This window comes from Muntiacus reevesi, chromosome 3 (assembly GCF_963930625.1).
Source record: "Muntiacus reevesi chromosome 3, mMunRee1.1, whole genome shotgun sequence".
NCBI lineage: Eukaryota > Metazoa > Chordata > Mammalia > Artiodactyla > Cervidae > Muntiacus > Muntiacus reevesi.
The window spans coordinates 82,296,913-82,369,001 of record NC_089251.1 but is presented as its reverse complement, the minus strand read 5'-3'; the positions used below and the strand labels follow the sequence as shown (position 1 = coordinate 82,369,001).

Sequence of the window (72,089 nt, the reverse complement as noted above, 5' to 3'; positions counted from 1 at the left end):
GCTCTCTGTTTCTCTATCACATAGGACTATCTCTTATAGAATCTAACTAGCTTCCACTTATAGAAGGAGCATGGGACCCATCACATATTGCCTTCAGTTTCTGAATTTTTTTAATGAAAACTATTCTTTCCTCCTTAAGGAGAAGGACCGTGCTTTATAAATCTTCTGTATCTTCCATGAGTTTTAGAAAACAACACATAGTTCTCAGTAATTGGTTTCTTTTCTTGATTATCTGTATTTCAACTTTTAAAAGAGCATAGAATGTCAATTTATTAAAAGAAAAATTTTTTCAGTTCAATTGAAATCCCTCTTTTGTACCAAAATATATTTAATGTCCTATATGTCTCTAAACTCTGTATAATTTAAAGCACGGTTCTTATTCTGGAATACATACTTATATATATATATATATATATATATATATATATATATATATATATAGGTTTAAAGGATATGTGAACTTTATATACACATACATATATGTGTATATAAAGTATTATATAATACTTTATATGTATATATATACACATATATATATTTATATATTGATACATATACATCAATATATTGTGCGTGTGCATTTTTGCAGAGAGGTTGCCTCTGGTTTTCACTAATTTAACCAAAGGACTTATGACTCTCCTCTTGCTACTTTCCCGCCCCAAAGTTAAAAATTACTGACTTAAAGGGACCCAAAAATAAATATCCAAAATATGAATTTACACAGCTCTGCCCTCAATATTCCTCCCTAGTCAGTGAACATTATCATTCCTCCTGCCTCTCCTAGGACATGTTCTTCTGATCAAGCAAGTAGATGAACAGCCATTGTAGATCCAGGTCAAAGCAATGCTGGTTTTAAGTTCTGAAGGAGACCCGCAGTTAGATTATGACCAGGGAGGGGTCAGGGCGGGTGGACAAACCCTGCTTCTGAGTGGGCTGAGGCGAAGGAGGGAGCTGGCGTCACCCCTTCTCTCCCTGGTTTCCCCAAGCACAGGGATGACTGCTGACTGTGTCAGGCTGTCATAGATGTCAGTGGGCCAGAGGTGGCTGAGGGCACCATAAACCCTGAGGAGCCTCAGCAGCAGCCTGTTGTGTGTCCATGTGAGGAGGCCCAGATGGTGTTCCTGAAGTGCTCAGTTGAATCTCCTGTCTGATTCAGCAGCACCGTGGGGTGGGAGTGGCAGATATGCGGGCCTTACCCTTTTTCAGCCTGCAGTCACCTCCCTTTCCTGCTTCTGTTGCCTTACCATTGGCTGCCCAGTCTTTTCCTTTGCAACTCATGGGCCTTCACCCTATCCTTTTCGGTCACATCATCTGGGCCATCTCATAGTCTTAGCTTCTTGGTGACATCAGCCTTTCTGTACTTTTTGTTGTTGTTGTTCAGCTACATCTGTCCCTGTCACTTGCTACATTGAGAGTGTTTTGGACAACTTCGTATAATGAATTAAGCAGAAGCTCCCTAGGCAATCCAAGGAAGTTCAGTGGAAGTCAGGAAGTTTATCTGAGCTGATCTGCAGGCATAAGAAAGTATCTGCTGGGACCAAAGAGCAAGGGCTGGAGTACGGATGCCACAGGCAGATAGGAGGAGGGAGGAGCTGCTCCAGAGAAGCAGAGTTGACCAAGAACTCACAGGGCCCTGAGCCCACCTGCTTAGGGGTAGTCACACGATCAGAGGGAATTACACAGTTGGAGGACTAGGCCATCGTTACATTCTAAACAATTTAAGGGTTCTAAGCAAGAAAATAAGCACAATGGATGTCAATTCAAGAATTCCTTCCATTTTGACTAAAATATAGAAAAAAGATTGGATTTGAAAAAAATCCTTCCAGTCCTAGGATTCTGGGAAAATCCATTTCACAAATATCCTCTAAAAAATTTCCAAATCACTCAGAAAATAGTATGTTTTTTGCCTGAAAAACATTCAATCTTTCCTTATCAGCAAGCTTGTGCTGGCAGGAAAGGTAATTCTATGCTTTCCTCTAAAGATGTACGGGGTTATGGGCCTTGGAACAGATGTTTGAGGTTTATACTACCCCTACTCAAGCCTGATTTCTTTTAAAATAACATCTTTTAGGCACCTTCTAATATGCACTGACTGCATTTTTTCCTAGCAGGCCCTCTGCTTAACACAGAAGCTCAACACATTTGCTAGGTGGTTCCAGGTTCACAGACACCACCAGGCAGATAGGAGGAGGGAGGAGCTGCCCCAGGGAAACACAGGGCTGGCCAAGAGCAATCCAGGGATGCTTGGATTTTTGTAAAATTGTGGTCTTTGGTTAAGGCTGAACCTGGGCTGACTGCCCAAATGATGCGTGGGGAGTTAAATCTCCCCAAACCTGGTCTTGGTATGTTTGCTCTGATAAACTCTTCTCATTTCTGGTAAAAAGACGGTGCATGTTCTTTCTCTCGCAGGCTGGATTCCTGGAGCTAAATCAGGTTTGCTGAGGTTAGCAATGTCTCTTTTTCCCATGTAAAATAAAAACAAGGACAAGTGGTTGCAAGAAAGGGCACTTTGAGTAAATTTAAAGCACCTGTGAGAACTCAAAGTTAGTATTTTCTTTAAAGTGAAGGAAAAGAGAGTGTACACAATTGTGACTCAGCTGCCATAGCAGAGATGACTTAGATATCATCCATGACAGGCTTCTTTAGCAGCTGAGTGTGTCCTTGGGGTCACAAAGTTGGGCAGTGCCCTCTGCCAACTTATTATTCACAAGATATCCCAGTATTTCAAGGGTTTCCCTTGTGACTCAGACAATAAAGAATCTGCCTGCAATGCAGGAGACCTGGGTTTGATCCCTGGGTTGAAAAGATCCCCTGGAGAAGGGAATGGCAACCCACTCCAGTATTCTTGCCTGGAGAATTCCATGGACAGAGGAGCCTGATGGGCTTCAGTCCATAGGGTCGCAAAGAGTTGGACAATTTCACTTCCCAGTATTAAAAAAAACAAAACTGCTGTCCTTTTGTCTCAAGGAAAACAATGATAATATCGCTTACGCTTTTTAAAGGATAGCTGTGTACTTGGCACTGAACTAAATGTTTTATATGGATCATCTTTTTAATCCTCACAATAATCCTGTGAAGTAGCTATCAATACTATTATATTAAAACTTAGATGATCAAAATGAGTCTTAGAGAGGAGAATTAATTTGCCCACATAAGGTTAGTGATTGACTCAGCCTATGGGTGTTCTGACAGTCTTTAACAGTTGAGTGGAACTTATCTTCTAAATTTATTTTCTTTTTCCTTCCTAGGTATTTCCGTGATTTGTCAACCATAATTTATTATTTCTCCACCATGGGCAGCTCTTCTGCTCTCAGTGATGTTGGCCCCATTTGATGGGAACTCAGCTGGGGCACTTCAGTTCTCCTCCACATGGTTTCTCTCTGCATGGCTTCTCTCATCCTCCATGGCTTCTTCAGGTGGCCTCTTTCCAGCAAGATAGTCTAGACTTTCTCACAACATGGAAGCTGGGATTCAAGAAGGAGTGTTTGAACATAACAAACCTAATTGTTAAGATGGTTATGAAGCTTCTGCTTGTGTCACACTTGCTAAAGCCTCATTGGCCAAGTCAAATCATATGATCAAGATCAACTTCTGTGTGTAAAAGGGGACTTTACAAGGGAGTGAATACCAGGAGGTATCACTGGATAAGGAGGCCACAATGTAACAACCTACCATACCAGTAATAATAATAACAGTAGTGATATCTGTCATTTATTGAGCATGTACCATGTCAATGTGATTTCTATTTCTTCATCATAGTAACTGTCATCTTGATATCTTTATCATTTCACAGGAAAGGTAATGGAGGCTCAGTGACTCTAACCTGCTAAGATGACAAGAGTGAATTCAAACACTGGTCTTTCTGTTTTCAAGATCCCAGTATAATAGATGGGGCTTCCCAGGTGGCACAGTGGTAAAGAATCCATTTGCCAATGCAGGAGACACAGGTTCAATCCCTGGGCCAGGAAGATCCCCTGGAAAAGGAAATGGCAACCCACTCCAGTATATTTGCCTGGAAAATTCCATAGACAGAGGAGCCTGGTGGGCTACAGTCCATGGGGTCTCAAAGAGTTGGACAATACTGAGTTACTGAGCATACACACACAGTATAATAGATAGAAGTATGGTATGCAGAGAAATAATTTTTTTCTAAAAGAGGAAAATGTATTTTTAATGTAACAATGAATTTTGGAATTTGGAAGGGAAAAAGAAAGATTCTAGTCAGTGGTTTTCTGTGCAGGGTGTTCTAGTGTCCCAAGTGTCTTCTTTGTCCCAAGACTGACGTTCTTCATTTGCAGTCATTCTTTCTAATTCTGGCATTTCAAATGGAGAACATAGTCAGTAAACAAGATTGGGTATAATTAGACTAATCAAAATGCAAAAAGAGTATAATGCAACTTTTCTTTTAATCAGCTCTTGTTTTAATCCTTGGCAAGAAGAGCCAGTCTCTACCCTGGCTATGTTTTCAAAAGTTCTTCCCCAAACCATTTAGGAACCAGAGAGCTGGAGAAAGAAGAGGAGGGGAGGCAACTAGACCCTATAATAATGCAGATTTCAAAACATAGCTCCGATTTTTGGAAAATCCCTTCTTAGGCATAAAAAGTGCAACAACCTATGTTCAGATGCTTTTGCCAGCTGAAAACCACCATGACACTCGAATGCGGTTTGCAAATGTTCCCTTCTTCCCCACCAGGACCCACGGCTGTGTTCCAGGCAATGAACACGGTGTTTGGCCTGTCTCAGGGCTGAGAGTGTATGAAGCATGGGCATTGTTGGGTGAGCCTGGTTGGGAGGGCAGTTCTTAAAATCAAGGGAATCATGTGGAAAGATGAATGGAAACTTATATTAAAATATGATACCTCCAAAAATAATTTCTTGCAAGCAGTAAGAATTAAAGCATTGTGAAACAAACAGAGCTTTCACTATTAACCTTAGGAAAGAAAAAAGGGTGGCTGGCTCAGTGGAAAATGTCAGCTGTGATTTTTTTTTTTTTTTTTGGCCCTTTTCATGCTAGATGGCACTAAATGATGGAAGGGCTTGGTTGTTTGAAAAGACTCCCAGAGAGGGAGGGATAAAATCAGCTCATGTGATTTTTGGTATATCAGGGTTGGTGGGTTCCTATTTTGTTTTCAACCCTCTGTTTTCTCATTACTTCACTATTATTTTGGTTTTAGAGGTAATTTTAATCTTAAGTAGAGTGCTTGGTTTTTCTGAATGTAGGCACTTGGAGGGAAATCTGACTAACAGGTCTACCAAATCCCTGGAGTGAATGTTGACTGACATTTGCATGGCACTTCCCTGTGTCCTTTCCCCCCACCCTGCACCCTAGTAGCAGTAGTTTAATGGCATGAAGTTCCTGGAAAATAGTATTCTTAACCAATTTCTTTCAAAGTGAAGTCCATAGAGAAAAGGATCATTTTATCTGAGCAAATAACAAATTCTTACAGAAGCTTGTAATCACTGTCAGCTCCCCCTCCCACCCCTCAAAAATAGACCTTGTGGTGTGAAGTGAGGACAGCAAGTGATTCATGTGTGAGTTTATAATTCATTTTAGAAATAAAGCTGAGCTCGTAAAGTACAGTCCAGGAAAAATAAGGAAGAATGAATAACGTTAAGGGCACATCAGAACACTTGGGCCAAAATAAAAATATTTGGTATAACTTAAAATAAGTCTATATTTATTTTTTGAAAGGTAAAGTGCAATTAAAGTTTCCTCTGTTGAATAGTCACTTAAAAATGCTTTTGTAACATTCATAAAATGATTTTTAGTTTTAGGAAGAGATTGTATACTTTGATCTCAACAGCAGTTCTGTGAAGAAGGCTTCTCATGCAAAGATGTCAGATGGCAAAATGGAGGCTGAAAGATTTTGTCATGTCTAAAGGTTGCAGAGGAACCAGAGACCAAATTGCCAACATCTGTTGGATCATAGAAAAAGCAAGAGAATTCCAGAAAAACATCTGCTTCATTGACTATATGCTAAAGACTTTGACTGTGTGGATCACAACAAACTGTGGAAAATTCTTCAAGAGATGGGAATACCAGACCACCTTACCTGCCTCCTGAAACCCATATGTAGGTCAAGAAGCAACAGTTAGAACCAGACATGGTACAATGTCTAGTTCAAAATTGGAAAGGAGTACATCAAGGCTGTATATTGTCACCATGCTTATTTAACTTACGTGCAGAGTACATCATGAGAAATGCTGGGCTGGATGAAGCACAAGCTGGAATCGAGATTGACAGAAGAAATATCAATTACCTCAGATATGCAGATGACACCACCCTTATGGTAGAAAGCGAAGAGGAACTAAGGAGCCTCTTGATGGAGCTGAAAAAGGATAGCGAAAAAGCTGGCTTAAAGCTCAACATTCAGAAAACTAAGATCAAGGCATCTGGTCCCATCACTTCATGACAAATAGAGGGGAAACAGTGGAAACAGTGGCAGACTTTATTTTTGGGGGCTCCAAAATCACTGCAGATGGTGACTGCAGCCATCTAATTAAAAGATGCTTGCTCCTTGGAAGAAAAGCTATGACCAATCTAGATAGCATATTAAAAAGCAGAGACATTTCTTTGCCAACAAAGGTCCATACAATCAAAGCTATGGTTTTTCTAGTAGTCATGTATGGATGCAAGCTTTGGAACATAAAGAAAGCTGAGCACTGAAGAATTGATGCTTTTGAATTGTGGTATTGGAGAAGACTTGAGAGTCCCTTGGACTGCAAGGAGATCCAATCAGTCAATCCTAAAGGAAATCAATACTGAATATTTATTGGAAGGACTGATGCTGAAGCTGAAGCCCTAATGCTTTGGCTACCTGATGTGAAGAACTGATTCATTGGAAAAGACCTTGATGCTGGGAAAGATTGAGAAGGGGACAACAGAGGATGAGATGGTTGGATGGCATCATTCAATGGACATCAGTTTGAACAAGCTCCAGGAGATGAAGGACAGGGAAGCCCGGCGTGCTGCAGTCAATAGGGTCGCAACGAGTTGGACACAACTGAGCAATTGAACAATAGCAATAAAAGGTCGCATGTGTTTTAAGTGATAGAACCAGGACACAAACTTGGATGTTATGGCTCTATAGCTCAATCTCTTTCCATTGGACTGTACCACACATTCCTCCACAGGGCTTTATAATAATGATGGCCATGGGTCTGCCCATCTCTGATCTGGGTGGTGAAAACAGTTTTAGATTTAGAATTAGGAGGAGTAACTAGATTAAAGTCCCACCTTATATTTACATAGCCAAGTGACTTGTTGCACATTAGTAAAACTCTCCAAGACTCAATTTTATCATCTGTAAATTGGGGGGACAATATTTATCTACAGGGTTGTGAAAACAAGATCATGCAAGAATATAAAAGTTCTTTAAAAATGATGATGTGTTCTACAAAGATATACTATTATTATTTATTAAGCATAGACCATATACCTAGGGCTTCCCTGATAGCTCAGTTGGTAAAGAATCTACCTGCAATGCAGGAGACCCTGGTTTGATTCCTGGGTTGGGAAGATCCCCTGGAGAAGGGATAGGCTACCCACTCCACTATTCTGCAAAGGATCGGATATACCCAGCAAGAAGGCAGGAGCTGTGAGAAATTCAGAAAGCTTGTTTATAGTCTATCCTAACAACCTCTGTTTCTTTCCCATCCATTCTAGAAGCTTCATGCCCTAATCCCATTGAACTTTAAAGTTTTTCTACATAACTTGCTTTTTCCTATCTCTGTTCCTTTACATATTCTAGTCTTCCTGTCTGTAACACCCTTCCTCTAGGAGTTCTTATGTATCCTGCAGAGGCCTTTTCCAACTCTCTTGGGTAGAGTTAATTTTTCCTCTTCTGGGGTCCTATACACTGTTCACATTCCTGTTATATCACTTCCTACAGTGTACTGTAATTCATCTGTTTATATATCTGCTTTTGCCCCTTCCTAAACCCTGAGCTTCTCAACGGCAGGTGCTACCATCTGTATTAACTGTACCTGGCACAGGGAGATACCCAAAGTCTTGCTTATTGAATGATTAGAGGTGTAAGAATTATTGCCCTGACTTGCAGATACATTGCAACCTGACTGAGGGGCAAGACAGAGAGACATGAAATGCTAGCAAAGTATACAGAGCAATAGATTATATGATAAGATACGTACACCCCTTAGCGGTACATAAAGTCATATGAGCATGAGATCGTTTAAAGCTTAAGTAATCAGGGAAAGACCAGTAAGTTGTGTGGTATTAGTTAATGATAGGAAATGAGTCGGGGTAGAGAGCAACGAATTCACCAGAATCCCTTTAAGGAGGAAATGCTATGGTTTGGAAGCCCCATTGTGGTGGACACAAAGTAATGCTAAGTACTCAAGGGATCTGCTTGAGGCCAGAACTGTTATCCAAGAGGAAGAGAATTTAGAATTTATCTGAAGTCCCAAAGCAATGATGAGTAAGAGGAGAATGGAGATAAATTGAGAAAGATGACTGAAGACTATAATCAGTGAAAGTTGCTAAATCTTGAAGAGCTTAAACTGAGTAGACTTTTTTTTTTTTAAGGAAGCAATGGATGGACTTGAACCAGAGTCATTTTACATGAATCCTAGAGCAGGGAGGCAGAGAGGAAAACAAGGCTCACATACTCCTAGAAAGCCCGAGGAGGACTCCTGAAGGTCCAAAGGCATTGGTTTGGGGTTTGAGCTGGGTTTAACCAAATCTCTAAGAAATGGAGCTGGGGCTCTGATCAATGGGGGGAGGAAGTGAGGCGGTGGGGGACGTGACTGACGTCTGGATGACAATATTGAAATGGAGTTTCCTCCAAAGTAAAGAGTTGGCTGTGATTCTTCAGGAATCATTATTGTTAAAGCAAAAGGCTTCTTCAGTACTCTTTACAGACATTGCTGCAGCCACGGATCTTTAGACCCACAGTCCATTAATACCAGCGTGCTGATCATGCTGAGGTTACAGGAAAAATGTTCACCTGCATCTGGCTAAGTGAGGAAAGGCAGCAATAATATGAGTTGTTTATAATACTTAAATCAGTTAATTTAAAGGACTGTCTTTATTTCAAAATTATATTTTTTGTATATCTTTTTGTTAAAAATGCCCCTTTTCAATTGGTGGTTTCTTTTTGATGTCCTTACATGACAAAGTTAAATTGTCCATCTCTTAAACTTCTTGGAAATTTCATTGATCTCTAAACCCCAAAATTCTAGAAACTACCTCTCTTAATGTGTAATTAAGTATGATTTCAATTAACTAGTTTGTTCTGAATGAAATGGAAGAAAGAAGGTTCATTTTCAGCTCCTAAATCCACTATTGCTGGTCATGATTGGTGTTGTTTAAGGCAATGCCTTATGGATCACATTCACAGCCTCTTCAAATTAAAATCTGGAAGTGAAGGAATTGCCACAGCATTGCCCTCCCTCCCCCCATACCGCCTGCCCGACTGTCTGTATATGCAGGGTTTGTTTCTATAGTCAGTATGCCATTTGACAAAGTGAAAATGTGAGTGTGAAAGTGAAGTCGCTCAGTGGTGTCCGACTCTTTGTGACCCTATGGACTGTAGCCTGCCAGGCTTCTCCGTCCATGGGATTTCCCAGGCAAGAATACTGGAGTGGGTTGCCATTTCCTTCTCCAAAACACAATATCTTGCTTTGTGTTATTACAAAGCAGTGTTTATGTAATGATTACATATTTTCACTTACATAATTACGAAATGCTCAACTGTTATTATGCTGCACAGTAATTGACCACAAACGGCACATATTTCACATGAATGGCTGCAATTCCTGTGACTTTTCTTATCAGGGCCAGCTTCATGGGCGTGCAAGCCGTGTAGTCCCACGTGGCCCGGTGCTCTGGAGAAACTATGCTTGGTTTAAAGTTCTGCTGTTACTGTCTTGAAATTGTTAATAATTTCTGAGCAAGGGGCCCCACATTTTCCCTTTACACTGTATGCAAATTATATAGTAAGTCCTTTTTTATATCCATCCACTTTTGCAAGGAATCAGGTCAGGCTAAAGGGTAGACACAGAGAGACTGGGCAGAGGGTTGAGAGACCACGCCTCTCTGGAAATTCCAATTCAGGAGTCCTTGCCTCCAATCCAGCCTGGGGAGCTTCTCCTGTTACTTATAAGATCCTGGCGCTTTTCTTCCCCTGGATGAAGGAGGAAGTTAGCTTTTCAGAAAATAAGTGATTTAAATTAGCTGATTGTAAAGGGGGGAGGTTGAGAATGTGTGTGAAGAGGAGGGTCTGCTGATGGAGAGAGTGGAGAAACAGGAAAGATGCATTTGGAGGTTTGAAAACATGAGGTGATGCTGGAAGTCAGTGGCAGCCCCTGAGCCCTTCGGTACCAGGGGAACTGGGGAAGGAAGTGCTCCAAAGGAATTCTTTCTCAACCCTCATCTCCCTCTGGTCTTGGCCTCTGCCTTAATCTAGAAGCCAGACTCGGCTAGCTTTAAGTCTTTTTCTTTCTAGTATTTATTTATTTGGCTGTGTCAGTTTTTAGTTCTGGTACTTGGGTTTTCTAGTTGCAGGTGCAGGCTTAGCTGCTCTGCAGCATGCAGGATCTTAGTTCCCCAAACAGGGATGGAACCCATGTCCCCTGCATTACAAAGCAGGTTCTTAACCACTGGACTACCAAAGAAGTTCCTGGCTTTAAGTCTTATTGAAACTACCTGGTGGAAGGATGAGCAGAAGATTCTGGTCTGTGCAATTTTTTTTTTTTTTTGAGAAAGAATTGGCCCCAAATATCTCCCCGTGGCCTAAAATCCCATCTGACAGAGACCATTTAGGTTAATGTGGTGCAATCACCCTGTAAGGATACAGGGTAGGATTGGGGGACTCCTCTTCAGTCCCTTCTTTGTCGTAACCCTTGTGCTGGTGGTGTCTGCAGCAGGAGGTGGGCTCTGCTGGGAGAGGAACAGAGAGAACAATTCACAGTGGTCAAGTGGCCAAGGAAGGGCCTTCAGTAAAATGGAAGTACTTAAGGGGGTTAATTGTTGCAGTGAATATGCAGTGCAACCTACCTTGCTCTCTCTGATTCTTCTATAATGAAGATGAAATTGCACCTTATGGTTTTGTGTTAGTGAATTTCTTTGGGAACTCAAAAAAAAAAAAAAAGGCAAATTCTGAATCCAAGTTGATTCACCTGAAAATAAAGTTTTTCACATGGGCTCAGGAACCAGAGAGCAAAGGGAGAGTGGACCATTGGCCTCTGGGTGGGGTGACCTCCGTGAGAATTTCACTTCTGCTGTGATCCTCCTGATAAAGTCGGGTCATGAGAATGAGGGTCTGTGGCCCAGACTATGGTGGGGATGGTTGATGCTCCCGTGAGCAGAGTCAAGCCTGTATAAGCTGCGAGCCTGTCAGCTTTGGGATTTGTCATCCTTACTCGGGTGGTTTATAAAACATTTGCATTGGTTAGGTCCATGTTTTGTTTAACTCATGTAGTAGACTTCGGACATCATGGGAAACAGAACTGATACTTTGTCACTAATTATGATGCTTTTAAAATTCTTTTTCAAGTTTATCTTTTATTGCTTTTTCTCTTTCTCTCTTTCCTCCTTTCTGTTTATGCCTCCATACACACACACGTCCAGAGACTTCCGTGGTGGTCCCATGGCTAGTAATCTGCCTGCCGATACAGAGGACACAGGTTTGATTGCTTGTCTGAGAAGATCCCACATGCCTTGGGACAGCTAAGCCCCTGCAGCACAACTACTGAACCCTCACTCTAGAGCCCAGGTGCTGCAGCTACTGAACCCATGTGTCCATGCTCTACAACAAGAGAAGCCATCACAATGAGAGGCACACACACGGGAACAGTAGCCCCCACTTGCCACAACTAGAGAAACCCCATGCACAGCAACAAAGAATCAGCACAGCCAAAAATAAATAAATAAATAAAAATTAAGGAAAAAAGTACATATAAAGCTGTACCAATGAGAGGTGGTTAGCTTTACCAATGCTAGGAGGTTAACGTAAGTTTCCAGTCACAGGCCAGAACACTGGGAAGCAGAACATTTTGGCAGCAGTATAGCTTAGGAAGCCAATATTTTCACCATAAGTTACAGTAAATATTTACAAATTCAGTCTCATGTGGGCGTTCAGATTTTGAGTGAAAAGCAATCTCATGCACTGATATTTACTTTGAATATGTTCCCCTCTTTTCAGTAACCATGACTAATTCCCCTTTACACAGAGAGTAGAGAGCAAGTTGGCTTTCAGTCTACACATACACACACACACCCCCCAAGTAACTATGCGCATTCTGTCAGTAGACATACAGGTAGAATGCAGAAATAAGATAACAAATGCAGTTCCTAAAAGCGTAGTTGTTGTTGTTTAGTCACTAAGTCATGTCTGACTCTTTGCAACCCCATGAACTGTGGCCCACCAGGCTCCTCTGTCTATGGGATTTCCCAGGCAAGAATACTGGAGTGGGTTGCCATTTCCTTCTCCAGAGAATCTTTCTGACCCAGGAATCAAACCCATGTCTCCAGCTTGGCAGGCAGTTTCTTCACCACTGAACCACTGGAAAGCCCTAAAATCATAGTACCAATTAATAAATGAACTAAGGATTGTTGCTAAAAATACTCAATCACAAGTCTACTGATTCTTACTCTGATTTTCCCCAGAAAGGCAAAGAATCTGCAATTTCTGAGTGTGATGCAGCAAATGAACTGAATCTAGTAGAGACATTTTTTGAGTATTGTTGATGTGGTGAGGGATGTGAAGATAAGTAAATTGCCTTCAAGGAATTTACATTTTTAAAAAGATACATTAACAATGCAAAGTTAAGCCACTATAAAAGATGTGAGCAACACTAGAAGATAACAACAGAAGAGAGACAGAGGTGAAGAGTATTTAAATGGAGAGTGTGTTAGTTGTCTCAGAGAGGTAAGAGGTTACTTGGGGCTGTCAGGAAAGGACAATCTCTCAAGAGGAGGTAAATTTGCATTGTGTATTGTAAGGGGACATTTCAGGCAGCAGAAGCCATGAGCAGAATCACAGTGCTGGTGAATGGTTTCTGTGCACAAGAGTGAAATGAGTAAGCCAATCTGCCTGTGAAAAAGTTTTAGGATGATAAATAATTGGAGATAGCTGGTATGTTGGCTCGAGTATCAGGCTCGAGAACAGGATAATCACCATGCACCATCAAAGACTTGCTCTGACATGGTAGCCATCTCCGAATCCACTTTCCCCTTCAAGCCATCTTGGCCTTCTTTCCCCTTCGGCTTTAACCTTGAAGCCCAGAGTCTGTTCTTGTTGGATAGGCCTGCCCTTCCTGGCTCCAGTGGTCCAAGTGTGACACAAGTTTAGGCATGGCGGGTGAGTGTCAAGGCCATGTAGTGAAGTCGCTCAGTCGTGTCCGACTCTTTGCGACCCCATGGACTGTAGCCTACCAGGTTCCTCCGTCCATGGGATTCTCCAGGCAAGAATACTGGAGTGGATTGCCATTTCCTTCTCCAGGGGATCTTCCTGACGCAGGGACATGTAGGAACTCCTTAAACCTCATTACTATTCCAACTTGGACAGGGCCAGTTTAGGAAACGGAGTGGTGAAGTCTTCTTGCCTCTGAATGTAGGGAAATTCCCTCTATGTGCGCGGTGAAAACAGAAAGGCTTCTCCTATTTACTATCCCCAGGACCCACTCACTTGGCTGTCAACCCAAGAACTCAAGAAATGGGTATAAAATTGAGAATTTGTTCGAGTGATAAGAATTACATCAAGATTCTTTTTCTTTTTTTTGGCAGTGCCATGAGGACTGCAGGTTCTTAGTTCCCCAACCAGGGATTGAACCCAGGAGACTGCAGTGTTAAGTGCGGAGTCCTAACACTTGACCACCAGGGAATTCCTTCAAGATTCCTTTCAATCCCTGAACAAGGCTTTAGGAATGCAGACCTGATAAGGCATTATTATAAGACATGAAAAGCACAGACTTTGTGGTGGTACCTTCAGAGTGAAGTAATTCTGGAGAGTAATTATGAAGCAGGAGAATGATTATACAAACTGCAGACTAAACACTTAAGCCATGTGTGTGGGGCCAGCTGACAAGCAAAGGTAATTAATAGGCAGTTCCAATGTGGAAGATCCCGGAAAATAGAGTTTTGTCAACTGAAGTACAGTTTCTGACAGAAAAATATTAGTAGGATGAATGTTGTTGGATCAAATAATCTTGAGAGGAAGGGTATTCTCAAATCATTTTTGAAAAGAATCCTGGCGGTGTTTGGTTTCTTCTGTCCCTGTATGTGTATGAAAGAGTGTTCTCCTTGTGTATTACGGTTGGCAAGCGTGTGAGGAAAAGAAATGTCCCAAGCAGCCGCTACAGCTGTACAAGCAAGCTGCCGGGAGGATCAGACTCTTGTTAGTTTTTATGAAGTTAGGTGTCTGGTCTCTGTTTCTTTGCCTTCCAAAAGCACTTCCTGGCAGAGAGTTACAAACAGTGTCTCACAGAAAACCCAGGTCGGCAGCATCTGCTCCAGTGCTTCGCAGACTACAGCTGGCCCTGAGCGTGGCTTGAGAATTTTCTGGGTCAGGTGTGGTTATGGTGGTGATGGCCCTCAGCCAAAGAGACCCAGTAATCACTGCTCCCTTCTCCTGCCCCAGATGTGATATTATTAACAGGGATTATTCCTGCCTTCTTTTGGGTCACAGAGGGAAAAGAAGGGGAGCATAGTGGTTTTTCTGGAAGGGCCAGAAACCCAGTTCCCAGAGCTAAGTTTTAGAAAATCATGAGACTGACCTTTGTTGACCATCATCTTCTGTGTTCTTTTGGGGTACCCTATCCTCCACACCACTCTCATCCTCACTGCTGACAGATCCCTTTGTCCTACTCTCTAAATGTCCAATTTAATCTTCCTTTGGCATACCACCAAAGTCTTCTCTTCTTTTACTCCAATACCCCACCTTCCAAAATGATTCCTATAACCCATCTCTTCAGAATGGCTCAAAATCCTCCAAGCTAAGCTTCAACAGTACATGAACCGAGAACTTCCAGATGTTCAAGCTAGATTAGAAAAGGCAGAGGAACCAGAGATCAAATTGCCAGCATCCATTGGATCACAGAAAAAGCAAGAGTTCCAGAAAAACATGTACTTCTGCTTCATTGGCTATCCTAAAGCTTTTGACTGTGTGAGTCACAACAAACTGTGGACAATTCTTAAAGAGATGGGAATATCAGACCACCTCACCTGCCTCTTGACATATCTATATGCTGGTCAAGAAGCAACAGTTAGAACCAGACATGGAACAACGGACTGATTCAAAATTGAACTGAGCAACTCAACAATAAATTTCCTGAGGGCCAGCCTCAGAAGAAGCAAAGTGACTAATTTACACAAATATGTGATTGCTTGGTGCCCTTGGAGGGTTGTAAGATTAAAGTGGTTATTCATTATAGAAGACCTTTAAAAGTCAAGTGGTTGAGAATATTTTATATCCTGTTCTGTTGTGATGCAAATCTCAGTTTTACAGTGTTTATGTGTGCTCAGTCATATCACACTCTTTGAAATCCCATGGACTGTAGCCCACCAGGCTCCTCTATCAATGGAATTTTCCACGTAAGTATACTGGCATGGCTTGCCATTTCCTCACTCCAGGGGATCTTCCTGACCCAGGGACCAAACTCACATCTCTCATGTCTCCTGCATTGGCAGGAGGATTCTTTACCACTGCACCACCTGGGAAGCCCTAGTTTTACAGACTGCAGCTCAATAAACATAAGCAACCTACTAAAATAGTCAAGGTAGGTCTTAAACCCAGATCACTGACTCCAAGAGGCCGTGTCCATTCCCTCACATTCTGCTGCCTGAAAAACAGGGGAAAATATTTTTAGATAGTTGATTCTTCTCAAATTTCATTAATAGGGTGATGGATAGTTTAATCTCCATCAATTAGCAATCTGCTAAGGGGGTACAATGAACTGAGTCATATATGTGTGTGCATGCTAAGTTGCTTCAGTCATGTCTAATTCTTTGTGACCCTATGGACTATAGCCCGCCAGGCTCCTCTGTCCATGGGATTCTCCAGGCAAGAATACTGGAGTGGGTTGCCATGCCCTCCTCCAGGGGCTCTTCCCAACCCAGGGATAAAACCCGAGTCTCTTATGTCTCCTGCATTGGCCAGTGTATTCTTTACCACTCACATTACCTGGGAAGCCCAATCTCTAAAAAGTAGCAATCTGCTAAGGGAGTATGATGAACTGAGTTGTATCTCCACCAAATAAATTCATATGTTGAAGCTCTAACCCCAGTGGGAAGGTATTTGGAGAGGAGAGCTTTTGGAGAAGATTGTAGTTGTGTCTGACTCTGCAACCCCATGGACTGTAGCACACCAGGACTCCCTGTCCTTCACCATCTCCCGGCGTTTGCCCAAGTTCATGTCCATTGAACTGATGATGCCATTGAACCATCTCATCCTCTGTTGCGCTCTTCTCTGCCTTCAGTCTTTCCCAGCATCAGAGTCTTTTCCAATGAGTTAACTGTTTGCAACAGGTGGCCAAAGTATTGGAGCTTCTTCAGCTTCAGCATCAGTCCTTCCAGTGAATATTCAGAGTTGATTTCCTTTATAATTAGGCATAAATGAAATCACAAGGGTGGGGTCCTTATGATGGGATTAGTGCCTTTAGAGGAAGAGACACCAGATAGCTTGCTTGCTATCTCTCTCAGCCATGTGAGAGACGGAACAGGGCAAGTCGGAAAGTGTTCCTACCAAAACCTGCCTGTGCTGGCACCCTGACCTCAGACTTCTAACTTCCAGAACTGTGAGAAAATAAATTTCCACTGTTGAAGCCACCCAATCTGTGGTACTTTGTTGTGGCAGCCCAATCTAATACAGGAGAATGCAAAGAGTACTAGGACCATTGTGCCAATGTGTTTTTAGCCATATCTTTTTTACTTATCAAATGCTCACCTGATGTATCCCAAGAAACTGGGAAAGAATTTGGGGAAAAAACAGGAAATTATGTTGGTGTCTTCTTACTAGGTTTTCTTAAAATTATATTTTGCTTTGAAACTCTGAGTACAAGCCACTTGCTACAAAATAATCCATAATTTCTCTTAACCTGATGATATTAGCTTGGAGTTTTCCTTTTACCCCTTTCCTAATTGAGTACAGTGTTCCCAATTGTATTAGTGATTTAAAAAATGCAAAACGTCATGCATAGTCTTTTAAAATAATTTTCTTTTTGACTTAGTTGGTTTCATTTGGTCTTCCAGATAAAAGAAGTGCCCTCAAATGAGCTTTCTTCTCTGCTAGTTACTTTCTTTGATGCCAAAGCCACTCATCTGGTGAGTGGCAGACAGGAGAGCTTCCCCCAGGATAAGCCGAGTGGGGATGATTCATATCACCCAAGGGTGATGTCATAGTCCAAGATCAACTGAAACTTGCTTATGCACAAGAGGAGCTCATTGTCTCTCATAACTAAACCATGAGAGGCCAGGGATGTGGTTGGGCTTTAGGGTAAAGGAGATGAGGACTCAACCATTATAAGCCTCCATCCCTCCTTTCATGGCCTCTTTGCACTCTACTTTTTGTTTCCATTCTGCCTGACAATGTCTTCCTGACAGCTGGAAATAAGCCCGGCAGAAGCAACCAATCCACTCAGCTCATAACTTAGGTCCAGGGCTCACCCCCTAAACCAGTTGACACTGATTTTTTAAACCACTTGAATAGGATGGAGGAAGAGATTATCTCCCAAAGATAAGAAGAAATCCTATTCATAAAAGAAGTGTGGAAAGAAGCTGTATAGATTCCAGATAAATGATGTTATAAATGGTTATGAGAGTCACATGTAAATGATGGTAAACAGATTGTTTACATATTATATGTACTCTTGAAATATATGTATTCTTCAAAAAATTTGATTTGTAACATCTACAATTCCCACTATTTTATATTACTGAAGTAGAAATATGAACAGAAACTTTCTATATTAATTACATAATAAAGGTGTACTTAAAGACTTTTGATTCACACGTTTTAAAGACTGGCAGTTTTCAGATGGAAAATAACTCTCTAAAGAGAACTTTTCAAAAATAATATTAATGAGGAAGAACTCAAGTAATGAAGTATTTATTCACCTATCATTTTTCCTTGAGTGTGTACAGTGTAACTGTAAAATAAGGAAACCAAAAAAAAAAAGTGACTAGAACCTGAAGTCAGTAAGTTTAAGTTGTAGTCATTTTGTTGGTATGTGTGTGCTAAGTCACTCAGTCGTGTCTGACTCTTTGCAACCCCATGGACTGTAGCCCGCCAGGCTCCTCTGTCCATGGGGATTCTCCAGTCAAGAATACTGGAGTGGGTTGCCATGCCCTCCTCCAGGGGATCTTCCCCACCCAGGGATCAAACCCAGGTCTCCTGAATTCTTTTCTGTCTGAGCCACCAGGGAAGCCCAAGAATATTGGAGGGTAGCCTGTCCCTTCTCCACGGGATCTTCCCGGCTCAGGAATCCAGAGTCTCCTGCATGGCAGGGGGTTTCTTTACCAGCTGAGCTACTAGGGAAACCCTTTGTTGTTTTAATAATAGCTAATATTTATTAAATGTTTGTTAAGTGTGGGTGACTATTATAAAGCTTTTATTGGTATTATCTGAATTAATGCTAAAAACAAGTAGTTACCAGACTAAGGTCTATGGACCAAATCCAGTCCACCATCTGTTTTTGTATAGAGTTTTATGGGAACACAGGAGCGCCCCTTCAGTTATGCATTGCCTGAGGCTACTTTCATGCTACACAATTGTGTAGTTGCAACAGACTGATGGGCTGCCTAAAGAATCTATCAATCAGTCCTTTACAGAAAAAGTTGATTCCTGAGAACAATCCTACAAAGTAACTACTGTTATCCCCACTCGTTGCCAAGGTCACTTACTGGTTAAGGGTGGTAAATTAGACCCAGGTCTGTCTGAATATAAAATCTATAATCTTTTTAGATATTTTCACAGCAGAGGACACAGGTCCTAAAGTTAGACTGTTTGTTTTCATATCACACTGTACCACTTAGTAGCTGCATGTTGGACATTTGCTTGACTGCCCAGTGTCTCAGATTTCTCCACAACTCTTCCGGTTGGTAATACCTGTTGCTGGTCATCCTTGACATCAGCACAGCCCTCGGACCCCAGTGTCTGTCTGCTTTAAAATGATTTCCTCAACATTTTCAAAGTTCCCCTCAAATACTCAAGAACAACCAGGGTAGCAGTGTTATCTGGGCAGGTCCTTGTGGACCCTGGTCCCCTTTTCTCCCTTTGGGGGTGTTTTTAGATCTCTACTCCTCATCCACCATGTTGAATTGACTAGATGCCCCAAAGAGCTCCAGACCTCATATCTATGGGATCATTCTGGGGTCCGTGCCCTGGCCTTGATTTTAGGAGGGTGACCTGAAAAGCGATTGTTCCTCAGGAGAGTTGGGTCTTCTCTAGTGAGACTTGGTGAGACTGAGTCACCCTACAAGTGCAGACACACTGGTGACTCCCATCTGGGAGACACGAGTTCATGACTCGGGTACCCATGGCCCACTGTCCACCCTTGGGCTGCCATATGTCGGGTCCATGCATCAGCTCTCAGCCCTCCATGTTCTGATATACGGCAGTGTCCCCAGGGCAGCAATGGTGGAATCATACTTCCTTTACTTTGAGAACCTCCCTTCACTGGCACCAGGATGGTCAAGCCTCCTCCCTGCCCAGTCCTCCAGAGATCTATGACATTCTCCTCCGAGGGCTTTCCAGCTGTTGGCCTGCAATTCCTGTAAATCCTTTCTGACTGACACCTTCACTAGGCTCCAAATATTCATGTTTAAGCCATGTTGGTGAGAGATAGGCGTTTTTTGCACAAATAGGACCACTCATCTTTGTATACTCCCAGGCTCTTCCCTCCCCTCGCCCTCCCTCTAATGATGGTCTGTGGAAGGCAGAGGTACAGACAACATTGGAAGAAATCACATTCTAGGAATGCAGTAATTCCCCAAGGGAGTTCAAGAGAAGATATGGCCTGAAAATGTGATGTTCTAGGTTTATTCCAGAAAATTTCAAGCAGTGAATTTAACATGGTCAGAAAGCCAATTAACTTCACATTTTCTTTTATACTCGGGGTGAGTATAAAAGGGGAAGGCTTGCCTTTGTGGTCACCATCCACAAAGCCAGTAACAACCCTTGAGAGAGTCACTGGAAGCTGGAATTCATGGGTGGCAGGATAGGTGACATAATCAGCATTAAATACATAAATAGTATCAGGGAAATGCAGAGGCAAGCAGATCTTATGTTGTTTCAGTACAAACGTGTTCTGAAGGGCTATGATGCTGTGAATAATGACAGCTTCTCCTGGGGACAAGGAGGTGGGTGGAGGTGAAATTAGCACATCTAACAATAAAGAACACAGAGATGGTTGTGGCACTTGCATAGGAAGTGTCTACATACTGTGAATAATCTTCACTCACACTGATTAGACAATAAACAAATGCGAAAATACCTCTTCTCCACCCAGTGTTCTGTATCTCCATCAATAATTAGTATGCCTCATGCAGAACCATGAATTTTTTAAAATATTAAAAAGCCAAATTGCAGGGACCCTGAAAAATGTATTTGTCTGGAGACACTCACCTTAGGGACTGTCTGCCTTGGGGTCATCTTATTTTCTTTCCTATTAAGGTGCTCTTGCTTTTATTTGCAATTTCTCATATCTCTTTTAAGACTTGTGTTTTCTTGCATGTTTTCTGCTTACTTAGATTGCTCTTTCCTTGTTGTCTCTGTTTAAAAAATCAACTTATGTCTCATAATATTGTGTACCCCTCAACTTCTTTTCAGGCTGATAAACTGCCACCCTTTCTCTTTATCTCTTTGATCATCTGCCTGTTTTAGTCTGCCATTCTCTTTCTTTCTGTCTCACTCTCGCTCTCCCCACATACACACCATACCACAAATATGCACACACAACTGATGAACGTATTGCTTTAATGAATAAGCAGCATGTTTACATAGAATTTGTCCCTTGTTTTCAGTTCAGTTCAGTTCAGTTCACTCGCTCAGTCGTGTCTGACTCTTTGCAACCCCATGAATTGCAGGACGCCAGGCTTCCCTGTCCATCACCAACTCCCAGAGTTTACTCAAACTCATGTCCATCGAGTCGGTGATGCCATCCAGCCATCTCATCCTCTGTCATCCCCTTCTCCTCCTGCCCCCAATCCCTCCCAGCATCAGGGTCTTTTCCAATGAATTAACTCTTCACATGAGGTGGCCAAAGTATTGCAGTTTCAGTTTCATCAGTCCTTCCAATGAACACCCAGGACTGATCTCCTTTAGGATGGACTGGTTGGATCTCCTTGCAGTCCAAGGGACTCTCAAGAGTCTTCTCCAACACCACAGTTCAAAAGCATCAAATTTTCCACACTCAGCTTTCTTCACAGTCCAACTCTCACATCCGTACATGACCACTGGAAAAACCATAGCCTTGACCAGATGGACCTTTGTTGGCAAAGTAATGTCTCTGCTTTTTAATATGCCATCCAGGTTGGTCATAACTTTCCTTCCAAGGAGTAAGCGTCTTTTAATTTCATGGCTGCAGTCACCATCTGCATGAAATTCATGAAACAAAGAGCCCCATATCTGATGCAGAAAATACAGTCCAGGATTACTTACTGTCATTCTCAGATTTGGCATCCAGACAACCAAGTCCTTGTATGCCGAGAATGCCAAGATGTCCAGCATGGCGCAAGTGGAAATTCTTCTAGATGTCTGTTGGGTATTCCTGTTTGTGGTTGGAACTTAGCTCTTTTGAATCTTGACTTGCCTGTGGATCAAGTGTCCTGTGACTTGTGACAGCTGCAGTGTTACATGAAATAATGGGATGTTATGTGTAATTCAATGGCTAGGGGTCTACATTGTCAGTATGGAAAGCGACTTAACTAAAATCACATTTTATATCATTTAAAAATATTTGGATAGCCTAAGATTCAGTCTTTGCTTTCTACCAGGAGAAAATATAGTCAATTTTTACATGTTATTCCTCTTGGTTACTGTGAATAATTTATGTTTTTATTCCTGACACAATTTGACTGTTCTAAAAATAGCCAGTGCCACTGATTAGGACATGAAATCAGTTACTGCTGACTTCCTGTCCTATTATGTATTCCTGCAGCAGTAGGGTAGGGTATTTGAATGCATTTGCTTGAGCACATTTAGATAATGTATGGTAAAGGTGACAGGCCTTTTTTTCTTTTTTGCCAACTTATACATTAGCGTCTCTTAAGAGGCAGCTTAAAAATTTCATAAAGCACTAATGCTGATTAAAAATGTTTGTTTAGGCTTGTTCAGGACTCTGAGTGCTTATAGACTCCAAATTACATTCTTGTCCTTCTTTAAACCAACAGTATTTAAAAGCATGCTATAATGGCTTTATCTTGTTGGAGCAAATAATAATAAATTTCTATAGGGCTATACTTTTCTTTTAGAATAATGAAAATGTGTAAACATGTAAAACAATCTGTGGAAACATTTACATGTGTATATATTGGTATTTTTAAATGCTTCAATCCTATTAGTCTCTACCACCTCCTTTGAATATGTTGAAAACATGCATTGTACTTTATTTTCTTTTCCTTAAAAGTGCTTTCTCAGTATTTATGGTATTTTTCTCATTCATTAAGGCTCCTGAGAAGTCTTAACTTCTTGTGGACTTTATATCTTGTGGACTAATAAAAAGAATTCTTCTGTTGAGCTTCAGTTTTATTATCTGCTTTATATCCATTTATCCATTTAAATGATCAAAACCTTTAAAAAAAACACATCACCAACAAAATGAAAGAAAATACATTGGCAGAGGTCATACTGAAGACAAGGAAGTTGTTACAAATCTATTGCCCTCATAGAAGCAAGGAATAATGAGGATCTGAGAGTTAGTGGCAGTGGGAATGGAGAAAAGAGGTTGAACATGAAGAATGGCAAGGGGGTAGAAGTCGAGGGTTGCTGGGGGTGGGATGGAGTCAATTCCCAGGTTTTCATCTCAGGCAGCTGGCTGGTGGTGTCATTCGCTAGGAGAGGAGGAAGAGGAGAATGAAAGCATATTATTGGTGACGGTAAACTCCATTTGGAATAAAGTGAGTTGGGGATTCCTGGAGGACCAACAAGTAGAGAGGAGCAGTCCTTAGTTGCACATTCAAGTAAGAAGCCTAGGAGTTGAGTTTGGGCAGGAAACACAGATTTGGGAGTCATCAGAAGTAGCTGGAAGTTAAAGCTTTGCAACCAAACTGAGGGACCAAGAGAAGGACAAGGATGACCCCCCAGGTGTGCAGCAAGGACAAGCCACATAGAGGAAGAGGAACCAGGAAGGACCCAGAGTGGGGTGGTCAGAGGGAGAGGAGGGTGTGAGAGACCAAGCAGCCCCAGCAGAGTCAAAGTCTGCAGAGAAGGAAGGCAGGTGGGATGGGAGACGTCTGTGACTTTAGAAACAGAATCTATTGGTGACTGTTGAATGCAGCTTTGGTGGCATGGTGGTAGGGGTAGAAACCAGGGGCTCAGCGAGGTCACAAGCTGGGGACATAGGTGTCAGCTACCCTTTGAAGGTCACGAATGGGTCACGGCTTCAAGGCTGGCTGTTTGGTTTCCAGTGGGAAAGACTTGAATAGATTCTCCGCCTCATGTTCTCCAGCAGTCCATGATGCTGAAAGGACGGTTTTGGCCACCGATGGTTAGAAGCCGTCTCAGACGGGCTTCTCCTATCGGATGGAAGACTTTACTTTTACTTTTCCGACTCACCAGATGTCTCGCCAGCTTCCCAGTCTCCCGGTCCTGGGCGTGCTTCCCATCCACTGTCAGAGGCAAGCGGCTGGCTGTGCCCCTGCCGCCGCCTCCACCATCACCACCTCCACCGCCGCCTGGCAGTCAGGCCTCACCTCTGCCTTATTCTGTGTCTGCTCTAGACCCATACTTGCTCCTCACCACTTGTGCCCACATGGGTCTCAGGACTCCGAGTCCTAGCAAGAGCCTGGCATGGTCCCATAAGTAGCCAGGTGACCAGTGTGATGATAGGGACCCTAGAATGGGATTTTCCACACCCCAACTTTTGGGTTTTGGATGCATTATAAGAGTGCTGAGGTGTTGCCCCTGTAGCAGCTGGGGTAGGCGGGGGCAGGGCTGCCTCAGTCAAGTAGCCCTCTCATTCCCCCAGGGTGTCCTTTGAAGGAAAGTGAAAGTGTTAGTTGCTCAGTCATACCCAGTCACCTCATAGACTGTAGCACACCAGGCTCCTCCATCCATGGAATTCTCCAAGCAAGAATACTGGAATGCGTAGCCATTTCCTTTTCCAGGGGATCTTCCTGACCCAGGGATCAAACCTGGGTCTCCTGCATTGCAGGCAGATGCTTTACCTTTGAATCTCTGTTTCCTTTGTGAGTGGTGATGTGGGAAGCTCTACCCTACAGGACTCCAAATCCCCCTCCCCACCCCGCCTTCCTGCCCTGGGAAGATACTCTTTCTTCCTAGTGATAACTCAGAGTCCCTCTGCTGTCTGTCTTCTCCGCTTCCCTTTCCTTGTTCTCTGGAGACAGGGACAGTCTGGCCCCTGCCCACAACAAATGCTGTCTGGGGCTGGCACAAGCCTCAAAACACACTTTAAATCCCTTTTTCCCCTCCATCTTCCCCAAGTCTGCCCACCATGCACACCCTTGACCTGTATGCCATGAGTGACAGTGACCTTCCTGAAGGCAGTTGACTCTGCCCCCACGGGCCAAGGCATCACACCAGTGTCTGATTAGACTGTGTTACCCCGTGGAAACACATGGTGTGTGAATGTTTTCTCCTGGGCTCTTATAGGTACACGTCCTGGAGCTGTTAATGCAGGGCTGGACTTTGCTCCTGCCGATCTCCTGCCTGGAGTATCTTCCCCTCCCTCATCACCACTGAGTCAGTGTAAATCTTGTCTTACAGGGGAGACTGAAACCAGGGAGGTGGGGTCAGCCGGGCTTTATTTTCCTGAAGAGCCTAACTCTTAAAAGGGGTCTTCTTTGTCAACTACTTGGGCTGACAGAACAAAACACCACACACTGGGTGGCTTAAACCACAGAGATTTATTTTCTCAGAGTTCCAAGGGCGCCAATGATATTGGTTTCTCCTGAGGCCTCGCTCTTTGGCTTGCAGATGCCACCTTCTTGCTTCTGTGTTCTCACAGAGCATTTTCCGGGGTGGGAGACGGGAGACAGGAAGAATGAGAGGGAGGAGGAGGAAGAGAAAGTGAGAGTTTCCTTTCTCTTCTTGTAAATCCGCAAATCCTGTTGGATTAGGCTCTACTTTACCACCTCACTTAACCTTAATTACCTCTGTAAAGGTGTCATCTCTAAATACAGTTACATCAGGGGTTAGAACTTCAGCATGTAGATCTTGAAAAAAGTGAAAGTTAGTCGCTCAGTCATATCTGACTCTGCGATCCCATGAGCTGTAGCCCGCCAGGCTCCTCTGTCCATGGAACTCTCCAGGGAAGAACACTGGAGTGGATTGTCATTCCCTTCTCCAGGGGATCTTCCCCACCCAGGGATTGACCCTAGGTCTCCCACAATGCAGGCAGATGCTTTACCTTCTGGGCCACCAAGTAAAGGTATATAAACCTTGGGGGAACACAATCCAGTCCATAGCATTCTATCTTTAACACATTCTATTTTTCTGCATTTTCTCCAGTGCTTGGGTATTGCATTAGTTTCCTATGACTGACTTTAACAAATTACTACAAACTTGGTGGCTTAAACCAACACTAGTCTATTCTCTAACAGATCAAGAGGCAAGAAGTCCAAAATCGGTATCACTGAGTTGAAATCAAGCTGCTAGCGGGGCCTCAGTCCCTCTGGAAGTTCTAAGGTGGACCCTGCTCCTTGTCTCTTCCAGTTTTTGTGCATAATTGCATTGCTTGAATTGAGGCCACATCATACCAATCTCTGCCCCTGCAGTGCTCACTTTCTTTCCTCCTCTTCTGTGTATCAAATTTTCCTTTACTACTCTCTCATGAGGACAATTGAGATTGCATTTAGGGACCCCCTGAATAAACCAGGAAAATAACCTATCTCAAGATCCTTAACTTACTCACATCTGTAAAGATCTGTATTCCAAATGTTACATTTTCAGGTTCCAGGGACTTGGACCTGCTACTTTTGGTGGAGCCATTATTCGCTCCACTACAGGTATATAATTCATATACTATCATTTGGGGGTTTTCCTGGTGGCTCAGAGGTAAAGAATCCTCCTTCCAATGCAGGAGATGTGGGTTTGATCCCTGGATTGGGAAGATCCCATGGAGGAGGAGAAAATGGCAACCCACTCCAGTATTCGTGCCAGGAAACTTTCACGGACTGGAGGAGCCTGGTGGGCTACAGTCCGTGGGGGTCACAGAGTCGGACACAACTGAACATACACACGCACTATCATTTGGTGTTTTAGTAACGTGGTCAACCTATGAAAGACTTAAAAGATGTCTTTCTTGGGTGTGTGTAGACAGGATCACACCCCTCCAAACCATCCTGCTGGACAGGTTTGTCCATCCAAAGGACAGCTGGCTCTGTCCTTTGCTGTGGTCTACTCCTAGGACCTGAAGGGTGGTCTGGAGGTTGAGAAGCTGAGAAGTCTGCCTGGAGAGAAAATGCTTGGATGATCAAGGATGGGAGAGCAAGGAAAGCAGAGCATCTTCCATGGATTCCTATTTCACGGCTGATTAGAGGGGTGAGTATCTCACTCCTATAAGTCATTTCACTTGCAATAATTCTACTTCTAGTTACAGCAATCTCCAGGCTGAGTCTCAGGCAGTAAGACTCTGCTTTCCCCCCTCTTACATGACAGAGTGTTCTGTGTCATGATGCTTTTTCCCCCCTTTCTGGATTACTTAAAGCACCTGATCAATTTTCAATTCACTTATGAAGTCCGAGGGCTTCCATGATAGCTCAGTTGGTAAAGTATCTGCCTGTAATGCAGGAGACCCTGGTTTGATTCCTGGGTCAGGAAGATCTACTGGAGAAGGGATAGGCTACCCACTCTAGTATTCTTGGGCTTCCTTTGTGGCTCAGCTGGTAGAGAATTTGCCTGCAATGCAGGAGACCTAGGTTCAATCCCTGGGTTGGAAAGATACCCTGGAGAAGGGAAAGGCTAACCACTCCAGTATTCTGGCCTGGATAATACCATGGACTGTATGTATAGTCCATGGGGTCATATGAAGTCCAAAGAGGCAACTGTGTTGAAAATTAGCAATTTTAATCAACAGTGAAAGCACCACTTTTTTGTTTTGTTTTGTTTTAACAAAGAGGGTTACTGCAGAATCAATCTTCACAAACAGTGCTTTATTTGGTCACAGGATCCATGGTCCACTATTAGGATGGGAGAACTTTATTGGATGCTAATCTAACATCTAAAATTATATTTGTCTGCTCTTCTTTCTTGCCATTTATGGTAAAAAATCTGAAGCCAGAGCACCATAAATGTTTTGCTTCTCATTTTCTAGTCTCATCCCAATTTCATTTTCTTGCAATGAGAGGAGGGATTGGAAGATAATTAGCAATATTCTTCTCCCACATTTAACAACATCTCTGCTTACTGTGCTCTATGTTACTGCTTACTCTGAAAAATTCAATACGTAACTTGAATATTGTTTCAGGCTTTTCAAAGTTTTGTGTGTTTCTGGGGCATTACTAATGGTTTACCTTAAAATGAATAGACGCTATTATGAAGGAGACTTCAGGATAAAAGCATAATCCCCTCTAGGAAACCACTTCACTAAAATGCCATTGTTAAGGGATGGGGAGGAAGAAGCAGAAGGAAGGTTAGACAGTGACTTAGAAATATCAAGATTTGGTATCAAGGCATTAATCCCTTTATACCTGGTGATCTGTAGGGTGAATGGAACCATGTTAATCACTGGGAACTTTATATTCATGTTCTCTTGTACTATCTAATTTGCATCAATTCAGTCAATGCGTGTGTGCTTAGTCACTTCAGTCATGTCAAACTCTCTGCGACCCCATGGACCATGGCCCACCAGGCTCCTCCGTCTATGGGATTCTCCAGGCAAGAATACTGGAGTGGGTTGACATTTCCTTCTCCAGTGATAAAATATGAAGCGAGTGAAGAGAGTAAAGTGAAGTTGCTCAGTCATTTCTGACTCTTTGTGACCCCATGGACTGCAGCTCACCAAGCTCCTCTGTCGGGATTTTCCAAGCAAGTGTACTGGAGTGGGTTGCCATTTCCTTCTCCACACCAATTCAGTATTAGATTTAATTGCACTGTTTGCATTTATTCCTCTGACACCAGGGACATGAGTCAACTATAACCTTTATTATCTCTTCTGGTGAAGGTAGCCCCATTGGTAATGGGTAAATCTTTTGGAAAAGACTGTCTCCCCACTCCCTCTTTTTTGGGGTGTCAGGCAAAATATTGCATTACATGAACTCACTCTTCATGCTCTTCCTGTTCTCACTTATTCTCTGTGTTTCTCTTGACCCAGTCCAGTTGCTAGAGGCTTATGCTCCTAGAATAGACACCTGATAAGTGAGTTCACATTCTGCTGTTGGTGGCTTTAAGATGCCGATATTCCTGGAAGTGTTTTAAGGAAACTCCATGTTTGGCATAACACCTTATCTAAAGGAACCAATCTCCAATGGTAGATTTTCTGGTCCTAGAGCAATTACCCAGAGGAGAAATTTTTTGAGCAGTTTTGTCTTTCTAGGGCCCCTCAAGTTCTTCCAATTTCACTTACAAATAAGACTGCTCATGGATATGGGGACAACATCCTTTGGGGATTATAATACATACTTCTTGTGACTCTTATTAAAGATGGAATTTTCCACGGAAGCAGAACCTCAAGGGTCTCTTTGTTTAAGACCCAAATGTAATGAAAAGATCTTTCCACTTCTCGCTGTGGATATTTGCGGTGTAAATGTTGGGGACTTCCTGCTGTGCTGAGATGACCTTTTTCCTGATGTATCTCCTGGGTAAGGGCTCATGCTAGGAGAGAATCTGGACTTTGCTGAGAGGTGCACGGCCCACAAGTCACCCCTGGGAAGATGCAGGTCCTGAGACAGGAAACCGGAGTCTGGAAGTCTGGACTTCCGTCTCTCTGGGCCTCAGTTTTGTGAGACTGGGCTCGAAGGAGTTGGAGAGCATCTCAGGAAGGGTCTGTTCGCCTCTACTCCATTTAGCTGGTTTTTATCCTCAGCCTAGACTCTTCGCTGATACTTAGACTTTCCTTTCTGTTTTCTGAGGCACTTTCTCCTTTAACCCTGGGCTGCTCAATCAGAAATTACAACTAAGACCTGGGAAAATGAGTTGAAAAGGGGGCTAGAGGAAACTCCGGAGTGCTGCTGGTGGGAGAGCTGCCCATGAGTGTTCATTCCAGGTGACAGGACATGAACTCATTTCACATGATGCTGTTTCAGGAGAAACGTAGCCCCTCTCGCTGCTTTCATCATGAATGACTTTTCCTTGATACCCAGCAGTCTGCCTGCCTTCAGGTTACAGCACAGGCAGGCTGGCAGGAATTTTCACAAGATGGTGGCTTATTATACACAGATTCCTAACCTTGGGAACCACCTCTTCAGCACTCTCAGATTCCAGTCTTTTCTTAGTCCACAGGGAAAGACTTCCCAGGCTCGGACCCAATCCTTTCAGGCCTGGAACTGAACATTTTTTAATTCACTTTTTAAAAAATGTATATATTTTTGACTGTGCCGCACAGCATGTGGGATCTTAGTTTCTTGATCAAGAATTGAACCCTTGCCCCTTGCATTGAAAGTGTGAAGTTTTTAACCACTGGACTGCCAGAGAAGTCCCTGGAACTATGTCAATCTCTTTTCTGACCCATTTTGAGTAGAAACTCTGCTAGGATGTAGTGGATCCTTTTATTTGCTCAAAATCTTCCTCCGTGAGTATGTCCCTCCCCATTAAAAAAAAAAAAAAAAAATCTCACCAGTCCCTTGAGGCCCCATTTGGGTCCTGCTCTTCCATGGAGCCATCCCAGGTCTTCCCCGCCGCCCACCCCACCCCCACCCCCCGCCCCGAACTCAAAGCTCTGTTTTCCCAGTGATTTGGCAATGAAGCACACACATGCCTGACGACTTTCTCCAATAATTTCTTAATGGTGAGCATGATACCCATTTCACGTTTTCAGCATCACTAATTTTGATGTATGGCAGACATCTCTGTCTTCGTGATGAGTCTCTGAAATATTAACTCTATTCTGCATAGCGGTCTTGATTTGGGCAGATTTTTAAAACCTATCACCTGCTTCAATCTGCTTCCCACAAAGGAAATTTGGCTAACCTTCAAAGGATGATTATTGACCTCCCTTAAAAGCCAATGGAAGTAAATTCTCTATCAGAGTATCTGAAGTAAAGACGGAAGATAATTAAATGCAGCACATTAGTTGTAAAACAGATCTCACTGTGTTGTACCTCACTTCATAAAATAAGCATACCTCTCATTCTTCCTCACAACTTCCTTTGCAGCACTTTACCACAGAATAATGACTCCCTGACAACTCAAGTTAGATGCTGAGGCCTACTTTTTGATAAGCACTTGCTCTAAGAATAAGGTGAAAATTAAACATTCTCAGGAAGGGAAGCCTGGCTGGATAAGATGGTATGCCATCAGAATAAAGCATGTGATCTTCCAGGTATTGTCAGATGAAACAACATTTCTTGAAAACCTACAAGGGAAACTCTCTGCTTTAGAAAATAAACATACTGCTTTCTCAAAACCAACACGCTGAATACATACAAGTATGGTTTTGAGTTGCATGATGTTGAGTCACATACAGTCAAATGAACCAGAAGGCTACCCATCTGGGTCAGTAGTAGCTTTTCACTTGGCATCTGGGAACAAAAAACTTTATTTTGCTGAATCTGACGCAAAAATATGGGTGGAGACACAGGGCAACACCCAGTAACCCTATTTATATGACTGACTGACTTATGTAAGAAAAAACAAGTTCAGTCACTCATATTTATCTGATAGACTCATCCTAAAGTCTGAGAATTCTCTTTACTAGACCTGTTAAACTTTGGACTAGGCTGGGAACGTACTTTCCAAGGGAGAAACTCTTATTGGAGAAAAACCATCATGTTGACTTGTTCTACTGTATTGATATATTTTGCAGTAAATTTAAGTCTCATCAAGTGCCACATTAAGAGGATCAGAACCATCATCTAAAGTACAATTTTATTTTCTCTGTTTCAAAATATTTATCAAGTTAACTCATGGACTCATGAAATTCCTCCTTACCGTGATTTCAAGTGTTTTCATGGGGAGACTTGAGAAAAAATGGTAACTTTCAGTGACATAAAAAAGGGATAGACCATGACTCTGGAAACTCTTATGTTCAACCAATTTAGTCTTTTGTTTGTGGCTCTGACTCACTGAAATGTGATACTTAGTGACTTTACATTTGTGAAGACTTAAGTACCTTGATATTTTATCTTTTTCAGCAGGTAATTTTAGGTACAAATAATCTGTCTTGTTCTTTGTTAGACCTACTCAAAGGGAAAACCTTGACTGCTACAACACCAAGGGTCTCTACCCTGTACAAACTGCATGGTCTTTTTTTCTGGTTGTTGGGTCACCGGGGGTTCACATCCTGGATCTGCAAATAAAGCCTATGTTGGTAAATTAGGGTAAAAGTGGCAGAATGGTCACTGGCTGAGAACATCAATTCAGCTCTCAGCAGGTGCAAGGAGGAAGAGCTTTGTTGCAGGAGAAAATGTCCACCAGCCCTGCACCTGCTCCCTAGAGAAGGAACCGAGCATTAGAAGGGCTGCCACAGGAGAAATGACTCAACAGTATGGTTCAAAAGCCGGATGTGGCTGTTTCCTTTCTTACAGGGTATGTTTGTTACCATCTCAATGGTATCTAACCTAACGGGAGGGACCATATGTAAAAGGGCTCAGAGAAAGTCTAGCAGATGCATGATTGCTTAGATTCTATACACGAGCCCAACCCTGGCAGAGCTGTCCTCTCTACCCGTCACAGAGGGAGCAGAGGAAATACACAGACATTCCTTGTCATTTCACCTAACAGTTTAATCTGCAGATGAAGAGTAAAATGAGAATATGATCAGTAAAAAAATTAAGATGTGTTGAAAGAGTCTGCTTAAAAAGGATGAGATATACTGGACTCTTGCTCATGCATAAGAGTTAGAAGAGGCTAGGAAGTCTCTGTGTGGAACTTGAACCATGAGTGCGTGTGGTCTAGCAGAAAAAGAATACTGGAAATTGTGAGGTAGAAAGACAGCAGGAAAATTAAGGCAAGAACTCAGTGCACTAGGGGAGCTTGTTGCCTCTTTTACTGTGTTTCACTCCTAACTCAAAGATTATTTCAGCTAACCAGATGACAGAATTGCAACAATTTCAGACATGGTGAGAGAATTGCTGAAGTGTTTGGAAGCAGTAGTCATTTCAGGGATACATTTCAAGGAGAAATGAAAGTTTTTGTGTGTTGAGTGTTTGTCTTGGAGGGGGAAAGGGTGGTTGACAACAGGACAGGAATCGATGTGTACATTTCCTGTTCCTGTTTCCTTAACCAACATTCTCAGAGCATCTCTGTCTCCTTGGGGGCCAAGTGCTTTCTACTGCCCTGTTTTTGGCCTCCTTAATCTTGTCTGTATGGTACCCGCAGCAAGGAGACATCCATCTGATAGGGACAAGGTTAGGCCTGCACGAGTTTGCTGTGTTAAATTTAGGTTGGAGATTCATGGAAATGAATTTTTTTGAGAGGTTGGCGTCAGTGTTGCCTAGAAAAAAAAAAAGAAAGAAAAATCATCTCACATGTTCAGTTTTCCTAAAATTGAAGGGCCTTGTTTCTGGATAATAATCAAAATAGTCAAAATTACTGAGTGAGTGGAATACACTTCTTACCTCATTTAAAGACTTGTGTACACTTTACAGAAGCAATTTTTTTCTAGCCCTGGATGTCAAGAAAACATAATCTTTGTCTTATGTTTTTGTTTAGTACTATAACCAAGCAAACTGATTTTAACATTTACTCTTTATTGTGTTGTATGAAGTACCTATGTAATGCAAGTATGTACTGCACTAAAATACCCATATTTCCAAAGAACATTAGGTGGTATACCCCACAGTCTCTGCAGAAGCATTGTGAGTAACCTGTGCCTTTATACTTTACAATCCATTGTTGGCTGCTGTGAAAAGTATAATAGATGAAGAAAAAAAAAAATATAAAGCTAAGTATGAGTACACTTTTCCAAACATACACATACACAGCTTACAATGGAACCCAATGGAAAAAGTCAAATGACCACATTCGATGTAGTATCTATAAAATGTAGACTTTGCAATAAAAAGCCAAAGGCACATAAAAATATATTTTAACTTTAAAAATAACTTAGTTACAGTAATACTTCGCTTGTGTCTTACCAACATGTAGCTGACAGTCAAAATTTCGCAATATAGATATAACATATAGGGATATATAAGAGCTACAAGCAAATCCCCGAAACCCAAAATGTTCAAATGTGGAAACAAGAGAAAAGTTTTAACACTGAAGAATTTGCTATGGTGAGCCCAAACCACATAATATAGAAAAGAGTCTAGAAAAAAAGGCGTGGGTGTTAAATAAATTTTGACTTCCTCTTGCTCAGAAAATGCGAGTCCTGTAAAGGCCCTTAATAATGTGACTGGCACAGCCCTTCATAGCTAAGTAATGCCAGTCCTGGCCAAGCCAGATTTCTCACGTGTCTGGAAACAAAAAATGTGAGCTGTATACATCAGCAGAGCCGGCTGAAAATGGGTTCTGACTCACTTCCTCTCTTTTGCCAGGACAAGTTTTTATTAATTTTTTTTCCTTTATACTGTTTTTGCAAACAGGGTATCCCAGGTAAAAAAATATTTTGTGGGAAGGTTATTTTAGAAACCCATCACATGACAGCAAGTATAGCCAGTGAAGCTGTCCTCTTTGTGGTGAGTTTTCTTCCATTCTGTCTCTTGGTATCTTTTACACCAAAGGAAAAGGGCCCGGCGGTGTCCCGTTACTTATTTTTATCCATGACATTCAGCACCTCATCCAGAAAGGAGGGCCCGAGATCAAGCTGCAGGGACAGGAGGGAACCCGTGAGGTCAGAGAGGGACTCCTCCGACTTAGTCTTCTCCTTGACGAGCTCGCAAGGGCCGGGGGGGTCCAACATGTCCTCCGCCGCCCAGTCGGGGTACTGTTCCGAGAGGCTGGAAGAGTGGCTGTCCCTCCCCTGGCTGGACTGGGACGCGGACCCGCTCGACCCCCACGAGACGTCGCCCTGGTGGGCCGTCCGGTTCTCCAACACACTGCTTTTCTCTGGCGCCTTCTCCTCCATGACGGGCTCACAGCTAAGCCGGGGCAGCTTTCCCGGCCCAAAGGACTCCTGCTTGGAGCTGAATGTCACCGGGGACAACAAGGGCAACATGAGGGCTTGGGACCCTCCGATGGTCGGCAGAGAGATGGCGTTCTTGAGCACCGGCGAGGGCGTTTCCGTGAACATGGAGTCGGAGGTGCTGTTGGCCCGGAAGAACTCGTTATGCCCAGGGAACTGGCCCATGTGCGCTTTCTCCTGGTTTCCGGGTAGAAGCTCATAGTTGCCTTGGAGAAAGGAAATGTCTCCGAAGACGTCGTGCTGGCCCTCCTTGCCGATGTGAATGGTGTGGCGGAAGTCTCCGAGGGGCGGACTGATCATATCGGGAGACAAGATGTCCCTCAGTTTAAATTTCTTTCCTTTCTTGTTATTGGCAGCTTTCAGGTAAATCGGGGTTTTGGCTGGCATTTTGGAGTTTGAGAATGTCGATTTTGCAAAAGGGAAAGAGGGCCACTTTCTTCACGGATGTTACAAGTTTCTCAGTATCCTTTTGGATAGGTACTGTCACATCATTTTTCTCAAATAGCTCCAGAAGTGGCTCTGAAACAAGAAGGAAACTAAGAGGCCTTCCTGGACGCACAGCCAAGCAGGCCTTTCTGGAGAGCCACTCACATCCTCCAGCCTCTTCCACAGCAGGGAGAAACCTGGAAGAGAAACCAAAGCAAGTTAAAATTGGCTGCCCCTTCAGGGGTCCCTTGGGCTTCCTTGGTGGCTCAGATAGTAAAGAATCTGCCAGCAATGCTGGAGACCTGGGTTAGATCCCTGGGTTGGGAAGATCCCCTGGAGAAGGGAACAGCTACCTGCTCCAGTATTGTTGCCTGAAGAACTCCATGGACAGAGAAGCCTGGTGGTCTACAGTCCATGGGGGTCACAAAGAGTCGGATACAACTTAGTGACTAACACACACACGGGTCACATGGGCCTGACTTTTTCACAAGAGCCTGTAAATAATGGAGGACTTCAGTTCCCATTTGAAGTCAAGCTTTATTATGTTTCCCTCCATTAAGTAGGATTAAAAATTTTAATCCTAACAAGGGTCCACTCATCTTAGTCTTACTTCAGGAGAAAAAAAGAAAAAAGGGAGAGAAAGAGATTAAAAAACCCAAACATATGATATCAGCACTTTTTAAACATGGTAATGGACACAAATTTTCTGGATATTTTTAAGCTTTAAGTCCTTTTCCTCTAAGAACTGCTGTCAGCACATGACCAGAGTGACTGCAGCTCCTTAGACACAACTTAATTTAAGATATATTTTCTCTTGTGCTTTGATGTTCATACCAGCAAGGCTATTTTGTTGTTGATTGAGTTCTATATATAAATAAAATTAATGCAATACAATGAAGTCCCATAAGGAGCTGGAACTATCATTTACTAAGTGACAATGTTGCTTGTGTCCAAAAAATCTCAGTGAAAATGCATTCTTACAGATGAGAAAACTGAGATTTGGGAGTAAAACAACAACAACAAAAATACCCAACAGCCTTGCTCAGTAACATACAGTCATTATGGAAGTTGGAGCTGGAATCAACTTGGAGTAGAGAGAACAGGGCTAGCAAAAATTTTAGGATTTGGAGACATTCTGAAACGGAAGGAAAAGAACAAAACTGCTTCTTTTCAAAGGAAAAAGTGGGATCCTATATCACTCACAAGTGGTCGTCACTTGTGAGTACTTTTGAAACATTTGCTGATAAGCTTGTATCCTTTCCCTATATTAGGCAAGGTTCCAAGTAACCCCAGTGCCTTGCCGCCTGGTGTTGATGCCTTTGTATTAATAGGCAGAACCTGTGACTTGATTCCAAGCAAGGTAATGAGATATGGTTACATTATAAAAGACACCATCTTAGCACACTGGAGGGAGACTCCCTTACTGGTTTTGAAAAAATAGGCCACTATACTGAGAGGGCATATGGAATTGAATTCTGCCATTAAGCCGAGGGAACCTGGAAATGGATCTTTCCCCAGCTGAGCCTCGAATTAGACCACAACTCCAGCCCCTAGTTTACAGCCTGATGCGACTATGCATCTAAGCTCTGTCTGCACTCCTGACTCGCAGACGCTGGGAGACGATACACTGGGGCTGTAAGCCACCACATTTGTAATCTATCACCACGTGTGTAGAAAACTATCACACCCTCCCTGCCCACGCTGTATGATACAGTTAGAAGTGATGGGCTGCAAGAAGGTTTGGGGGCTCTCATCTTACAGATGAGAACCTCTTCATCTCTTGAAAAGAATCCGTCAAATCTTCAGTCACATCAGCTGACCTGAAGAAGCTAAAACCCTCCCCACTGTGGGAATTCCTGAAATGGCTCTGCTGTGACTTCTTCCACTGGGCTCTCCCCTTATCCACAGACCAAATAACCCTCCAAGGGTTGGGTTAGTTGGTGGCTTGAGGGGAGCTACATTTGTTTTGTAGCAGCTGGAGGCCGTCTGCATCTGTTCATACCCCATATTTCTTTCCTTTCAGCACAAGTTTTAAATTCATCTGCCTGTGGCAGGTGGTGAGAACTGTGCTCCAGTACCCACTGGCAAGGTAAGAACTGACTCTGGGAAGTCACACAGGCCTAAGAAGGCAGGGAAGGATGAGCTGGAGAGACCCACCCCCCACCCCCACCCCCACCCCCAGCTTTGGGAGCAGAGAGGAGGCTGAGGTGGCGTGAGGGTTTGCACCAGAGCAGGCTACCCTGGAAGCTGCCAGAAAAGACCTTACACTCTCTGGAGGAGCCTGGCGGCTCTGCCTTCCCACTTCAGACTCGGAAGCCATGGAGATACTATGTTATGAAAAGAGATGCTTGATACCAAGCAAGTCAGTGGGGAACCCCAGCACAGGAAGACGTGCTTCTGGGTCTGTCATTCTCATAGTTTCAACTCTCATTTGGGTCTTGTAATAGTAACTAAAGGGGAAGCCCCGGGTCTTCCTGCTAAAACATCAGAACACCCTTCCCCTCTAAGTGTACAACAGCCCAGAGCCCCTGCCATCCCAGGAGGCTGGCACTGCAGTGAGCACCTGCAGAAGCAGCAGGGGCTCCGGGGCCGCAGAAGGTAGAGGGCAGCCCCGAACAACAGCTGCCCACCGGAGCTGTGTCCTCAGCAACACAGCCCCGAGAGCAGCTGCCATGGAAAGATACTGTGTGTCTACCACAACTCCGGGGCATGCGAGGGCGAGGGCTGGCTGCGTGTGGTCGGCTGGTGGAGCCAGGATTATGCAAGGCCAGAACAGGCATGGCATTCATTGCAGATTCTTTAGAAAAATAAAAATATCATGAAGATGCAGCCAGACTGCTTCTTGGTCACTCTGACTGAATCACTCACATCCACCCTTTACCTGTACAGAGATTGGGGATGTTGGCAGCAAACGTGAGCAAAGGTAAAGCCTACTCCCGCTGTACCTGCGAGGCTGAGGGTCCTCAGTCCCTGCTGGGCTATGGCCATGGCCACGGGCACTGCAGGCCCTTCGGCAGAGGCTTGCCTGGTCTGGTAGAAGCTGGATTTTATGTTAGTGGACTGCATGCAAAGATGGGAGAAAAGAACCAAAAAATAGAGTAAAAAGTAAGAAAAGAGTTGGTGAGTAGAGGCTAGATAAGCTGCAGGCAGTAGATTCTCCAGAGTGGGAAAAGAGAGGAGATACCTTAAAAGGAGCTTTTCTTTCTTTCTACAAATATTTACATCAGTTTTACTGCATGACAGGGCTGGAGGCTTGTAGGACTTTGCAAAGAATAATTGGTATTGAATTTCTACTGTGTGCCAGGGTGAGGAGCCCCACAGTTCACTGAAAGTTTGGGTGAAAAAAAGAAAGAAATTTGGTGCAAAAATGTCAGTTTTATAGCTTTAGATGAGTTTATGTTTGTGGGGAAATATCTGAGCACTCAGACCCATCTGCCTGTTGTATCTGTTATCTTTCCTCTTCCAGCGCAGAGGCAACCATGCTTGATCCCAGGAGAGACCATCCAATATCATGACTCTGTCCTGATCGCTTGCTCCCCTCCTTTCTCAATGTTCCTGGGCTCCTTGACTTATCAGTCAGTGGACAGCCATGCCTCAGGCCGACTGCTCAGCATCTTCTCTGCACTCACTAAAGTAGGAAATGACAAGGCAGTGTCTTCATAGGGAACAAAGTATCTGGTCCTGGAGACGGTATGTGTGTGTCTCCTGGGAACCACCAACACTTCCTATGACAGGAAATGTTTGAGAGCGTCTCACTGTGCCAGGCACTGCTGCAGCCTTTGATGTGTTCTAGGTCACTGACAAGAACCCATGTTAAATTCCCATTTTACTGACAAAGCACTGAGGCACAGGTTTTGCCAGGTGGCATGGCTCCCAGGCACTAAGCCAAGTGTCTAGGCTTGAATTCCAGACATAGAGGTCTTGACATTTAAGGAGCATGCTCCCTGCGAATTGTCAGTGATTGAATTCCAAATGATAAAGGGGGTGCCTTCCAAAACCTGTTTAAGATATAACATGCAATAACACGCTGGGCTAATAAGAGTAGGGAAGCATACACTGGTCCAACCCCAGCGGAAGTCAGTTATCTATGAAAACTACATAACATATGCCTTTGACCCCAGATTTCCATTTACATAGGTTTATCCAATTTATGTATATGGGAAATAAGGAAATAATATTATACAAAGGTGTCACTCCAGTATAGTTTATAGCAGTCAAGAGTTATAAACAACTGCGAATTTCCTGATGGTCCAGTGGTTAGAGCACAGAGCTTTCCCTGACGAAGGCCTGGGTTCAATTGCTGGTTGGGGAACGAAGACCCCACCAGCAATACTGTGTAGACAGAATTAAAGAAAAGAAAAAAAGAGTTGGAAACAACTTAATTGTCCACCTTTAGAGGATTAATTCTACAAGTTAAGGTACATCCATACAAATGAGTATTACATGGTCTACAAAAGGACAAAGCAGCTCCTGATATGTTGATATAGAAAGAGCTTCAAAGATGTGTGTCTTCAAAGTAAAAAAAGATTGGTGCCAAAGTGCGCAAGTAACATCTGTCCTGGCTTGTATGTCAATAAGCTTTTTCTGGAAGCACACACAGGGAATAATGGTGAGTGCCCACAGGGAGAGAAAGTAGGTGGAAGGGGATAAGGGTAGAAGAGAAACTTTTCACTGTATATCCTTTCATGATTTGGGATTTTTGAACCACACAAGTGAATGAGCTATTTAAAACAACAACAACAAAAAAAAAGTAGAGGGTTGTTTTGGGCTCAGCCTGCACTTTTCTGCAGGCATAATTTTATACACAGGTCCTGAAAAGTCTACCCAACCTATAAGTTACTGATCGTAATGCAAACATGACTATGGGAAAGTGGGCTCAAAAGCCAAAGTCTGCAGGGGAAGTGCATGGATCTACAAAGACCTCACCAGAAGGCTGAGCCTCATCTTGTCAATGGGACCGAGCACACCTTTCTGCGTTAATTAGAGCTTCACTAAGAGGTGCCCCCAGTCCATATTTGCAGAATGGAAGAGGTCTTAGAAGAGAAGGGTTTTCATCAGAAGGAAACGAGAAGAGGAAAGAGACCCAGGACACTGGGGAAAGGGTGGGTGCAGGGTATCTACATGGAAGGCAGCACAGGAAGGTGGGGGTGCTGGGGCTCAGGGGTATAGCTCCTTGTCTTGAGAGGTGGTGGCCACACAGATGGACAACTTCTTATGGTGGAACAACACAAAATCCTGTCCCTCCTCTACATTTCTGAAAAGGAGACTTGGGCTCCATGAGGATGTAGGTTGACCCACGTGGCAGCAGACAGAGCGAGGGATGAATCAGAGGGAAAGCCTGAGTCAGGGGGACACCCAAGAGGAGAAAGTGTGAGAAGAGGAGAGGAAGAGCTGAACCAGAAGGGCTCACAGACCTGACTAGAGCTGGAGAGGGAGGCCTCCTGGGCGTTCCATGGGCCAAATGAAAAGCATCAGAACTCTACCGCCATCACCAACTCTCCACACTCAGGGTTCTCCTGCTGGCCAGCTTTTCTGCATTGCTATCATTCGTCCACTCCCACTGTCTTTGAAAGAGAGAAAGGAAGGGAAGAAGGGATGAAGGACTAGAGGGAGAAAGGAAGGAAAGAAAGAAAGTGAGAGAGAAACCAACCATCCTATGTGTAGACCTTTCTCAAAACTCTCCCCTTGATCCTGAAATCTGAACCCTCCAAGATTGCTAATCCCTTTCTCTGGGAGTTTTTGGATCACTGTTTGCTCCTCTACCCACCGTCCCCAAATGACACTTGACATAATATTCATCTGGGAAATTAGATTCCTCTGAAATCAAAGGTTCTAGCTCCTGGGCACTGGCGAGGATAGATATGCCAACAAAAGGATTCAGCTCTCCAGTCAGTCGCCTGTCAGCCTCTGTCAAGGTTAGAGGGGGTGTCTGGCAGATGGGTGGGGATGGGTGGGCATGGAGTCCAGGTGCAAGGGCGCAGGTCCCCACTCTCAGAAATTTGAGAAGTTTAAGGGTTCCAAGACACAAAAGGACTCAAGAGGAAGTTGAAGACATGGTTTTGATAAGAAAGGTAGAGTGTCAGGTGGTCATTCTGATACCAGGCTAAACAAATCCAGTCTCTCACATGTGACTGACTTAAGCATACATGACAGTGTTAATAAGAGAAATCAACACAGCAATAATAATTCTATGAAGAAAGAAAACTGAAGTGGCCACGTTTTGCTTCATGTCCGTATCATCTTTTAGGTAAAGAGAATGAAGCTAAGAAGACTAAAACAGGAGGTGGGAGAAAAGCAAAGGGTTATGAAAAAGTTACACCCTGAAAAATCACTCCCTAGATGACCAGAGCTGGCAGTACTGGTAAGTCACAGGGCTCTGAAAAGAACAAAGGGGTTGAGATTTTTTAAAATTCCATTTATTTTAAGAAAGGAATGTGTGGCTTGTCTGCTAATTGTTTTTAGATTAATTCTTAGGGGAGAGAGAGGGTAAAAAAATTCTTGCATCCTGAACAATAGGTTGCTAATCTAAAACACAAATGCATGAAACAGGGCAGGTGGGGGTGAGGTGTGTGTGTATGTGTGTGTGTGTGTGTGTGTCTGTCTGCCTGTCCTGAGGGACCTGTGGGCCTTTTCCTTTTTTCGACTTGCGGGAAGTGAGTCTGTGCTGGACTTCCCCTTTCTTGCTTGTTGTCACATCTGTGAAGGACTCCCCAGTCTCTGCTCACTTTTTGCTTTGTCTCAGTGTAGAATCAGCAGGCCCTTTCTCCCAGCTTCTAGATGCTGCACCATCTGGGCCCCAAACAAAAATGCTCAGTTATTCCTCATTCGTGCCTGAATCCACAGTCCCAGGGAAGGATGTTAACTCAGCCAAGAACCTGCTACTCCTTCCCCACCCACCACTGTCTTTGGGGTATTTCTCTCTGCTGCCAACACAGGGAAACAGAAGGGAGACAATGCCCTGAGAAGCCCTGGAAAAGTGTGTTTCACCCTGGGCTCCACACTTGAAAGGGATAAAGGTGACTTGGAGCATGTTCCCGCATGTTCCCAGGAGTCCAATCGGGAGACGACAGGACTCATGACACGTGAGAAGGTAGAGTGGGGCAGCTTGAAGAAAACTCAAATACAGAGGGAAAAGGAATCGTTAGGGATCTGAAGGATTCATTTAACTGTAATGGAAAAGGGATTAACTTGTTACGAGAGCCCTAGGGATACAAAGGCAGAAGCTAAAGGGAAACAGATTTTGGATCCTCTAAAGGAGAACCCAGGGTTCTGGAAAGATGGAATGGGTGGCCATGGTGGGAGGGGCGGTGTACTGAGCATGTGCTGAGGCTGTCACAGCGGCAGCCTTGACTTTGAGCCTCCAGGATGTGCCCAGGGGGTGGGGTCTCGTCCCTGGTCATTCTGAGTCTCCTATAGGGGAAAACCATCACTGCTCACTTCCTAATGGCCCCACATCACACTCACTTATAGAAAAAACACTCACAGACTTCCTGGAAGACTTTCCATTTGAAGACGGCAGTTATTGCTAATATAGGGATGACAACCTCCCTTATCAGAAATACTAAAGTATCATTACAATGAGGGCCTCTTTAGGAGTACTTCCTTGGACCAAAGAATTTTAAAATTGGAGGAGAAAAAAAAGGATACTATCAGAGATTCAACAAAACCTAAGACAGAAGTAAATGTAACCGGAGAATACCCTGGTAAATGGCATCCTGGAGGGATGCTTTCCATATTTTTAGTCTGTTTTACTCCACCCACAAAAAGATAAGAAGATGCCTTTTCTATTTTTAGATTTCTTTTCCTCTCCCCATATTATCTGAACTGAGGACATGGCTATATGCTGCAAGGCTGTAAGATGCCATTAGCTCAGTTCCCAGCCGCCTGGGTGTCATGCAAATGAACTTATAGCCAGACTGAGCAGACAGCATTTTATAGACCCACTAAGAAAGTCTACGCTACATCTCAACCCTCAATTATTTATAAATGGACTTCTCCTTTATGATTCAGCTACAGCTTGTATTTATTTTTCTTTTACAACCCCGATTATACAGAGATCCACAAATACCATATGGGAGACTCAGTGCTAATGTGCATACACTCCTCACATTTATAGGATCTAATTGTACTATTTGAAAGGGTTTTTAGAAGCAAAATTGGAAGACAGAACATCCACCTCAAAGTACTGACCCTGCACTTTTGAAGAGAGGCCATTACGCCCTTTCTCCCTATTAAAATGAGTTATTGGGGAGGACTTGAGGCGGACCTGGATCCCTGGCAGTTATAACGAGACAGGGGAAGGGTCTGGCTCATTTATCATGACTAGTTTTACAGGGGACTCAGCCTCAGGGCTGGTCACAAGGACCAAGGCAGACGCTCTAGCTGGTGGATGTGAATCAAATGGGATGATTCCCATCAGTTGCTTCCATGCTTCTAGAACGAATGGATCTGAGTTGGTTTGTGAAGCAGCAAGGACAAAATCAATACAGGTTGAGAACCTCACCCTTAAGTTATCAGCAACGTTCAGCCAGGAACTGGCTTGAATCTGTAGACTCAGCTCAAGTTAAATAACCGGTAAAGCTGCTCACCAAAAACAAAACAAAACCAAACCCAAAACCACTAATATTAAAGTCAGCAATTACTCTATGAAAATTCTAGAAATAGGAATATCAAATGTTCCAAACAGGTTTGACAAGTGTCCAGAAATTCAGACTATGATCATTTCACTCATACTACATAAGGCATGGTTCTCTTCATCCTGTCTTCATAGCACATCCTCTACGTTAGGTCCCTTGACTACCTTATTTCCCTAATGGGGTAAGGGGACAGATAGGGATTTCCATGCTACCCTCCCATCCTGCTAGGGCCCTTGACTGTCATCCACAGTCACTGGATGGACTGAAGCTTGGCTTCTCTGCATCACACCAGCACTGGGTATATCTGGAGCCTGCCAGTGGCCAGTGCATACTCTACCCACTTTCACTGCAAACTCCTCTGTGCTATTTGTACATAAATATCTGTACACAAATATTTGTTGAATGCATGAATGAATATCCCTTTTGACTAGGCTGAGAGTTTTACTGTGAGCGTGAGCTGGGTCTTAATTCATTTCTTTTTCTCTCCCACAACACATGGCACACAAGTAAAATAATTAAGAAGTGTTATTTAAATCCCTAAGATCTGCTAGACCTTCCATGATGAGAGATAGTTGCTTTGTGCTTAGGAACCATTCCCCTGTCCGAGTCTGCAAAAAAGTATAACATCTGAAATGCTGAGTCCTCTGAGACTGTACGTATATGAACAGCAATGGCTCAAGTGCATGCCGTGGGCCAGGCAGGTGAGTATTAGAACATACTTCTTAGGAACCAGGGCTAGATCAGACCTGTGTCTTAGGCCCATCAGCCAAAACATGAAGCAGCTAGGATTTCAGTCATGGCTGAAGTCCGCAGTCTGTACTTTTAACCGCCACTGACTCGAAAACTAACGTGAGGTCCTCCAAGAAAATGGGTTGAGAATGGGAATGGCTGTTCCAGGCCATCTGTCCTGCCGTCCAGCAGCACTAAGGGGAAATGATACACTATGATCTCAACATCAACAAGAGTCGGAGATAATAATCTGACTTTGTCATTAACTAAGAATGAGTAAAATGGTCCCAGACACCAGCCTCCCCAACTCACTAGGAATTTTCACTATTTTTGCCCTTGTCAAAGAGAATCTCAAATGGTATTTGACTTCATGTGAAAGAAACACCAAAATATTAAAATTTTGAGGTAATAAAAGCCCCCTGAGTCTCGAGGAGAAAAACAAATATCCTGTTTTGAGAAAAAACCGTTAAGTGCCATTAATTTTTTTTCCCAGAGGAAACACGTGCATCGTGGCTGTGCACCGGGGCGCCCTGTACACCCACAGGCTTTCATTGGAACAATGGCTCCCTTCCCTCGCTATTGACACTTCACTTCCCTCTTGACTTTCTGAAACCAAGAACCCTGAGTTCCTTACATGAATTGTCCTCCCACCTCCTTACCATCAACCAGTATTCATAACATCCTCCAAGACCTGCTTCAGTCACTTCCTTCCTGCAGGAATTCTCGAACTCACCTCACGCAATCTAGGCTCATTACTGCCTTACTTGGAGGTTTTCTCAGGGCTCCTAGAGAGCTGGTATTTGCTTTCTTTCCTGTTCCCGGATTTTACGATGTTGTATCTGGTATCTCCTGGTAGGTAGTCAGCACCATAATAAGGTAAGCAAAGGTAGTATAAAAAAGAAATGCTGCTTAAAAAAAAAAAAAAAGAAGTGCTGCTATGATAACAATCTCCTCTTTATGTTGGATCACTTACAGAGCTGCCTCTTGGGCTGTGAATACAAGAGACCCTTATAACTTATTGAATAAGCACTTTTAGTTTTCCCTATGGCCATCCCTTGGATCAAGGGTCTGCAAATTATGACAGGTGAGTCAAATCCAGCCCTGTACCTGTTTTTGTAAATAGAGCTTTATTGGAACACACCAGTGCTCCTTCTTTTATGTATTATCTTCAGTTCAGTTGAAGGTGACTCTGTTTCCCCCACCCCTGGACATTTGGCAGTATCTAGACATATTTTAGAGGTGGTGGTGCTACTAGCATTTTTGTGGACAGAAGTCAGAAACGCTACAATGCACAGGACAGCCCCCCATAACAAAACATTATTTGGCCCCAATTCTCTGTAGTGCTGAGGTTTGGAAACCCTGGTAGAGCTGCTTTCCAATGACGAGGTCAGAGTTGAGTCGCTGTGACAGACTCTATGTGTCTGATGCTTTATGGGAAAAGCTGGAACCCATGCCTTAGACGCTGGCATTTTCACAGGGTTGGACAGTGGTTGTTCATCCCCCAACTCTCAACAGTGCCCTTGCAATCAAACCCCTGTCCTCGGCTTCAACCACTACCTTTAATGATAACTTCCATACTGGAGTCTTCAGCCCACACATACCTTAGTCTACACCAGTGAAACTCAAAGTGGGTCTGTGCCCCAGGGCCAGTCCATGATGAGATATGGAAAGAAATTGAAAGAGAGCTTGTAGAAACTTTCTCGCATAATCAAGCACGCAGATCAGTGGATTTTCCCATTGGTCAGACTCTTGGCATGTTTGAGAGTGTGTATCATCAGGTTTCCATGGAAGCTGGGTATGGTCCAAGCAGCTACTCGATGTGGCTGCTATCAGCATACAATGGACTGGAAATTGAAATAAACAAAATGCTAAAAATCACTGGTCATTCACAGAAAGACGCACTGGACTTTTCTCTTCTAGTCTTTCAGACTTGACTTTGCTCCCCTCAGGTACTTCCTGTTTAACTTATCCCTGATGGAATATGCCATCTCTCCTCCTCTTGTTGGCCCTCAGCTTTCACATCCTATACTTTTCCCTTTTGGTAAATGGCAGGAAATCACCAAGATCCAAAACCCAGTGGTCACCCAGAATTCCTCTCGGTGCCTCCTTCTCCTCAAGTCCTACTGTCTCACTTTGTCCATCCTCTTTACTTCTAGTCCTTGAGATCTCTCTCCTAAACAAGGGCACTGGCCTCCCTACCTGTCTCACTGTCATCAACTTCCTTGCCTCCCACTTTATCTTTCAATATCTATCAGAATGAGGCATCTAGAATGCTCCCTTAACCTTGGATGGCAAGCCTACCCTTAAAGCCTAGAGATAAGACAGCTGGAGAGGCCCACTTCTACAAACAGTGTCTCGCCCAACCTTGCAGCTACAAGCCCAGCCAGATCCCATGGTCCACACTACCTTGTTTATACCTCAACCTACCAGCTCGCATTGGGCTTCCCTCGTAGCTCAGTTGGTAAAGAATCTGCCTGCAATGTAGTACACCCAGGTTCTATTCTGGGTCGGGAAGATCCCCTGGAGAAAGGAAATGTCAACCCACTTCAGTATTCTTGCCTGGAGAATTCCATAGGCAGAGAAGCCTGGCATGCTACAGTCCATGGGCTCACAAGAGTTGGACACAACATAGCGACTCAACCACCCCACCAGCTCTCATACTATACTGCAGTTACTACTGTCTGCTCCACAAGCGTGCCTTCTCCTGGGGGGAGAACTATAATTCATAGCTGGTACTGAACAAATGTTTGTTGAATGAACAAATGAGAAAGCTTGAGATTGCACTGACTTCTTTCCTCTTTAAACCTACCTGTCCTACTGAAAATGCAAGCTGAGTCTTTCTGTGACTCCTATAAGAAAGAGAGAAAACCATGGAGCAAGGAGCTGTCATCTATTTGCTTGTGGCAAAGAGTTTCTTTCATTTCTCCTTTCTCTATCCATGCAGGGTAAGAATTTAACAGCTTATCAATGCAAGCCACAGTTAATTCTACAGGCTCATACAAGATCTTTGGGATTAAGGCAAAGAACATTTGTTGACATGATGTTTCAAAGGGAAATGACTTCCATCCACCACGACCATGTGCAAACAGAGAGACAGGCAAGACTCTAGAAAAATTTGACAATACATTTCCCGGGAATGCAGACTGACTAGTTACATTTAAGTCAGTCTTACAGAATGAGGCCCAGGAGAAACAATGGGCTTGCATGCTGACCTCTCCTTTCAATACGAAATGGATTAAAGGGGGACTTGGATTTTTTAAGAGACCCTTGCTCCTTGGAAGAAAAGTTATGACCAACCTAGACAGCGTATTAAAAAGCAAAGACATTACTTTGCCAACAAAGTTCCATCTAGTCAAAGCTATGATTTTTCCAGTACTCATGTATGGATGTGAGAATTGAACTATAAAGAAAGCTGAGTAGTGAAGAATTGATGCTTTTGAACTGTGGTGTTGGAGAAGACTCTTGAGAGTCCCTTGGACTGCAAGGAGATCCAACTAGTCCATCCTAAAGGAAATCAACCCTGAATATTCATTGGAAGGAATGATGCTAAAACTGAAACTCCAATACTTTGGCTACCTGATGTGAAGAACTGACTCATTGGAAAAGACCCTGATGCTGGAAAAATTGAAGGTGGGAGGAGAAGGGGATGACAGAGGATGAGATGGTTAGATGGCATCACCGACTCAATGGACATGTGTTTGAGTAGACTCTGGGAGTTAGTGATGGACAGGGAGGCCTGGTGTGCTGCCATCCATGGGGTCGCAGAGTCAGACACGACTAAGCGACTGAACTAAACTGAACTGAACTGGATTTTTTAGTCCAAGATATATAGAGAACCTGTAAGAAACTCTAATGGATATTCTATAGAAAAGGACTGTTTTGAATATTAAGGTGTCACTAGCACAGATCACGTACTTTAAAAAAAATTTATTAAATGAATGAACACATGGGCAAGTAAAATGGTAGAAAGAATTCTTGCTGCTACTGTAAGCCTTAGGGGAGGAAAGAAACTTTGAGCTAAAGCTATAGGATTCTTATAAAATGCCAGACCATACAGGTGCCAGTTACCTCCTGTGTAAATGGGGATAATCACCCCAAACCCATCTATCTCTCGTGATTATAAGAGCTGAGTATGAGAATCTTTCTAAGTGACAATCTTCATAGAGTGTTATGCAAGCACAAAGCATCTTCATCTCAAATGAAAAACCAGAACATCTACTGAAATGCAATGTGAAGGAGGGGAACCATTCTAATTCCCCAAATGGATCAGTCCATTTTTCCTTAAATGTTGTCTGCAGCAGTCACCAATGTATGCTTGCAGATGGGGCTAAAATGGTTTGTGTCTGCCCTGTGCACAAGCTCCACAATTGAAAAGGATTCTTATTTCAAGTGTTGTTGCTGTTGTTCAGTTGCTAAGGTGCGTCCAACTCTTTGCAACCCCATGGACTGCAGAATAACAGGATTCCCTGTCCTTCACCATCTCCTAGGGTCTGCTCAAACTCATGTCCAATGAGTCAGTGATGCCATCCAACCATCTCATCCTCTGTCGTCCCCTTCTCCTCTTGCCCTCAATCGTTCTCAGCATCAGGGTATTTTCCAATGTATAGGCTTGTCCTATGAGGTGGCCACAGTATTCGAGCTTCAGCTTCAGCATCAGTCTTTCCAATGAATATTCAGGATTGATTTCCTTTAGGATTGACTGGTTGGATCTCCTTGCAGTCCAAGTGACTCTCAAGAGTCTTCTTCAGCCCCACAATTTGAAAGCATCAATTCTTCAGCACTCAGCCTTCTTTCAGGTCCAACTCTCACAACCATACATGACTACTGGAAAAACCAGAGCTTTGACTATATGGACCTTTGTGGGCAAGGTGATATCTCTGCTTTTCAATATGCTGCCTAGGTTTGTCATCGCTTTTCTTCCAAGGAACAAGTGTCTTTTAATTTCCAGCTTAATTAGAGAATAATTCTTTCTGTCAACAGGACAGGGAGCTAACTTCTATACATACACATGTATCCTTTATCTACATATGCAATTCTTTCAGCCTTGAGAACAAGTGGGACTCCTTTGAGTTAGGAAAATTACTGTCATTTATGGGTCAGATAAAGAAAAATTTAAGGGTGTACAGTTATTTTTTAAAAATATTTGATGAGCTATCAGGTGAGAGGAAACCAGTACCATCCCTTGAAAAGAATTAGGTGTGTGATTAGGGTTCAAGGAGAGGGCGGGTGGGGCTGGATAGGAGGAAGAAGTCTAACCAACTTGAGTTAATCAGCTTGAAGAATGGGAGAGGCCCATCAGGGGAAGTTTTCCAGCTGAGTCTGAGACTGGTAGCGATTCCAGAGGGGAGGGAGAAGGAGAGCATTCCTGCATTGGGAGAGGAGTTAGTGGAGATACCTGTTGGTCTCATTTCAAGCAGCAGTCCCTGGTATGTGCATGCAGACTTCATATACATACAGAGAGGTGTTAGAATCATAGATCTGTGTTTGAAGTTTATAGTTAATAAAGAAAATGAATGTTAGAGTTCTGTGATTCTATATGTTCGCAGAAATTTCTAGCTTCTAGGGAATTTTAAGAAAAAACACTTTTTTTTAATGAAGTTAAGACTATCTTTAGAATTGCATTTTCATTATCTTTTCTCATCTTTCCTCACATTAAGTTAAGGGTACAAGGCAATGCCAGTGACTTTCTCTGCAAGCCTCAGTTTGCGCATCTGTGGAGTGGAGCTAGTGAGAGAGACAACACACATAAAATGTTTGACAAAGTCCTGTGAGGCAATGAACTTAAAAATCAATGGGAGATATAATTATTATTATTAATTATCCAAAAACCTAGAACTGCATAAGGAACAAGACAAGTTGAAAGTTCACCATCAGAATTTTTCCCTAACTTTACTCGGCACCTGTCTACTCAAACTGATTGTTTTAAATAATGTGAAAGCGGAAATGGTCTGGTTTCAAGTGTAGTCACCCCCCCAGTATCTGTCCAGTGTTAGTTTTAGGACATCCCATGGATACCAAAATCCACAGATGTTCAAGCCTCTTATGTAAAATGGCATAGTACTTGCATCTAACCTATGCACAACCTCCCCATACCTTTTAAGTCATCTCGAGATACTTATCATGCCCAATACAATGTCAGTAGTTGCTAGCACGTGGCAAATTCAGGTTTGCTGTTGGAACTTTTATTTCCCCCAAAAGTTTTCGATCTGTGGTTGGTTGAGTCCACAGATGCAGAACCCACAGAAAGAGAGCGCCAACTGTCTTAATTCCTCACTCTGAGAAAAAAACTGGAATTGGGAAGACATCACTGCTCTACGCTTCCCTTGTGGCTCAGCTGGTAAAGAATCTGCCTGCAATGCAGGAGACCTGGGTTTGATCCCTAGGTTGGGATGATCCCCTGGAGAAGGGAAAGGCTACCCAGTCCAGTATTCTGGGCTGGAGAATTCCATGGACTGCATAGTTCATTGGGTCACAAAGAGTCGGACACGACTGAGTGACTTTCACTTTCCCTGCTCCATTCCCCAGGCTGCCCCTGAGACAGAGAGCTCGGGGTGCTGGCAGGGGAGCCCTACCTGCCCCATCAGTTGAGCCCACAGCTTAAGGGCCTCTTTACGGGGAATACAGAACAAAACCCACTCATGAATGTAACTTCTACGAAACTTAGATAAGGCCAAAGATCAACCCTAGTTTGGAAGACATTTCGCTCTGAAGTCATCAGAGGGCAGGAAGAGAGTTTCCGGGCTGGTGCTCTGCTGTGCGCAGCAGGACATGTGGCTTAAGCTGATTCATTCGGCGAGCAGCAGGCCTTGGAGAGAGCCTTCCTCTTGCCTTCATCCAGTCCCCGGCTAGTGACTCACCTTCTGAAACATTCGTTCAACAACAAACATCTACCGAGGACCTACTGAGTGCCAGGCAGCATCCCAGAAACTGAGGCTACAGCGACGACGTGTCACAGAGCCGACATCCCAGTGTGGAGACAGATGATCGGTAAGCATACTCATCACGAATGGCTCATGTAGGCATGGCTGAGCAGCCCAGGAGGGCACCAGGAAACAACGCTCATCCTTCCACCCCTGGGGCTCCCCGGCCTGTGCTCTGAGTGGACACATGGTACCGAGCTACTGCAATTACACCCAGGCAGGAGAAAGCTTCCATGCAGGTTGCAACGGCCAGGCCAAGAAGACTTTGAGGAAGTTCTGGTGGTGGCCTGAATTTCAAAGTACCCTGGATGGGCTAGAGGTGCTTCCTTTGGAATTTGAACATTTGGTAGCCTAGGAAGAAATTATTTTACTATGGTCAGACTTAAGGTGGGTAACTGAAAAAGATTTCTGGCTTGGCAGCCTCTAAGAGAAAATAACATGAGTAGGACTAATTGTTCCTTTTTTCATTAACTCCTAGTATAAAAAAGATGAGTGCCAAGCTAAACTAGGTTCAGTCCCTACTTTTATGGAGCCAGTATTCTAGGTGGTCACAAGGGTCAATAAATGAAAATTTAAACATAAGTGTTAAAATAGTATAAGACACTATGGAAAATGCCTAAGATACAAGGGGGGGAAAAAAAAGAGTAATAGGATCACAGCTGTTTAGAGCCAGGAGAGTGCTTGGAGAATTTCAATAACTTCCTCTACATCCCTCCCCTTCTACATCTTCACAGACATCACTCACCCAGAGATGGGCAAGGATCTGCCTTGAGACACAGCTGGCCAATCAAGGGCTTAGAACCTCATCTGCTGTGTTTAAGATCAATGGTACATGTCTTTTTAGAAAGTTTAGAAAATAAGTATATAAAAAAGGGAAAGAATTCACATATATTCTGAAATGGCAAAGCCACATTTCACCAAAAAATGTCTTTGCTTGTTTAAAAAGTTGTGTGTAGCCTAAATGATTATAATGGTTTTGAACAGAAAAGGTCTTTTTCAACTAAACACACAGTCATCTATCACTGGCATGATGTGTCTACAAATACGACCTTCAGGTTGTCATCAGAACATGACGGATTCCCAAACGTGTAAGCTGTCTAAATAGAGGCCTGACTTTGAAGTTCTCTGCCTTCAACGCTGGCTCAGGCTGCTCTGCCTGGATCTGCACTGGGTCTGTTTTTCAACACAGGGTTTTACATGATTAGTATAATAGTAAGATTGCTATGCTCATAGATGTCGCTAATCCTGGTTCACTGGCTTCTAGAAGCTAGAGACGATCTGAAATCCTCCAGCACCGAATGTCTCATCTTAGAGTTGAGAATAAGACCCTGGAAGGTCACAGTTCCACAACTTGGGTCAGAGGTACGATCAGAATCTATGCTTTCTGATCTCCAATCCCTCTGGGATTGTCTCCATTTAATTCTGCATGAGTTTTATCAAATAGCAGAATGGCTGCATGTTTGCCAGCATCTTCCAGTGTGTCCTGGTGGCCCTGTTCCTGTTCCCCTGAAGAGGGCAGGCTGCAGCGTGTGGCTTCTGCCTCTGGCTTCATGGTTCCCAGAGTGTTTCCTGTCAGACTAGTTCTGCCAGCTGCTCTCTGGGCAAAATGATTTGATAGATACCTCCTCCCTGTGGAGATTCACTGCACACAGTGACATTAAATGCTCTGAAAACTCCTGCACAGAGGGACCTCTATCAGACTGGTTTCCAAAGAACCATTTTTTGACCCTCTTCATGTCTCAGAGTTCACATGATGTAGTGCTAATATAGTAACCCACTCCAGTATTCTTCCCTGGAGAATTCCATGGACAGGGGAGCCTGGCAGGTTACAGTCCATGGGGTCCCGAAGAGTCGGACACGACTGAGGAACTAACACTTTCACTTTTTCCTTTTTCAGTGCTGAATGAGCTAACTGCAGGTGTGTGATCTCTGGGACAGTTTAATGAAGAATCAAAGGCTAGGTTGATGATGACTTTCAGAAATGTGCAAATAAAACCCCAATCATTGAAAATCCAGGTTTTAAGCAATTTAACATTTGAGATTCTAGGATTCTACTATTAATTCATGACTCGGTCAAGCAAATACTAACTTGAACTCACCAGCCCTTAAACTCACTCATCTGTTCTCTTGGTTATTCAGAAATAGCAAACTTTTTAATATCAGTATGATTTGTATTATAACACTATATGCTTTAATTTAAAAAAACTGCTCTTTCACCAGAGGTACTATCAGACTCCATCCTTCACCATGAGACTCAGGAAGTACATCAAGGCCAGGGAAGGCATTTTTCCCTAAAGGAAAGAACATACCTGCCTGCTACTGCAGAGCTATTTGGCTACTGATATTATTTACTCTGGTCTGTGGGATCCATTTTGATTTGTAACCCTGAGAGGATGGGGCAGAAGCAGGGAAGAAAATGGTGACAGACAGCCCTAAGGCTACTTACTCCCCTTGGTTTTGAGACAACCTGGATTATTTCAAGCCAAGACATCCTTTCCAGAAACCCTACTTCAGTCTGAGCAGCCTCCCACAGCTAATCACAAGCCTGCAGTATCAAAGGCAGTGGAGGTCAGGCAGTCTCCTTGGGTTATCCGGGGCAACTCTCTCTGTTTCAAAGGCCTCCTTGCTCTATCTTTCACACCAGAAGCTTATCTGGCAGAGTCTGGGTCCTGTGCAGAACTTAGAACTGGAGTGAGGGCAGACTTCCTCCAAGAACAGAGCCTTCCTGCCCGCCTTACTGGTGGCTCCTGCCTTTTGCTTTAGCTCCCCTTGGAGCAACATCATTATGAAATGTGTATTAAATGTCCATTGAGTGCCAGGGACTGAGGGGTCAGGCACCATGGCTGTGGTCACTAGTCTCAAGGAGGTGACCGTCCAGCTCGCTTACTGGACCCTGTAACCCCTGACCATCCAGAACGTTATTTATTTATTTTTAGTAGTTGAAGGCTAATTACTTTACAATATTGTAGTGGTTTTTGCCATACATTGACATGAATCAGCCATGGATTTACATGTGTTCCCCATCCTGAAACCCCCCCTCCCACTTCCCTCCACATCCCATCCCTCCGGGTCATCCCAGTGCACCAGCCCTAAGCATTTGTCTCATGCATCCAACCTGGACTGGCGATCTGTTTCACATTTGATAATATACATGTTTCGATGCTATTCTCTAAGATCATCCCACCCTTGCCTTCTCCCATAGAGTCCAAAAGTCTGTTTATACATCTGTGTCTTTTTTTCTGTCTTGCATATAGGGTTATTGTTACCATCTTTCTAAGAACTTTAAAACAAGGATGTTTGCCGCACACTAAACTCCAGTTCACGTTTGGGTCCCGAAATTCCTAATAAATCTCTTTGTTTATGATATAAACTACACTGCTCGAGTTACTGCTAGTAGTAGTTTGAAGCTGGATCCACTGCAGGTGACTGTTGACTATACTATGAGATTCAACTATCTCCAATAAATAAAGCAATTCAGGGACTTCCTTGGTGGTCCAGTGGATCAGACTTCCAATGCAGGGGGCCTGAGTTTGATCTCTGGTCAGGTAACTAGATCCTACATGCAGAAAGGATGATCACACGTGCCGCAACTAAGATCCAGTGCAGCCAATTAAATAAATAAAAATATTTTAAAAAATAATAAAAATGTAATGATTCATAAGGTGTTCCCAAAGGCTGGCAATCACTGTCATCTTCCTTGGGGCAGTGGTACAGTGTGTTGCAAAGTGAGTTCTCTGCCAGAGGCTAAAAACCCTTATAACAGAGTCAGATTTATCAGCTTCTCTGGCCTTCCTCTCTGGTGGTGAGGGTGAAGTATTCTATTCATTTAGGGCAAGGTCAAACAGGTCTGAGTTCAGACCTGATTCTGCTACTTACTCAGTGGTGTGACCTTGAACCAGTTACCAAACCTTTCTGAATCTGTGTTTTCATCTGGAAAATAACAATACTATCCACCTCAAAGAGCAATTGTGAATATTAAACAAGACCAGTATTAAGCATCTAGGGAAACAACACAAGCAGTAATGAAAGCATCAACTTTTTATTCTGTCTCCTCTGTACCTGGTACATTCTGAGTGCTATTTTTTAACTTATGTAATCCTTAGAGTAGTACTATCTGCATTTTGTAATTGATAAACTGAGGCATACCAGCTAAATAATTTGCTTCAAATCACAAATGTATTGAGTGCCGGGGCCAAGATATGAGCCCAGACAGCCTGCCTCAGAGGCTCTTAACCTCAGTTTTTCCTCCCATTTCCTTAAGCAGGAGATGCTGATCTTTGTGGAAAATTAGCCATTCATTTATGCACATATTGGGTCGCTAAATTGGACAAACCTGTTTAGGTATGTTCCTTATTGTGTAATTTGGGCTTCCTTTGTGGCTCAACTGGTAAAGAATCTGCCTGCAATGTGAGAGACCTGGGTTTGATCCCTGGGTTGGGAAGATCCCCTGGAGAAGGGAAAGGCTACTCACTCCAGTATTCTGGCCTGGAGAATTCCATGGCCTGTACCGTCCATGGGGTCGGAAAGAGTCCCACACGCCTGAACGACTTTCACACTTTCACTTATTGTGTAATTTGGCGCAAGTTATATAAGACATCTGTCCTCAGTTGCCACCACTGTAAAATGGGGATATTAACAGGCCTGGCGTGCTGTGATTCATGGGGTCGCAAAGAGTCGGACACGACTGAGCAACTGAACTGAACTGAACAGTGCTTTCTTCCTAGATTAATAGAAATAAATGAGTTAATCAAGGTAAAAGGAGAGAACAGGGCTTGGCACTACTGGCAGGCTCCATGTAGGAAGTAGCTTTAACATATAAATTCACTGAACAGTGTGATATATTAGAATTCTTTGGCTTTGGTGCTTGGTAAAGATTTTGTGGCTGGCTCCATCTAGTCGTTTCAAATGACTATACTGTCCTTGCTCTCTGGCAAACATACTGGATTTAAAAAACAAGTTTAAGTTCTTAATCCATCAATGAATAAACCGGTCAGCAGAATTCTGATTAGAAAGAAATTAGGCCAGGCCTAAATAAAATCAGACTGAAAGCAAAAATTGTAATAATAAAAAAAAATCAGAGCAGTCTTCCTAGAGTTTTTTCAGGTTATGAACTGAAGTCCACCCATTGGATAAATGTTATGGCTACTGGGCAAAGAGCTCGTGAAAAATTTATGGCCTGGTAAAAAAAAAATCTCTGGGTGATGTAGGTTAAAACAACTCTATTCCCAATGCTGTTGAATACCATGAATTTTAGAAAGGAAAAAGGGCAGCTTTTGTGAACATGTTGGACATAAAACACCACTTTAAAGGAAAAGCTGGAGAGCAAACCAGCTCATATGAATAGTTCTGCAATGATTTTTATGGCTTTGCATTTATTCATCTTGCACCACGTTTAAATTTACAATAAAAGCAAAACAAAGTGCAACACTCATTACTCTAGCTGTCTTTACATGTTCCACTGAGATACAAAACAGGACTTCACTACTCAGATTTTAAGGGAATGGGGAGCTCATCTTATTTCATGTCTGTAGCTGCTGCTGCCATAGCACCATGTTCCAATCATGAAATTCATAACATAAATCTCTTGCAGATGATAACCACTGGAAAACAGAAATGGCCATGTATCCAGAAAGGCTTCCAAATTTCCCCCACAAAGTTCTTATCTGTGTGCCCAGAGACTGGTGCTGAGTGTTTTATTCAATGAGTGAGGCCTGTTGGGAAACCTACATGCTTTAGGAGACTTAATGAAGAAATTTGAACCGTTCCTTGGTTCTCTATTAGCCTTTATTACTTATTTCACATTTGACAATACCAAACACTTCACAACTGCTCTAACTTATCTCAGAGTGTTTACATTTAATCTGAAAACATACCCCTGTAGCTTATTCTTAATTGTCAACAAGAGCTCATACAAATTTCAGCGGGTATCAAAAAGAGGATCTCTGGAACTGTCCAGAAAAGAAGTTGCATTTCCTGCTCCTTAGATGAAACATCTTTTCGAGGTTAGAAGACTACAGGAGTCTTTTAAATTGACTTTAGGAATACCCCTGGGGCATCATCAGGCCATCTCGGTGAGTCTTTGTCTCCCAGTGCTTCCCAAGGAAGTCCCCAAGAAAGGCTTTGCTATTCAAATTGGGACATCTGCTGCTCTCCAGATTTGTGTTCTTTTTTTGAAAGGCAGCACCCCCAAGAAACTGTAGGATATTATGAAGCCTAAGAGTTGGGGGGGTTGGGGAGGAAATCTTTGTCTCCCTAAGACATTCATCAGTTCCCTCCGCCTAGGCAGCACCTCCCTCGCCACCGCCCCCCACGCCCTCAGCACGCCTCAGCAGCGACTCCCCCAAATACACCAGCTCTGGAAAAGATTCACGTTGCAATACCCTCGTGACATTCCTATTCCCGCCCTCGTTTTAATTCACTCTTTTTTTTTTTTTAAACAAAATGTAATTACTTGACTGTCAGCCTGGGCTGCACTCTGGGGCTTTTACTCCTTTCAACACAGCTGCGCTCCCGGCTTTGATGCTGCGGTCTACGCAGCTTGTCCCTGCCACAGCCTGGCTCTCGGTAATGTAACATTCAAGTGCATATTTATTTTTAAACTGACCTCTCGGGCTGTACAGTATAAAGGTCCTGCCAAAAAATATGCTACTTTCTATTTATAAGATGAAACACATGCCTCCCGAAGTCGAGAGGGGGATGGAGCATAATAATTCATAACGAAAAAATGACTGGCCAGATCCATTCGTCCTCGTGTCTGACACTTGTCTGTGTCAAGACAGTTTCAAAGAAAAAGGGGTAAAAATCTTGAAAACACTTCAGTTGCTCAGAAACCACCGTTAAAAAAAAAAAAAGCAACAGCCAGATCTGCAGGTTGGAGCCTCAGCCACAATGTCCTCAAGTGGAAACAGGGCACCGGAGATCTGAGCCGTGCACCCTTGTGCGGCCCTGATGCCAGTCCACGGTGGGAGGGGAGCGGTAGCCATGTGCGGCTTGTTCTCAGATGGAAAAATGCAACACGCGCCCCGAATGGCTGTCAATAGCTCGGAGGGTGCAGTGGAGTCGCGCAGCCTCATCCTGCAAAGTGGTAGGCACAAAAGGTGAAGCTCTGCGTCCCGATCGTGCGGCGCGTACCCCCACTCCCCCAGCTTGCTCTGTGCTCCCCACGGTCCTTTGGACACCAGCTCAAAGGTGATGCCCTGGTAATCCTCTCTCCCTCTGCTTTACCAAACCTAGCAGCCGCGCACGCCGGAAGCCGCCACGACCGCCGGTGGGACAGACTCACAGACGCGCAGAGAAGAAGCCGTGGGCAGGCAGAAACTCACCAGCGGCGCCAAGGATCCCAGCCGCTGACCCAGGGACCGGGCGCCCGGCACCGACCTCCCGAGGGCGCACGCAGTCCCTGCCCGCCACGCGCAGATCCAACCCGGTCGGCCGGCGCGGCGCCCGCTCACAGCATTATCCGCTCCGAGATGGCGTGGAGACGCCCAAGGCCGGGGTCTCTAGGCTCGCCCCCAGTTCGGGCCCCACGGCTGCGCTCCCCGCCCTGTCGGGGAACAGCCGGGAGGGAAGGTGCGAGCTAGACTGAGCGTGCAGCCGCCGGACTCGGACTGAACCTGCGAAGGGCGGGGAGGCGCGGGGCGGGGCCCGCAGCGCACGGGGCGGGCCGGGGCGGGCCGGCGGGCGCGGGCTGCCGGCCGACCCACCCAGCCTGGGTACCTGCGCCCCGGCCCGGAGCGAGCGGACTGGGTTCACCCGCTGCGGGGCCTCCGGGCCCCCGGAGGACAATGGGCGTTCATTGTTACGGCCCCAGCGCCACCCCCAGGGATGTGGCTTCCCTGCGAGAGGCTGCGTTCAGCTCTCTCCGCACAAAGAAAGGATTCTGGACGCTCGGTTCAAAGCGGGACCTGGAGTGCAAGTTCCAGGTGCCCCCAAACAAAGGGACTCATCCCGCACCCCAGACACCTGTACTAAACCTCGTGCGCCCACCTCTTTCCGTCCCAACGACCCGATCTAGCCCGGCAAGGCTCCGGCGCGGCGGGCGGGGACTCTGGCGGAGGAGAAGCCACTGGACCGCACCGCCCGCGTCGGGCCGCGGGCCCCCGGGCCACTCGACGCCCGGGTTTGGGAGGAGGGTCGTGTTCTGTCAGTTTCCAGCCTGATCCCCTTGGAGCTGCCGCCAAAACCCGGAGAGTGGATTTGGCAATTGGAGACGCCAGGGGCTGCTGGCTGAGCAGGGGCACACGAACTGCCGACGCTGCAGGTTTTTCCAGTCCAGGGGGAGGCGTTTCCTCTCCCGCGGGGACCCTAAAAGAGATCTGCCCAAAGCTGGGGCAAGCGGGTGGAGGCTGCCGGGGACGAGCGACTGGGCACTAGCGGCGAGGCGGCGGCCCAGGAGCGTACAATTCCGCCCTGGGCGGCACCTGCGCCCTCCGGCCATTCGGGCCACAGCCGCTGCGCGTCCCGCCCCTCCGCCCGGAGGCCCAAAGTGGACCGGGTTAATTAATTTTCTTAATCCGTCTCCTTCTCTTGCTACTCCAGCAGTCAGTCTGGGGAATGAGTAGGCGACAGGAAAGGGCGGTGTTTTCCGGTTGTAAGGCCCCAGCCCGCACGTTCTGCCTGGGGAGGGGAATGGAACCCAGGAGAGCCTGGCACTCTGGGCCTGGCCCCGGCCCCCGGGCTCTCAAATTGAATGGAAAGCCTGGCCCAGAGAGCGGTCCTCCGGGGAACCTTGACTTTCCGGTGTGGTATCAGCTTCAGGTCATCACCGCACGGTCCCTGGGTCTGTCTGAAACCTTAGAGGATGCACATTAAGCCTTACTTTGTAAACCTCGGCTGAAGTTAAGGTGAAGTGAAAAAAAAAAAAAACCAGACACAACTGCTCTGGAAAGCAAAATACTTGGGTGGAGTGTTAAAAGCCTCAAAGAAAATAATAGTTGGCAGGTCAAATGGCCATGAAGTTGGAAGTCAAATACAAAACTCAGCTGAAGTGATGTTAGAAATCTGACAAGCCAAATAGTCCGCGAAGATAAGAGACACAGCATCGTTTCCTTTCTTCAAGTGACAGCTACTCCGAAGTTTCCTTTGGCAGATACCTGAATTTTACTCCAGATTCTTGAGAGTTTTACTAGACGTTCATATTTCAAAATATATGTTCCCTTTGGCACTAATGTATATATTTTATGTATGAATTTATTGAAGAATATTAAATGTTACTGGCCTACTTAGATAAAGGTATTTTATAAATATTTATGCATAGCTCTTATTGCACATGGTATTTTTATAAGTACAAATAATACGTATATATTTATTAGATACCACATGAAAAATTCCTTTTACACACACATTCTTTACACGTGTCTTGTGTGTAAACATTTTTTTTCGTTTTGCTCTGTTGTTAGATTAGATGCTGTTAATAACAATTTATTTCCACATGACTAAGTAACTTCTTTTATATCTTGAGCAAATATAGAGTGGCAATTTTTTTGAGGTAGCAATTTTATTCCCAAGCCCCATTTTCCCTTTACTACACTGTTCTTCAACTCCTGGAGACTTTCCCTATCTACCCTTTCTTCATGAGACTTCACTTCTGGGCTCTAAACCATTAATCCCAAACCTACCCCTTCACGGGCCTAGTGGTGCTAATTTGATTTATCCTGGCTTCTTTGACATTCCACATTATTTATTTGCATTGAACATCTTGGTACTGAACATCTCCAGTGAGGGAGAATGCCCTTGTATAGTGGATTATCCTTCCAAGCTAGATATTTCCTGTACTATGATGTTTTTTAGGTTTGTTGGATTTTTATTTTAATATGGAAGAGAGGGGAAAACTATTTTAGGAAGATTTTAAGGGTTTGGCGATTCTGCTGTGTTACAAAAAAGTTTAGCACCTTGAAAAATAGGTGGTTACCTTAGAAAACTGAGAGTAAGAAAGTAGACATAGGGAAGATATTTTGATCAGGTTCAATTAATGCACTTATATCTATAGAACAAGCCTCTGGCAGGCCCAATGGTGAGCTATTTTTCTATTAGTCCCTGCCATGGGAGAAGAACTAAGAAGTGTCAGCAGAAACCTCCCATCTATTTAGGGGGCAGAGAGCAACAAGCCAGTGTATGCAAACAAGTGCAGACTCAAATATTCTGGCTTGTTGCGATTAAGTATAATCCTGGGACCAGCAGCACCAGCCTCACTTGAGCTACTGAATTGGGATCTTCATTTTAATGCAATGTAGATAGTTTGTGTGCACATTTGGTGTGTGAGAAGCACTGGTCAAAAAGTGTGGATCTCAGCCTTTTAAATCACAGACTCATTTTAAAATCTCATGTGACTTAGGAACACTCTTATGAAAACATGAAGGGAGAATTACACAAACTCTTTTGCATTCAATTTCAGGGTTCCCCCGAATGCTAATCTGTCAATGATGAGGAAGTCCTAAGTAAAACCTCCAGTCATAGTTTCAGAGGGGCTGCTGAGTGTCAGCCAGAAGAGTTAGGGGAGGATTCTTTCAGGAGGCAGAGCTTAAGTAAATTTTTTTTTTTTTTTTTTTTTTTTGCTTAAGTAAGTTTTGAAACATGAGAGAGACTAAACAGGGAGAGGAGTCAAAAAGGACATTTCAGGTGGAGAAATGCCTGGGTAAATCGGTCCAGAAGAGAAAACAACAGACATGCATTTCTACACAGAGGAAGGGGAAGCTCAGTGAGGAGACTGTAGTTTGATAGCAGGGTTTCCTTGCAATTCATTTTCACTGTTTGGACCTCTGAGAAAATGAAACTGGACTGTGGGTGCAGTGGCTCTTCCACTTGGCAGGGTCGGGGTGGGGGGCACCAGGAACCCTCTGACATGTGGTTCTGTTAATATGTAAGACCTCATTTCCAATGATCAGTTCTCCCTCGGTGGACCTTGGCCACGTGGCCCCTAGGCTTTTCCAGGAACTCCAGCATGCCTGGGGCACTCCGTCTGCCTGGGTACTTCTTCCTCAGGTAACCGAAAGGACCTTTTAAGGTCTTTATTCAAATGAGACTTCAGCAGAGACTCTGTCCCTCTAGAATAGCAGCCTCACCCACCTTCCCTTTCCTTGCTCAAAGCAGGAAGAATTTCATTACTTGATATTACATTATATTTACTTACAGATTCATTTATGGCCTTTTTTCCCCCTAATGTATTGTCTTTGTTTGCTGTTGTAGCTTACATACCTAAAATGGGACCTGGCACATAGTAGGTACTCAATAAATATCTGTTGAATAAGTGATCCCTTGACTACAACCAGTGAAGAATGTAAAAGCTGTGTTCACAAACTCCATAACTCCACAAATAATAATGTATGAAACATTCCTGAAATATACCACACATATGCTGAGACTGTTTTCAACCACTTCTCTTTAGTCTAGCTGAACAAGAAATACTAAACACATGGAACATTTTAAGTCCTGAAATTCAAACATTTAAAAGCAAGGCTTACAAAAAATGTCTTTATAGCCCATGTATAATGCATAACTATTTCTCTTGTAGCAAAGCTGAAACACGCTGGTGTGTACTCAGCTGGGGTTTTCCTCCAAAATGCCACATTCAGACTGAATTCATATGTATTGTATGTTCTCGATTATCCCAAGTTTGATTTAAGGAAAAATGTAAGAGAAACTGAAAGTTTAGAACATTTTGAACAAGAATGTCCTTATACCTGGAGGATTCCTCTCCTTGCTACCCAAATAGAATTGCACCAGTCCTGGAAATAAAGTTAATCTGTGCTAATGAATTTGACTGAACAGCTGCCAAAAATTAGGGAATTTTCTAACCAGTGATTTCCCTGTAAATAAAGAACGTCAGGTCACATCTTGGTTAGGAGATTTCAGTTTCACCTAATCAAATGCAGCAGGAAATGGTATATATGAGACAGTGTGAGCATGCAGACTACAGTCCTAGCATACAGCTCTGAGCAGGTTAGACAGTGAACCACCAGATCCTAGGACTCTTGGTATTTGAATTAGCTTTTGAACTCAGGCAGCACCGATTTTATTTGTGGATAAGACCTTCAAATATAGATGCATACTTGGTTTTGATTGTTGACTGGAAACCAGTGACTAATAAATAGCATTACCTAATACTTAAATGGTCTTCCAGGCTCAAAAAAAGAAAAAGAAAAACACATTCATCTCTTTTCTTTCTCATCTTAGGTTGTTTGTCCATGTTGGGTAGGTGAGGCCCTTAGGACTGATTTACACTTTGTCTCTTTCCAGAAGAGATTCTAGGCAACGTAAAAGGCTTCTGTGTAGTCATTCCTATTATGTTCTTTGTGACAGGTTCTTTTTCTGGATAGCTGTATGTCTCCCTCCTTATATTCTTTCAAGGCTTTGCTTAAATCTTAGCTCCCCAGAGGTCTTCCACATGTCCTATATATCGGCCTTCCATCTCCAAACATTCTGCACCTGCAGATTCAACCATCTATGGATTGAAAATGTCCTGCTTCCCTGCATGCATGTGTGCTAAGTCGCTTCAGTCATGTCTGACTCTTTGCAACTCTATGGACTGGTAGCCGCCAGGCTCCTCTGACCGGGGGATTCTTCAGGCAAGAATACTGGAGTGGGTTGTCATGCTCTCCTCTAGGGGACCTTCCTGACCTGAGGATCAAACCTGTGTCTCCTGCAGCTCCTGAATTGCAGGGAGATTCTTTACCACTGAGCCCTGGGGAAGTCCATTCTGCTGTCCTAGAGAGTTCCAATAAGCAAAACCTGAATTTTCCATACACTGACAACTATTTACATAGAGTTTATGTTTTCTTAGGTATTATAAGTAACCTATAGATGATTTAAAGTATACAAGAGAATGTGTATTGGTTATATACAAATACTATGCTATTTTATATAAAGAACTTGAGTATCTTGTGATTTGGGGATTTTCAGGGAGAACTGAAACCAGTACCTAGGATTGACTATATAAAATATCACTAATTATAAAATATAAAATATAATATCACTGATTATAAAATATCACTAATGGCCCTCTCTATCTCTTCACCCTCTTGACTCATAACACTTACCATTCAAGATACTATATATTTCTTGATTCTCTCCTCTACCCAGCATCACTAGAATATAAGCTCCATGAGGGTGAAAACTTCGCTTGTTTTACTCACTGCTGCATCCCAGCGATTTGATCAGTGTTTGGCACATAGTAGGGACTTAATAAATATTTGTTGAGTGAGTCAATGCATACCTTCTCAAAACTTGGTACAAATACCTGGCACATGATAAATATTTGTTGAATAAAACAATGCTTTATTGAATGAACTAGAGAAAGGTGTGTGATTCATTCAAGGTCATGCAGACAGAGATAATTTGGCTTGTATAGATTTCAGGGAGGCCTGACATGCTACAGACCATGGGGTTGCAAAGAGTTGGATACGACTTAGCATCTGAACAACAACAACATAGATTTTAATCCCTACTAGTTCTTTCTCTGGTGTCTCTTCGTTTGTATACCGGGTGGCAAATCCAAACTGATGTATTGTCAGTTTCTTTTTTCATCCAATTTGGTACCTGCCAAAATGAACATTGTATGATTATGACAGTGATTATAAGGTGAGCAGAAAGTAAAATTTTGTCTGTTAATATTCCTGGCTAGTAAGAAAATGAAAAAAGAGAGAGGTCTTCAATGATGCCCCCTTTTCCCCTGCTTCCCTACATGCAGTCAGGAACTTATGTGGAAGGACAGGTACCCAGATACCTCTCCCCAGCACAGGTGCTCAACATACTCCTGCCCTCCAGGGACTTGATGTCCTCACCGTCCCTGTCTTTCTACCATCTTTCTTATCTTACACAGTGTCACAAGTCTTGTGCATAAAGGCAGACCTACTTCTGGAGGTTTATTGCAGGTCACTGAATTTGGACTCCCACACAGAAAACCAGGGCTTTCCTCGTGGCTCAGAGGTTAAACTGTCTGCCTGCAATGCAGGAGACCTGGGTTCGATCCCTGGGTTGGGAAGATCCCCTGGAGAAGGAAATGGCGACCCACTCCAGTGTTCTTACCTGGAAAATCCCATGGATGGAGGAGCCTGGTGAGCTACAGTCCATGGGCTCGCAGAGTCGGACACGACTGAGCGACTTCACTTCACTTCACAGAAAACCAGGAAATCTGCAGTGGGGGACACCCAGGACTCTCCTTATGTTTACTTCACAGAGAACATTCCAAAGGACGTTTGAAAACCACCGCTGACAATAATCTCTTTTAGGACCCCGAGGTCACTTAGGCTCAAGCTCAGGGCCATTGCCACACCTCACTCTGCTGATGGACTGGACTCATCAGGCCTCTCTCCCACCTGCTGTTGTGGATACTCTGAAGCCCACTTGTTAGAGTTTGTCCTCAACCCTCTAGAAACAATCATTCCTTGAGGAGGATAATAATAGATAGATTCAGCCTTGAGAGTACTTTGAGCTGCCTAACGGCCGGCTGAACTGGAGCAGGAGGAGAGGGGAGCCATTTCACACATTCACCACGAGTTTATCAGGGGCCCAGCCTGTGCCAAAGGAATTGGGCCAATAACGTTGGCACCGCTCTCAGGCTGACCTGTATTTCCTTCATCTCTCCAAACCTGCCTGAGTGAATATGAAAACTGTGTTCTGAAGGCCTTCACCTTAACCTTCCTGGGACATCTGGATGCCCTTGACTGGGGTCTGGTCATTTGTCTGAGCAGAAGTACATGTTATGCAAATTAGTCACCCACACCAGAGTCAACACGTGGTGACCCTATGCTTTTTACCTACTCCCAGAAACGCTGTGAGACTCACACAAGTGAACACTGAATGCTGAGCTTTATCAAAAGTAGCTGTCTCCTTTGTGGTGATGGTTTAGTCACTAAGTCGTGTCCAATTCTTGCAGTCCCATGGACTTAGCCTGCCAGGCTCCTCTGTCCATGGGATTTCCCAGGCAAGAATACTGGACTGGGTTGCCACTTCTTTCTCCAGGGGATCTGCCCTACCCAGGGATTAAACCTGAGTCTCCTGCATTGGCAGGCGGATTTTTTACCACTGAGCCACCAGGGAAGCCCAATCACTGTTCCCAGAGTGGTCTAAGACTCCTTTTTTGGTTTGTAAAGTCCTATTTTAAATTGTTTTTAATTGTGAATCTGTCTAGAAAGCAAAGATGAGAGTTGTGAGCATCGTTTCATTATGTTGTAACTCTCAGGAGCTGCTGCATAAGTCTGCTCGTTAGGGATTATGACCTTACATTCTTATTGTTATGCCACTTGTTCATGTTGAACACTAAGAGTGTAAGTCTCTGTGACAGTTACTCTAAAGGATGCAAAGAAGAATATGCCCCCTACACTCATTACCCTCCAGGGTTCTTGGCTTCCTTGATCAATAGAAATTGATCAGAGGCTACACAAGAAATTCAGGCAAGGCTTTACTGGGGCCCTGCTGCAGCAGGGTGCAGTGAGAACTAACAATGGGTTCCTTTGCTTGCTTGCTTCTCTTGGTGGGGGGTGCGGGTGGTGGCAAGCTGGTCCTATGTTGGGGGAGGGCAATAGCTGGTTCAGGAGTCCTGCCTGAAGGTGGCCTAGGTGGTTTTCCCACATCTTAGGTGGTGGTGTGTGTAGGGGGCATGTGCCTCTGGGTTCTTCAGAAGTGGCAGTTGGGTGTTTTGGTCTCTTTGTATCTTTTGTCCAAAATGTGCTCCAACTGCATGGTTATTTTTGGTCCCATACAGTTTCTTTGTATCTTGTTGCTTCAGGTGCTGCAGGTATATTTTGCCTCTAGGTGCAAAGCATTGCCGCACTGCAGCAAAGGTCCTCCGTCCCAGGCCTGGCTCACAGTTTAGTTTAAAATGCTATAGAGGTGATAAAACAAGTACGCAAGTAACTATAATACAAGAAAATATATGCTAAATGTCATCAACTCTATGATATTTTCCAAATGCCAAATAGGGACACTTATTCTGCTGTGTTATCCAACAATGGGGTAATACGTATTTAAACTGAGATCATCTGGATTATCTGGGTGAACAGTCAGTAATACTGATATTTCACTCTACGTTAGTGGTTTTAAAGTTCTTTCCTTTTTAAATAGAATTGTAAGAAGGACCTTGGCATATGTCATAGGCAAATGTGTAGTTGTTCTGGTTGAGCTACAGTGAGGAGTCCCTCCCTTCTCAGTCCTCTGCTGTTTCACTAAAGAGTTACTTGAAACTCCCTCCTGACTCTCAGGGGCTCCAAGAAACATGGTGGAAACTATGGAGAGATGATGAGCAAGTGAAGAGACTGCTTCTGGTTGGGCTGATCAGGTGACCTGCTGGAGGAGGCGGCATTTGAAGTCGGTCTACGTACAAAGAGATCATTGGACTTTGCATTGTATACTACTGGGTCACGTGGTCTGGGTGCACTTACCCTGGGCATACATCTTCATGACTTGTGAAACGGCCTTCAGAGACAGTTTGAGGGAAGATCCCACACTTGGTCCCCTCATGGTCATGTGCACTCTGCCCCTCCAAAAAATTACTGAGTTTCATGGTGGTGAAGGATCTGAAGTTCATTCCTGGCCTCCTCTGACCTTCCCTTGCTCTTCCTCCTTTTCCTCCAAGGAAACTTTATGCTGTTCCTTTGTCAGCTCAGGGGCCCCGCTTATCTGGATATTTGTCCTTTGCCAGCAGCAACACTTACAATGGATTCTAACATTTATTTCTTTAGTATTGGACCCCAGAAGCAGATACACAGTTCGAGGCAATAATGAAACTACCGCCCTCAGGAAATGCTGTGCTTTCCTTCAAGGAGGGCAGGCTTGGGAGGAAGGACCCACTCAGGAGCAGTAGAACCGGTGGTCTAGAATCCTAGTCCTTTTGCATAGCTAATTATGACTAATTGAAGTTTTACTGCACCATGGAGTATAGTTGGACTTCCCTGGTAGCTGCTCAGCAGTAAAGAATCTGCCAGCGATACAAGAGATATAGGAGACTCAGGTTCAATCTCTGGGTCAGAAAGATCCCATGGAGGAGGTCATGCAACCCACTCCAGTATTCTTGCCTGGAGAATCGCGTGGACAGTGGAGCCTGGCGGGCTACAGTCCATAGGGTCGCAAAGAGTCAGACACGACTGAAGTGACAGAGCACGCACGCACACACGCATGGAGTAGAGTTAACACTGCTTGGAAAGTGGGCTGCCTACTCCAAGCTTCATGCTGTTTTGCAATATCCAAATGTTAGGATTTAGATGGAATGACCAAATCTCAGACACCATTCTCTTCCTTAGTTGCTTTGTTAGCTCTTGTCCGCGACTAAAGCCCTGGTTAGCTTTAAGACAGGCCTGGGACCTGGGAACCTTTGCTCCAGGGCTGCCCTGATTGTACCTTGACACACCTCTCCTTGAAGAACAAAATACAAAGAAATTTTAGGGGACTAAAAATAACTGCATGCAGGTGCAGATGGGGCAAATTCTGGACCCAAAAGATACAAAGGGACCAAAAATCCCAACTGCCACTTTTGAGGAGCCTGGAGAAAAATAGAGCAAAAGAAGGTACTGAGCATGCCCTCTGCACTCAACACCATACCAGAGGGGTGGGCAGCTCATCTAAGCTGCCCTTCTGCCCAACCCCTGGACACACCCCTGTCTTCCCCTCTTATAATGAACAAGCTTGCCCTCCTCGGGGGAGTGAGCAAACAAGGGAACCTGTTGTCTGTTTTCGTTGCCCCCTACTGCAGCAGGGGCCCCCATAAAACCTTGCCTGAATTTCTTCTCTGGTCTCTAGTCAATTTCTATGGATTGGGGAAGGCCAAGAACCTTGGCTGGTAACTATAAAAGGAAGCAGGGTTTCCACAGAAAGATGGACGTCATACCCAGACTTACAGGTTTGTGAGAACTATGCAGAAAATTCAGTTTGATTTAAAAAAATGTATTTGTTGACATTTTTTTAAGCAGTCTTAGGTTCACAACAAAGCTGAGCAGAAAGTACATAGTTTCTATACACCATCCGCCCCCCCTAACACATACAGCCTTCCCCACTATCAAGGTCCTGCAGCAGAGCAGTATATTTGTTAGCATCAGTGAATCTACATTGACACATCATTATCAGCAGTCTACAGTGGGCATTAGAGTTCTCTCTTGGTGTGTACATTCTGTGGGTATGGAAAATCATGATGACCTAAATCCACTATTATAGTATCAAACACAATAGTTTTACTGCCTTAAAAATTGTCTGTGGTTCACCCATTCATCCCCCTCTTCTCCCTTTTTCCTGGCAAGCAGTGATCTTTTTACTCTCTCCATAGTTTTACCTTTTTCCGAATGTTCTATAGTTGGAATCCTAGTCTTTTCAGATTGGCTTCTTTCACTTTGTAATATACACTTAAGTTTTCTCCGTGGCTTGACAGCTCATGTACTTTTAACACTAAATAATATTCCTTTGTCTGGATGTACCACAGGTTATCCATTCTCCTACTGAATATATGTTGAGTTTTTACTCTGATTAAAGCATTAAGCTATGTTCAATTAGAGCATATAATAACATAAGACATACATCATTCTGTTGTTCAGGCAGCTAGTTTATAGCCAATTAAAGTCTTTTGTTAAGGGCTAGACTAGAGCAAAGTTGTTACAAGGAAAGAGAGATTCCAATTGGCTAAATTCCAGGCTTCTCAGAGAGAAAACACATGAGGAGGGACTAGAAGATGGGTAGGATTCCAAAGTTGTTATGGACTGAATTGTGCCCCCTCAAAATCCATATGTTGATGTCCTAATCCCCCCAAATCTCAGAACGTGAACGTATATTGAGATAGGTCCTTCAAAGAGGTCATTAAGGTTAAATGAGATATCCTATGGGTGGACCCTAATCCAATATGACTGGTGTCCTTACAAGAGGAAAAGACAGGGACCACACACAGAGCAAAGGCCCTCTGAAGACACAGTAGGACAGCAGCCATCTCCCAACCAGGGGTAGAGGCCTTGGGAGAAGGCAACCCTGCCTGCATCTTGATCTTGGACTTCCGGCCTCTAAGATGTATGGAAACAGCTGCATGTTTTTTAAGCCACCCAAGCTGGAGTGTTTTCTTATAGCAGCACCAACAAACTAATACAAACGTGAAGATGGGAAGGAGGTTAATTCGACAGTAAGAATGGTGTGAGAGAGGTGCAGAGGGATACCTGGCCAAGTTCAAGAATATGATGGAGCCAAGGTTGGTTGGCTATTGGGAGCTATGTTACCAGGCTGTGGTTCACCTTGGGGTAGGCCAGCACAGGGCATTTCATGAAGGTGCCAAGGTGGGATGGGCCCTGAGATTTCCCTATGAGTTCAGCTAGCAGGGCGACAGTGCCTTAGTCTTAACAGGGGTTTGTTGTCCACAAGTGTCTTTAAAGTGCATTGGTTTGCTTCATTTTACCCTTGGTTTCAGCACACAATGGTTTTAATATGCTGAATCTGCAATACTAAAAACCATGTTTTGATAGAGAAACACTAGCTAAGATGATTCTGAGATGTTTCTTGTCGTTGGGTGAGCACCTGGCCTTTCCTGGCATTCTTCCTCAATCTCAAAGCAAATAGTTCTCAAACCGGTGCTGCAAACAGGTCTGATTGATTCAAAGAACATCAGAATTTTATGAGACCTTAGAAGTCACTAGTTCTGCCCTCCTGTTTGATAGTAGAAGAAAAGGAAGCCTAGAAAAAGTTCTCAGGATCATCCACTCAGTGGCCAAGGCTTCTAAGTCCAGAAAAGTTACTGCTGTTGCTATTATTATTATTACTTTTGCTAAATAATTTTTATTTTATCTGGACAAAGAAGCCCATCACGCAAGGATCAGGATGGGAGAGAGCTACGAATTATGTCTTTGGGGGGACCCATGGCATCAAGATGAAAACTGTGTGCTTTGGAGTCAGACACCTGGGTTCAAACACCAGCTCTCCCTTGGCTAGGCATGTGACTCATGGTCTACTGCTTAAGTTCTCTAAAACTTAGAGCTTTATCTATATGAAGTGCTGGTGAGGGGAAGTTAGCATAGAAGTCATTGTGAGCGTGGGAATCAAGATTAAGTAAAACAGTTCTTATGAATGTGACTGACCTTATCAAACCTCAAAAAAAATGTATAAACCTCAAAAAGAAAGAAATCTCAAAGTGCTTTTTCTACCTCAAATGATAGACGGTCTTGTTTGTCTGTGTCACCAGGACTTGGCACCATCCCTGTCACAGACACCACATGCAACAAAAGTGTGTTGAATGAATGAAGTATCAGAAGTGACCCAGGAGGAACAATAGCCCATATAGCTGGGAAAAGAAAAACAGAGGATAATAAATGGATAATGAAGATCTGTAAATATTTAGAGTCTCAGGCAAGCAGAAAGATTTGAGAAATGGTGTATGTGATAGTTGCTAAGTCATGTCCGACTCTTTGTGACCCTATAGAGTGTATAGCGCACCAGGCTGTTCTGTCCATGGAATTCTCCAGACAAGAATATACTAGAGTGGGTAGCCCTTCACTTCTGCAGGGAATCTTCCCCACCCAGGAATTGAACCTGTGTCTTCTGCATTGGCAGGCAGACTTTTTACCATCTGAGCCACCAGGGAAGCTCCTTTGAGAAATGGTAAGTGGGAGTAAAAGGAAAAGAAGAATCCCTCACCTCCAGGGGGTTCACATGGGGCCAGGCAACAGGTGCACTTGATATGACTTGCAAACCATGAAGTTCAAAACAGGTGCACAGGGGCCATCAATAGAAGCAGCAGCCTCAACTTACTAGGATTTGAAGGAGAGGTTGCCCCAGGAATCTGGGGAGACTAAGCAGATTCTTAGCTTGCTTAGACCTCAGGAAGCAGGGAGGTCAAGAGGGAAGAGACTGAAGACAGTCTCAGGCAACACCAGTGAAAATAGACCCAGCAATAAAGACTTTGCAAGGTGGAGTGTATTAAGCATTTTTTTTTTTTATTCTAATGCTTTGACATGTTGCAGCTATGTGGATATTGGAAGGGGCTGTTCCTCCCAGCTTAGTTAATTTTCAGAGACAGCAAAGAACTTGCATGGGAACATGTCTTTTATACACATACCAACCAATC

At 43.8% G+C, this 72,089-nt stretch overlaps 1 protein-coding gene across 3 annotated transcripts; it reads right to left on the bottom strand.

The window, feature by feature from the left end:
• Nucleotides 1-32,965: 32,965 nt before the first annotated feature.
• On the bottom strand, nt 32,966-59,201 carry CDC42EP3 (CDC42 effector protein 3). 3 transcript variants are annotated; one of them, XM_065929426.1, is made up of 2 exons: nt 59,057-59,201; nt 32,966-34,982 (listed from the first exon to the last, which is right to left on the bottom strand). In XM_065929426.1, the coding sequence occupies exon 2, from the start codon at nt 34,744-34,746 to the stop codon at nt 33,982-33,984; it is 765 nt and encodes a 254-aa protein (XP_065785498.1). In that variant the 5' UTR covers nt 34,747-34,982; nt 59,057-59,201; the 3' UTR covers nt 32,966-33,981. The 3 variants fall into 3 exon arrangements, with proteins under 3 accessions (XP_065785498.1, XP_065785496.1, XP_065785497.1); XM_065929424.1 differs by lacking the exon at nt 59,057-59,201 and adding an exon at nt 58,393-58,677; XM_065929425.1 differs by lacking the exon at nt 59,057-59,201 and adding an exon at nt 45,752-45,769.
• Between the last annotated feature and the right edge of the window lie 12,888 nt (nt 59,202-72,089).

What these genes read in the sequence shown, in the direction of transcription:
- CDC42EP3 (XM_065929426.1), bottom strand. Translation starts at nt 34,746, where the DNA reads ATGCCAGCCAAAACCCCGATTTACCTGAAAGCTGCCAATAACAAGAAA.